This window comes from Rhamphochromis sp. 'chilingali', assembly GCF_963969265.1.
Source record: "Rhamphochromis sp. 'chilingali' genome assembly, chromosome: 9".
Taxonomy (NCBI): Eukaryota; Metazoa; Chordata; class Actinopteri; order Cichliformes; family Cichlidae; genus Rhamphochromis; species Rhamphochromis sp. 'chilingali'.
The window spans coordinates 21,587,824-21,657,519 of NC_137936.1; the positions used below are offsets into that span (position 1 = coordinate 21,587,824).

Below are 69,696 nucleotides of genomic sequence, written 5' to 3' on the forward strand. Positions count from 1 at the left end.
GGTTGTTACAGACGGGACAGACATGACTGGGGGATAGGACAGGGAGAAAGAATGAAAGAAAGAGGAAGAGAAAAAAATAGAGGGGGGAAGAGATGGTGAGAAAGAGGGGAAGAAAAAAAAGAAAAACAAACAAAGAAAGAGCAACATAATAAATACAACACCATCACAATAAACTAGCTAACAGGAGAGATAAAAGTAGATACTAAATATTACATGTTACTGTGCAGCACGCAAGATCGACAGGGCACAATGTGCTTTGAGGCAGCAGCCAAGAAAGCTGTAGTTTGTGTCTGTGAACACCTGTGTGGATCAGCACACTTGTATTCAAAAGGTTTCTCCATGTAATGATCTGCTAGTGAGTGTGGGGAGCCATAGCCCCGTCCCCTAGGACATGAAGCAGGTATGGAGGAGATCCAGGTCCCAGACATCCAGAGGGCCCAGAGTACGAGGACCCAAGGAGGACCACCAGGGGGGCAAAAAGTGTTGTTTTAATCCAACTAGTGCAGGGCTCATTTACTATGACAAATAATAAATAGTCACCAGAGCACTGCATTTAGGATTTGAGTGGGGGATTGTGACTGCTATTTTCATACAATGGAAGACAGGTGCACACTGTGAGGTGTGAAATTCCCCTGCTGCTAAAAATGAGTGTGTGTATGGCTGGTATGCAGTAACTCCTGTATAAATCCACCAAACTTTGTGTCTTTGACCTTTAAATGCACAGTTGCTGCTTGCAGGTTTGAATGCATGTGAAACAATCCCTCTGGCTGTTGTTCAATTATGAGCTCAAGTGTTTCTAGTGAAATCACAGACAGCCAATTACATTTCTGGTATTTCAGGTTCTATGCTCACATAGAAATCAGACACCCAAGCAACAAACAGCAGCATGAGTTTCAAGACACAGTGAAAGGCCATTGTACATCTACTGATGTTCTCTTATTAATCACTTTAGCTAAAGCCACCGAGCCTCCCAGTAAAGTGGTGCTTTGTTACTTTCTGATAGAATAACCAGACAATTATATGAACACAAGGCTTTAAAGAATATATTTACATTTTGGTGTAAATCGAATGCTCACATGAACCACGTTCTCTGTACATATAATTACCAGCACAGAGAGAGAAGTGCTTAAAAGATGTTAATATTGAGCTGCAAAAATAAATCTGGAATAAAAATCACTATTTCATTGTTGGTTAATCCACAATTTGAAGAGTAAATAAATCCTCTTGTGCAGGACATTGAGCTACTCGTTCTGCTTGAGATGGCCTTCATACATTTAACATCACTCATCTCCGTTGACTAAAGGCATTCCTGTCAGCTCACCTCTTAGCTTCCGTGCCTGAGGATGAATGATCTTCAATGCAGCGCTTTGGGTATTGTATTACAGGCATTTCATAAGGACAGTTTCACATGCTTGTGGAACAAAGCTTTTCTCTTCTTAAAGTTATCAGGTTTCTTATGACGTTAATCACATCTTCCCCACTTTTCTTTAATTCTTAAACTCTGATTGTAAAAAAAAAAAAAAAAATTCAGTAAATGCCATAATGTAAGAACAACGAGGCACATGATCCTGGAGGGGAAAAAGCTTTGCTACTGATATGTCGACATGAAGAAAAAACAGACACCATTTAGTGCACAGCGGAGTTTTTTTTGTTTGTTTGTTTTTTTCCATAGCTTCATTTTATTATTAGAATTACATTTACTTTTACATTTTGGACAAATCCACACTCTATATTTGATAAAATTCAGGGTAAAATTCACCAGATGTCAGGCTCACCTTATTTTTGGGATGAAGAGGAGTTTAGATAACATACAACGCGTCTCTGTGTGGAATGATTTAAGAATGAAAATGACCCAAAATGACTTTTTTGACATCTCAACAAATGAAGCTTTTTATAATCACCTCTAATGGCAGCATGATAAGACCATCACTGCATATTCATTAATAAGCCATGATTGGACACAGAAACGTACAACAAATATCTGAAGAAAGTTTTTCAAACTGAGACCAAAACATAAAGAAGTCCCCCCCCTCATTTTCATAAAAAATATTAAGCATGATTAAACCTTCAGCTGTGCATTCAAAACTCAAGGAGAGTCTACAACAGCAGTGAGTCACTCAGGCATCACTCTGATGAGTCAGAGTGCCTGCAGCTCCTTGCAGGTCCCAGATTTTGTCATGCTCAAGCATATTTGGCACTCATTCAATTCATAAATTCATATAATAGTCACAAAGTTAGCCCAAACTGTATGTAAATACACAAATCAGTCACAAAAAAAATGTACAGCTCAGACCCGTACATGTACATCACCCCCGGTGGCAATTACACCCGGACGAAAACAAACCAGATTTAAAATAAAAATAAAAATACACAATAATAATAATAATAACAATAATGATATTACAGTTTTCTGATGCTTTTCTATATTTTTGACAAAGATCTTGTAGCATGAACGAGAAGTTGAGGTGTTACAATATGCCATTTTTATGAATATTCATGGAAAGCACTGATGAAGACGATGTGATGTATAACTGCTGGCCTTTCTGTTCCCACTGTATTCTTTAAACCCAACACATGATTCATATACAACCCCCCCCCCAAAAAAAAAAAATTAAAAAACAAACAAACAACAAAAATGATGTTTTATTTCCTCATTCAGCTATACCTACAGAAGCTGCAGCTGATGGGAAATCAGTCACCTGACGGTTAGATGACAAAGACAATAATCTTTACTTATAATCGACGATGCATGCTGCACAACACACTAGTCATGATTCACACCTTTCCAGTCATACTGAGTTTGGCTTTTTCACTGCTCAGACTTTTACAAATCACTGTGCGTCTCAAGTTGGCTCAAATAAAAACTGAAATATTCAGATTCAATTTCAACAACTTAAAAGAATGGTCCCACATTTTTAGGAAAAATGCTTTATCTGCCTTCAAGAGTTGGATGAGAACACCACCAATCTCATGTCTTTACAGTAAATATAAAGCTGCCACTTGCAGACTGCTAGTTCAGCGTGAAGATTGTCAGCTACTTGAAGCAGCTGCCCTGTTTAAGTCCAAAGGTAGTGGAATCTGCCAAGCAACACCTCTGAGCCTCGGCAATTTCTATTTTAACTACAGTGCTTAACAAATAAAATAATCAAATTTAAATAAAATAAAAAAATTTAACAATGCTGTTAATAATGTGAATTCACATTTTAATACCCAAACTTGAGCTGGCAAACTGGATTTCTCCGAGAAGTCTCAGAAATTAATCAAGCGTATGTCTCTTTTCTTCAACTATAATGACACCTTCAGAAAAGATTAAAAATAGACATTTTATCCACGTGTTTCAAACTTAAACATTTTGTCAGACAGAAACGATTCATAATACTACCACAGTATGCTTCTTATGTACAGTAGTCATTCTAGATAGCTTAACTTCACTGACAGTACTCCTCTTTGCTCCTGAACGTCCATTTTTATATTCATTTGGCTTTAAAAACACAAAATCAGCTGAGCAGGACTTTGACAAGCAGAGCGCCTGCAAATAAAGATAGGATGCTTTTCAGTCTCTAAGTCAAGTTGAGCTAAGCTAGGTGGGAGCATGATAAACCTTATCATTTTAACACATATAAAGCTGCTGAACTGGCAAGTCATTCAGGATAAATAAGCATTTTTAAACCGTGTAAACTAAAATAAAATAAAAATGAATCAATTTATCACTTCATAACAACTCTAAAGTGGTGAGTTATGAATATTTTTATAACAGCATTTTAAAAGGTAGTTAGCCTACCAACACAAGTGGCTGCTAGCATTAGCTGTCTACTAGCCTTCCCCTATGCTTTTTCAAATAATTAAACAGTAAAATAGTATTTAAAAAAAACAAAAACAAAATGAAATTCTATTTTTTTTTTTTAATTTTCTTTTAGTATTTTAGTGTTATGTTACTTAACACCAATGTGCTCTCCAAGTTACCCAAGATTGCCAGCGTTAGCTGATAAATTAGCATGTCACCCTCTGTTCAAAATGTGCCAAATAAAAAAACCCATCATGGCAGCAGATGACATGCTAAAATTGAGGCTTCAAACCAGGGCTTCACAAACCTATGTCTACATCTTTCACATCACATAAGTGTCTGTGGCATCAATCTAACTCTTAGTAAGAAAGCAAATATTCATTTTTCCGAAAATGCCAAACTTCTCTTTTAACAAACTTCATTTAAGAAAAATAAAGAGGGAAAAAAAATACAGTGATTGACCATCAGGATTGACTACAAAGTACAACACAAAAGACTAAAAGGCTATTTTGCTTTCTGTCTCCAAACCTTCAAGAGGTGCTGACTTTCTTTTCTCCATCAGGATGCTACAATCAATGGCAGTAAAGATATTTCTTCAGCTTGAAAATGCAAGGCACAACAAGATTTTATTTTTTAATGGATAAGGTATGCAATTACGCTTTCACAGTAAACACAAAGAATATATATTATTTTTATTTTGACTTTTATTTTAAAACAACCCCTTCAAATAAATGCTGTTTTGGGGAACCTAATGGGAGGACTCGTTGCCACTTGCCCTGCAGATTGCACAAGCAGAAACAACCACACCACACTGACAACCTCATAGACACCTGTGTGAATCATGCCTTAGGCATAAATACTAAAGTTTATGAAAAGTAAATGCTTGAGATAGCATCGGCACCAGGCCAATCACAGTGAGTAATGAGGTGGGTGCCGTTATCTTATGGCCCCCGAGTTCGTTTGACCTCAGCAGCGAGTATTTTGAAGCTGAATGATTTGAAAAACAATTACTTAAACGTCATTGATTATTAATCAATAAACAGTGGCAATCACGGTAATGGTGCAGAATTTTATAACACCTATAAAACCACACGTAACATTATTCTGAGAAAATGAATGATTGACTTACGGAGTCGTTTATGATACATCACCACAGCTTTGAAAAATGTAATGCAATAAACTCTGAAGTATTGGCAATGGTAACATAATATATGGCACTGTTCATGTTGAGCTAACTGACAGTCAAGAAAACATTTTTCTTTTTAAAGTTAAATTCACTCTACTGAGGCTGACAAATGAACATTGTATCTCAAATAATAAGATTCATAGACAAACATGATTAAATACATTAAGACCACACTTCTTTAGACTATACATTTCAATAATCTTCAAATATTGGTCCAATTTGGATTGGCAAAACAATGAATTACATATTATTGCAAAAAATGTAAACATCCCTCTGATGTATCACAACAATGTCCTCACAAATCTAGCAAAAACGGCAGCTACAAGTTGGTCTTTTTTTTTTTTTTTCCCTTTATAAATAGGAGAGTTAACGTGTTTTTTTGTCAAAGAACAAAATCAAAAACAACAAGCAACTTTTATGTAAAGTTAGGAAGCTAAGTTACACTTATTTTACTACAATGAAAGCTGATTAACTGCTTTGTCAATCATTTGAGAGTTTCACAGTTTCAGGTTTAATGTTTGTAGTTTTAAATGGATTGTTAAAAAAATGATAGATAACATTTGTTGTTGTAAAATCCTTTTGATCACTTAAAATAAAACATTAGTAGCAGATTTTTTTTAATATTGGTAGCCATCTTTTAACTAATTATCTGAAGATTTTAAATAAGTAATTAGGGCAAAAATATTTTTATAAAAAAAAAAAAAAAAAAAACTTGCTGGTTACATATTATCAAATTTTAGAAAATCTGAACATTTACTACTTTATCTTGAAAGTAACAGTAGTACAACAATATTTGAGCAATAATTCAAAATTTTACATCTATAATGGTTCACACAGTTTTGTTTTTCTATTTGAGGAAAATATCTGAAGTGGGAATTGAAATATGATAATATATAGTTTCAGGGAACAGAAGAATTTAGGTTTTAGGTTTCAGCTTCACGTAAGCACATAAGAGTCCTTACAAATTTTTAAGATACTAATATCCAATACTGCAATATAAACATTTATTTTGTTTTCTCTCTTTCAGGCACATTAAACAAAAAGAATTACCCAGCATTTTTTTTTCTTGTTATTTATTTATGACTTTACACTCTGGCCAACTCTGTTTGGATCAGCTGGTTGTTTTGTTGCTGTTGAGTGCCCTCTGTTGGACAAACCATGCAACATCAACAGCATGGTTGAAGGGTGGTTTTTTTTTGTCTCTTCTCTACCTTTTTAATTTTTATTTATTGAAAATTATAAACCCTAACACTAATATATCAGCAAACAGCTAATATCGTCCGATAACATCTGCACACCAATAAATTGGTTTATTCTTAACACATTTTAAAAGGTTGTTTCCACTCAGCTTGAATACTTCAATTCATGCACAGATGTTAAAAAAATACATTTTTGTCTCATTTAATGGAAATGCTTAGAAAAATGCGTGAAAAAAAAAAAAAAAAAAAAAAGACCAACTTCAGCTTAATGCCACAATACATCTGCATCTGAAGGCCCGCACATGTGTAAACATAGAACATCTGGCCTTCCTTTATAGGCTGAAAACATCACCCTGATGTGAACGCTCATTTAAAAAAAAAAAAAAAAAAAAAAAAAAAAAAAAAAGAACAAAGAAAGAGATCTGTGTGCTTCCATTAACTCTCCCCATACCAGACAGTTAGTTAATCAGAAAACAATCTCGATTACATGAAATATTGGTCAAATAAAACATTCAATTAAATGGTACGTGACATTTCTACAGCTCTGAGAAAACAAAACAAAACAAAAAATCTCAGGAGAACACAACAATGCTACTTCTATCAACGATATGATAAGGATCTGACATCACATTTTTTTTCATGTAGCTTACATGGGCTACTGTCAGTATGTACAAGTAGCAGCATAAAAACCACCCTAACAGTGATTATCAGACCACAAGATTACCATTCTTATATGCCCCTTCGAAATGGCTGTCGATGTGGATGAGGTGGAATGTGCAGATTTTATTATTTTAGCTTGTGTTATCCTTAAAAAGCAGGATTTTCTTTTTTCCTTTTTGTCTTCTGACTGTTCTCCTCTTATGCCTTTCTGTCCTATAGATTTCTACCAACCCAAATGGCACATTTGATTTTATTCATCGTACAGTTTGGAATTAAGTTTTGGCACTTAAAATATAAATACAGTCTTTCTTTTGTTTAAAATATAATTAAGCACAGTTATAACAGTAATACATCAGTGTCCAGTGGTAATCTGAGGTGAAACTTTGGTCTCCATATTACCAACTGGACTACAAAACGCTGGTCGTCACGTGGAAAACAAAACAAAACAAAAAAAGAGAGAGAGAGAATAAATTAAAGTGAAATAAATAAATAAATAAATAAATATCTGTTAATTGGTTGACAATTTCTCTCACAAAAATCTTCAGTGGATGATTTTGCGACAACCCTTTTCAAACAGAACATCCGTACCTGATAACTGACAACATTTTGTGTGAGGTTATAGCTTAATGCCACGATTTGAGGTTATCAGCATCTCTTTCAAGAACATTTAAATAAACTATCTACATTATTATCTCTGGGAAATATTTGAACCCCTGTTTTTGGTAAAAGGACACAACCTGTGGCTCCAGTGGCGCGGGAGTGGTGACAAAGAGCGTTTCAGCGGCCCAGGGTCAAAAGTGCAACGTGACAAGCGTGAACCTCCTGCAGGTTTGAGATGATAAGCAGGAGGTGTGATCAAAGTTGATATGCTACTTTTTCAATTGCTGCATGTTGACAGGAGGGAGCTAAAGCTCATTTAATGCATGTGTGCTACTTTCACCATCATTTAGTTTAGTATATTTCTTCAAATATCACATTCTCTTCGATTTGTTTAAGCCATCATTTTTTTTAAGCTAGGACTGAACTAAATAACTCCTTAAAAAAGGAAAAAAAAAAAAAAAAAAAAAGATGAAATACAATTCCATAGGATTGTGTGCAAAATGCTCTATAGGCATACAGTAACAAATAATGGTCTCTTCTACTAGCCACAACATTAGATTTAAGTGCTTTTGATGAGGTATGAACATTGACCAGTATCTGGGAGGAACCATTACCATCCTTCATGCTAACAACATAATTTCGGAGATGAGGTTCATAACTCTGACACTCAAAGTGTTTGGCAAACTATATGATAGGAGCAACAACATTTATGAGTGTGGATGGTTTTAAAAGATTTGCACTAAAACATTATGGCAACGACTGCTTCTACGTATAACTCTCTGCTAAACTCTCGGCCAAACTAAGCCAAAAGTCAAATATACATATATTTTACATACACATATGTGACTTTATGGTTAGATATAATAATATTCAAATATCCAGCAATTATCTGCAACAAAAAAAATGCAGATTTCTCCAGAGAGCTTTACACCAAATATCTGACAACACAAAATAAAATGGCAAATTCTCCTCAGAGATTTCTCTTTTGCTTGTATATGCACAGTTAGGTTTCAGTAAGTTTCTAATTAGGTACCTGTACTGTACTGATCAGCCCGACAGTTGAATGGATGGATGACAGTGAAGGGTCCAGTGTGCTAAGATGAGGATAAGCCTTCATCTGTCTTCATTGCTCCTTCTCAGTTCGAACACCATTTACAGAGGCAGGTCTGTGCTGTTGTGGCGAGTCTTTCTGGAAGTCCCATCATCCCTGGGCAGAGCTTTCTGCAGGTTGGACATGGCAGCGGTCTTCTTTAGGTCAATGACTGCGTAGCATTCGCTGCGCCGGGGTGCCTGCGGACCACATTTTTTGGGTGGTAGGCGCTGGTGCTGTGGCTGGGTCTGGGCACCCCCGCTGCTGAGGGCTTGGCAGGGAGGCTCTCCTTCCAGGTCCACCTGGATGTAATTCAGCTGCCGCGAAGGAGGCATGTGGCTGTGCTCACAACCTCCAACCCCTGACCTCGATCGTCTGCGGAAATCAAAGCTAAATATTCGCCCCCCTCTGTCTGGGTGACACGGCCGTGGATGCGGGGGGCAGGCGTGTCGAAGCCGGGGAGGCTGAACCTGCTCTGTGTTGACATAGTTCTGCAGGGCGTCTCTGTGTATGCCCCGGCCGTCTTGATGGTAACCATTGGGTGTCCCGGGGCCTTCTGAGAATTCGTACTCATCAAAATCTTCCTCTTCTTCTTCATATTCCTCATCATCCTGATCATCGTCTTCCTCTTCCTGCTCATCATCCCGCTGGAGAGCGCTGTACTCCCACACCGGCGGCAGAGAAGGTAAGTTCTCGTAGTTAAGCAGAGCTGTCCGACGATGAGCTCCACCCATGCCCCTCTCACAGGAGTACCCCTGCGGGGGTAGCGATGTCGGCCCGTGACCGTGTAAGAGGGAGTGAGAATGACTGTCCCCGGTGCTGCTACTGCTGCTTGAACCTACGGATTGCGACACGCTGCTGGGACTCAGACGCTGCTTACGGCCACTTCGCAGGCCGTTGATATTCTCGTACGTGAGCTCGCCACTCTGGCAGCCCTCCTGGTGCTCATGGCCCAGGTGCCGGTGCATGTGATGATGGAAATGGTGGTAGGAGTGAGAGTTGCACAGGTGCATAGAGGGCTCGTCTCCTTCCGTCTCTGAGCTTGCTGCGCCCTCTACTGGCTGAAGGTTGTGAGGATTGTGCCCGTGCCTCTCCCTCTCTCTCTCCAGCAGATGCCGTTGCGCTGGAGTGGGACCCAGCATGAATTTGACCTCCTGCGAGGACGTCTGTAGGAACACCTGAGGATCTTTATGCTCCTCGAGGGGACAGCACCGCAGGTTGGACTGCGGATTTCCTTGGCCCCCTACAGGCATGGCTCCCCGTGTTGTTTCAGGAAAAGTGCTAGGCCGTACCTCAGGTAGAGAGTGCACACAATGACGCATGGAAAGATCCCCCTCCATGCTCACAGTATTTACATAGGTGTGGGTCTGTAAGAGAAAATAAAGACTTTGTTACATTGGCGAAACAGCACAGCTAAAGTCCAGTTAAAAGCGCACTCAGAGGTCTCACCTGGTCTTCCAAACCCATGAGGCTATGTCCATGATCATCAGCAATCGATGGTTGAGAGGAATCTCCTCTGATTGGATAACCAGGGTATCCATTGGGAAAAGCCTGGATAGGAAATGCTGGAGCTGGTACAGGTAAAGAAAAATAAATAAATAAATCAAGTGAGGCTGTTACGTAAAGTATTAAATGTTAAAGTGTTATTTAAAATCCTTTTTGCAGTAAATCAGTGGATACATAAAAAAACAAACAAACAAAAAACAAAAAAAACCCACAACATTAAAAAGGGATTATATCAACAAGAATAACAAATCACCAAAGAAGAAGGAACTTCACCAAAGCAAACCTTTTAAGACCAGCAGCACTTTCACAATCAAAAATAAAATATGACAATGTTTTGATTTTTCATGTTTTGTTTTTTTTGTTTTATCCTCCAGCCAAAGAGGATAACAGTGATATCCATTTTTAGGACCATTTGAAGTGCTTGAAGGAATGCTTGAAGTGCATTTACAGAGGTTCAGTTAGCTGACATGGTAGTGTCTTTTCCTAATACAGTAATGTAAATGTAATAATGAAAGCAAGTCTTTCTGGCTGTGTTACGCTTCAAAGTGTGAAATGAGATGAGATGTCACTACGCATTTGTTGGTTAAACCTGAAGCAATTGATGTTGTCGCCACTTGGGGGCAGTAGAAACTATTTTACCTTCAAATAGTGAACCTGTTGCCAAACTGTTGTCTTCTTTAACACATGCAACCGTTAATGAGCAACATGACTGCTCAACACTGACTCTCTTCTGGCTCTGTTTTGGTGTTCACTGATTTTGAATGGAAATCTTGGGCTCTTTAACCTAAAGGCTCCTCAGTAAGCGTTCCACTTTGCTATTAGGCCCTGGACAGGCTACCTGCCTCTCACTAAAGTAGCAGAGACTGTAAACAAATATGACAAAACTGGGGCAAACTTCATAACCTGAAAGGCGTCTCATAAAACTCCTAATGGGGAAAAGAGGCTCATTTGTTTTTCCTCCAGAAACTGACAACTTTTCTTCAATTATGAGTTCAAGATTAAGCATTTCAAGAATGAAAAGGTCTAATATGTCATTTAGAAGAATGTGACATGGAAACCTCCATTTCTCACACACTGATTAGGCATTTAACTTATCAGGCAGCCGTTTCATCTCATTTTGATGCCAGGAACTGTTTAAACAGTGGCAACCAAAGACTCAAAGAAACCGTTTAATAGGTTAACTGGCAACAGCTCGGTAGCATGACTTGGTATAAAAAGAGTTTCCTAAAGAGGCTGAGTCATTCAGAAGTAAAGATGGTGATAGACTCATCACTCTGAGAAAGTGTGTGGGAAAATAGTTCATCAGCTTAAGAAAAACACTCCAAAATAAAGTTGCAAAGCCTTTTTTGTAGAAGTTCTGCTAAATTTAGCGACGGATTACTGCATCTAACATCTGCAATTAGTCTCAAAGTGCATCCTTTTGTTTGTGTGCGCGTTTGGTGTTGTGTGACTCACTGTTGGGTGTCTGTGGTGTGCGAGACATGTCCATCTCTGGTGTGTGACCGCTCCGACTCATCATCATCGACTCTTCCACCACGTTGATGCTGTTGCACTGCATCAGCTCCTGGAGCAGATTAAAGATCTCTTCTGCCCGAGAACACTTGAATGCAAAGATTCCTATTTTTAAAAAAAAAAAACAAAAAAAAAAAACCCAGAGCACAATGACAACACGTTTAGGACGTACAAAGGTCTCTTCTTACTTGAAAGAGACATCGGCCATATTACAGAGGTGGTCGGTTCCTTTTTTCTCGATCACTGAGAGAGAAGTCTGGTTTGTTTTGGGACTTGAACAACTGCATTAAAGTCAGGTTCAGTGCCTCAGGTGGAAATGGCCACAGAGAGGTTCTGTATATGGATTTGTTTAACTTCCTCACTGAGAATGTTTGTTCACATATGAAGGTAGATCCAAAGAGAGCCAACATCTTCTGAGCATGTTTCATCATGTGGGTAAACTTCTCCTCTTTGAGAGGAGAATAAAAAAAACCCAGCAGGGACTTGAAGTGCTCGACCAGCAGTGAAGCCAAAGTCCGACCAAGTTAATTATTTTAGTTACATCAACTACAGTTAATATTTAGCACCGACTTACATGACACCACATGATTTGTGGTGCAATGCAAAAATACCAGTTTCACTTCTGGATTAATTTCGGTCACTTCATCTATCACTTGCTTCAAAAGACTGACATTTTTTTCCTGTCGGGTGGACATCGACGGATAGCCGTCGGTTAACAGTTTATGTCCCATTTGAGTTCCTGTGTCGCAGATCATCACAGCTCTTGTCCAGAGCTGAGGAGAAAAAGTCAAAACTCCCTGCTTTGTTTTTCACCTGAAGCTCCAGATTTTCTTCAAACTAATTCTTGAACACAGTAATCTGCTCTCCACAAATGTAAGCACGCAAGCTCACCTCTGACTGCCTTTAAAATAAGAGTTGTATTTAATTTCACAAACACCCCCCCCCCCCACACACACACACACACACACACACACCAAGTCATCCTTTGATGAGTGTTCAATGAATTGGAGCAGATTGCATGACTTACATTTGAATCCTTTCAAATTACCCAAAGTGGCCCACACCTAAAGATACTACAAGGACAACCTAGGTTAGTACAAAAAGACGTACAAAACAACAACAACTCCCACAGCGACTCTACAGGCGTGTAACCAAAGCAGAAAATCAGAGAAAATGTTACTCACCCTGCCCGGTCTGACAGCGGCGGCCGCTCTCAAAAGAAAACAGGTTGGAGTCATAGCCGTAGCGACGCAGGCAGAGATATGGCCACCGGATGGCGTCCCTCTTACGTGTGTGAAGAATGAGCTCAGTTTGGGTGAGCTCCATGATCCCAGAGCCCAGCTCGTTGCCCTCATCGTCTACATTTGTGACCTAGCAGAGGCGGAAACAGCATGACGTGAAGTGAAGGGGAAGGCACGTCAGTTTACTACAGTTTAAATGGACACAAATGGACAGTTGTTATGTAAGGAGGAAAAAAAAAAAAAAAAAAAAAAAAAAACATATACAAGATTTTGGGGGATTCCTGACCTTAAATTTGGTGAGATGGTTGTCTCGGATGGGGTCTCTGTATAGACAGCTCCAACAGCTCCCCATAGCTTCAGCAGGCCAGCTGAAACCTGTCACGGATGAAGCAAACACTATCACACACAGCGCTCATATAAAAATAAATAAACAAACACTGAATGACTTACTCAGTCCAGGCCATCAGTGTAAAGGGATCCGCGTCTCAGTCCCAGGATCTTCTGCTGGGCATTGGCATCACAAGCCAGTTAGTCTGCTGGATTGACATCTTCCAAAGAGGATTAATGTTCTTCCCCCTGAAACCATGAGGGACGGAGGAGTAGAAGAGTTGGAAATCATTGCAGGAACCTTGTCTTCAACCATATGGAAAGCATGAGTTTGGTCATTGTGAACATCCCAGAGTTTTAAAACTCTGAACCTGTTGCATGTCATCTCCTCCTCCGCACGTTTCCCATCACCTTTCAATTACATGCTGACAAATTTAATTACAAAAAGCAATAAATTCAGAACTTCATGTAGCTATTTTATAATCTTTGAGGACCAAAAACTGTAATAAGACTATTTATTCTTAAGGTTATTTAAAAATAATAATAATAACATGACTGTTTAGAGATGACGGTGTAATGGCTGGATGTCAGTAGTGTTTCTAGATATATAATGGAGTAAATACCCTAATTAGTCAAATTATAGCCTAAGAATGCAACACAGTATCTTGCAGTTATATTTCTACTCATCATGCCAGCTTTCTAGAACCAAAGCATCCAATCAAATGCGGGAAATAGAGGAATTGAGGAAATAGACAGCTCCGGTAATGCCAATGTGGAAGTTTGGGATTTAAAGAAAAAAGGGGGGCGTTTAAAGGAAGTAAGTACACCAATGAATCGTTGCAATAATCCAAACAAACCCCGCAGAACACTTAAGAATACTACAGTCAGTCAAAAAAAAAGTACAGGGAGTTCCTTGCACTGAAGTACATCCCAGATCACAAGCGAATAACGAGACCTCCTGCATGATCCCCTGCGTCCCCGTGCACGCATCTGCATCAGCTTTGTAGTTCCAGCTCAGTTTGTGCTCCTCAGAGGGGCCAAAAACACATTTCACATCAACACCGCCGCATTATGTGCGCTCTAACCTGGGCCTCCGCATCTGACTGGAAACACCAGGCTGGTTTTGTCTCCACACCAAATCCACGGCTACCTTGGAAGGGGGGGGGGATGAGTGCAAGCGGGCTAAAGAGCTAATAGCTACATCACACACACTTATCACACGGCCACTGAATGAATGGGTCTCCCTCCCACTGAGCTATTTACAGCCGAAAAATCACAGCCTCGTTGCTCAATTAGCCAAGCCGACGCAGAGCCCAAAACAAGCCGCCAGCGAGGCTGCCGCCTGCCCCGCAAACGCGATCGTGCAGCCACGAAAACAGCACAGTGACACCAAAAGCACAACGACACAGTTCAATGACCATCTGTTCTCGTTGGTGTGAGGATACAATAGCGAGAGCGCACAGCAATCACCGGGTAAGTGGAGAGCGACAAGCGATGGTTTGCTACTCACATGTCTGGCACGGATTTTTTCTTTTCTTTTCTTTTTTTTTTTAAAATATCAGTCCTAATGCGAGGTGAGCATTGAGACTGCGGTTAGTTATCGGCGGCTGCTGCTGCTGGTGGTGGTGTTGGTAGCGGGGATGTGGCACTTGCACCTCAGAGACGCGAATAAAAAAAGATGCAGTGAGAGCAGTGAAAATGTTATTTTTTCCTCCTATTACGCCCCCCTACTGCAGCACGGGCCTCTGCCTGTATGACATTTCCCAAGCAGCTGGGGTGAGAGTTCACAGCCAGACAACGAGGCTCAAAGCAGCGACAAGAAGGTAAGAAACGCTGGAGGACCACGGAGGGAAAGGTGTGCCTGCTTTGGCCGAAGGAGAGGAGGGGCAAGGGAAAAAAGGGGGGGGGGGGGGGGGGACCTTTTAAATGAGGGCCACGTAAGAAAAAAAACATAATTTAGTGTATCAAAGTTTTATTGTCATATGCAGAGTAAAGATATTTGTTTCCCTGTGCAATGACATTCTTCCTTTGCTGTGAAAAAATCCACTTAAAATGCATAAATAGGATAAATGATTATTTAAAAGCAATAGAAACAACTATAAAGAACTACAATGGGTACAATAGAAGAAATACAATAGAGATATAAGATGTTCAAAATATTTACAGATGAAATAGAAAGAATGTAAGCAGCAGAAGGCTGTGTATGTATACAGTTTACAAATATATGTGTACTTAAAATTGTTGAAAAGGAGAGTCACACCTGTTTCTTCAAGTTGTTTTATTTAAGCATTTACAATCACAAAGGATGAAGTGCTGAAGTCTGCTTTAATTTAAAAAAAAAAAGACAGGACGTCTAAGCGAGATGACAAAAAGGTAAAGAAACTACAAAGCACCACAGAGCAGAAGAATTTAGCAGCCTGGATGAATGTGAGAAGAAAGCATGTTTTCAAGGCATGACTGTTTCAGCTGCATGTGGGGAAAACTTTAATTTCTTTATAATCATCCATCAGACTTTTAAGACAATATATGAGGGAAAGTTGAAATATAAAACAATTAGACTGTAGCCATCAAAAATCATCAATGTGCAACTGATTTTGAGAATAAAGTCATAATTACGAGATTTAACTCTAAATTATTTTGACAATAAAGTTGAAACATGGAGATTGAAGTTGTCAGTTCAAGTCAGCTCCCATGGCTGCGATACAAAATGTCTTGTGTAGATGAGTTAGTGAAACAACTCGATCAGCTGGCTTATTGTATCTTGTAATACAACATCCTCTTTACTGCACAAGGTTGTAACCATCGAAACCTTGAATCTGTCCATTGGCAGCTATACTATATGGCAGGGGTCTCAAACTCCAGTCCTCGAGGGCCGCTGTCCTGCAACTTTTCCATGTGTCCCTGTTGCAACACACCTAGTAGGTCATTAGCAAGACTATAGAACAGGGGTCCCCAATCCCAGTCCACGAGGGCCGCTGTCCCTGCAGGTTTTAGATCTCACCCTGGGTCAACACACCTGAATCACATGATTAGTTCATTACCAGGCCTCTGGAGAACTTCAAGACATGTTGAGAAGGTAATTTATCCATTTAAATCAGCTGTGATGGATCAAGGACACATCTAAAACCTGCAGGGACACCGGCCCACATGGACTGGGATTGGGGACCCCTGCTTTAAGTGGACAGAAACCAGATTTGGATATCTGTGGGTTTTTATTTCTTCTTCTATACCTAAAATGATGAGGGAGAATTTTCTATCCCTATTAGAAAACGTTGGGAAAGACTGTGACCATTGGACTTCACTACCATTGTCAGAGTTAATCTGATAAAGATGAATGTCCTCCCCAAATTCTTGTATCTTTTTCAACATGTCCCTTCTTCTTACTAAAGCATTCTTCAATAAGTTAGAAAAGATTCTGTCACATTTCATGTGGGGTGGGAAACAAGCTAGAGTTTGTAAATCTATTCAATGACGGTGGTCTTCGCCTGCCCAATTTTAGACACTACTATTGGGCAGCTAACATACAAAAACTCTTACATTGGGTTCACAATGACCTCCCCGTACCGGCCCGGGTACAAATGGAAACAGCATCTAGGTGTTACTTACTATCATCAATACTCAGCTCCAGTGTTGGGCAAGTTACTTTGAAAAAGTAATTAATTATAGTTACTAGTTACTTCTTCAAAAAAGTAACTGAGTTAGTAACTGAGTTACAATATTCTAAAAGTAATTAATTACTCGAAAACTAACTAATCTGTTATTTAAAAAAAAAATAATTTAACCCTCCAGGGTATAATTGGCCATTTTTAACTACTTTTGATTTTCCCTCCACATTTTACCTTTAAAAACGATTTACTTTGCCTTGTTTGGTATCATTCTTTTCAACACAACCTCACGTGTCTGAATTTACAGTTACATTTTCATTTTGACATACTGTATTAACCCAATTGATCTAAAATCACACAAACAACATAAAATCAGAGTAGAAAAGTTATATTTTTTACTGTAACAACCACAAACATGTTTAATGAATCATATTTCAGAACTTTAAATGCAAATATAACTTGTCAATTTTAAAATCCTATGCACAAGTTTTGCAAACAACAAAGTTATTTGCATCCATTTACCTTTTACCTTGATTTTTTTAAATAACCATTTCAAACTATTTACAGAACAATCAGCTGTTCTGCATTCAATAAGATGCCACACAAATTATTTGTGCCACTCCAAAACAATAATTTCTGTCCACTATAAAGGAGAACATCACAGCCTGATACCTGCAGGTCTGACAGCAGCAGGTGTATCACTCCTTTTTCCTACCTGGAGACAGCAGTCGCCTCATTGTTCTGACACACGACACAAAACTATCCACAACACTACACACTACAGTAACTACACAAAACAACACATTAATTACACAGCCCAAACACGCTAAACGTCACAAATCTCTCACATCTCAAAACTCGCTCTCTCTCTTTTTCTGCTTTCTCGCTCTCTCTCTCTGTCACTCCTAAAACTTCCCAGTTTTTTTTTTTTTTTGTTTTTTGGCTCATAAGCAGAGAGTGCTTGCTAGCGCTGTCCTTAGACAGTAAACGTGACAAAACTATTGATGAAAAAATGCTGCGTATATATTGTTTATCATGACTCTGGTTTTACGTGGCCTATAAACACAATTTAAAAACTGGTATATATCACCTTGTTGCTTTGTCTTTAAGTGGTCATGTGATTGGCTTACCACGACTACTTTATTCTTCCTGAGTGAAACAGCAGCACTCATGCCATTGTTTTGCCCCCTTAGCTCCAGGTGTTGTGCTAGACTAGCTTTCCCAAACTTTTTTTGCTGGGCCCTCCTTTGTTTTACAAGAAAAATGTTCGCGTCCCCCCAACCCCTCCCGCGCGTGCGTGCGCGCGCGCACCACACGCACGCACACATACTCCAACCACACACACCCTTATTTTGCTCCATTGCGGTTTATTTCACACCTCAAACATTTAGTAAACAATTAAGCAAATACAAGTAATCTGCAATAAATTACAGGTAGTAAGAAAATAAACTACTAATACGCAGCTGTTTCGTCCACACGTAAATGGTGTTTCGAATCACCGAAAACTGAGATTTTTTAAAACTCCTTTTTTGCGTTTTCCTGTGGACAAGGAATACAGAGTTCGTCACACAACGTCAAAGGTGAGTGCCTTTTTTCACGTCACGCTGTGCGCCACGTTATTCTTTCCATGAGATGAATTGCAGAATAGCAGATAGAGACGAAATGCTGTTAATCTGACTTTCTGCAGGTATTACACGCTTACATATACACATGGAGTTACTGTCCCTCCATTTACAAAGGCAAAGGCGTCACGGTGTGATTATTTTACCTGTATGCTTTGTGTTTCTGTGGCCGCCCTGTGCTAGCGTTTTGTTCCCCCCCCCCCTGCAATGGCTCTGCGCCCCCCCTAGGCGGGCCCCACACTTTGGGAAGGTATGTGCTAGACGGTGATTGTGATTACCGTCCGCGGGAGTGCGCGTAGCTGCTTAAAGCTGTCCGGTTGTTCAGTGATGACGCGACGAATCCTACTTCCGGGTCTAAAGTAGTCTGCGTTTAATATGGCTTTTGTGTTGTTAACATGTTTAATGTTATGTATTTTCTTCTATTTAATCTCAAAAAGCTCCTAAAACAGTCAGTAATCCCTGTTGACCTCCCTCGGCTTTTATTACCGCTAATCATTTATTTAAGCTTCGTTTTTAAAACCTTAGGATGTAACTACAGCCCAGCCATGCAGCAGTATATGAATGACTAACCTCATATTGTGGATGGATTATCTCAGTTGTTCTCCTGGCTGAAGTTTGGTCCTTTTACAGCATCCTGCCATGCGATTACATTTGTTCCTGACCACCGAGAACACTCACGTTAACTTTTATCGAGTGGAAAAAAAGTTAGCTTGTTTATATTATGCTAACATAGCTGTGTCGCTAGCGGTCACGTAGCACATCATTATATACCAGTTAGCCCAACTTCAGTAACCCTACAACCGTCACTGCTGTTTAGTTTTCTGTCTTCATTTATGCTGGAAGTGATAGCAGAGCTGTACGTTTTAATTTGTTTCCAAAACCCCGCAGTCAGGACATGCTATATTGTATTTAGATAGAAGCTAGCGAGCTAACTCCCTGCTAACTTCTAACTCCGTTAAATGTCATAAATTCCGTTTTCATGGATGCCTGGATGTTAAACTCAATTGTTACACCTGGTAGAGCAGAACGCTGATCATTTTATTAAAGATGAAAGACTTTAGACAGTTTTTCAACTCTCAGTAATGCCATAGTGATCGTTTGATATATGGACCTGCAGCGGAGTTTAGGCCCAGACATGGCTAGTGACGTCAGACTGAACAACCGGGTAGTGTCCAGATTACTTACGTAGTCAGCTACTTCCGTGCAACTGATATAAGATGTGGTAAGCTGAACACAGCTTCAACCGTCTGTTTGTTGAACGGACCGCGTTTTCTTGTTAGTAACTGTAACGGCATTGTAACGATAGGAATAGTAATTAGTTAGATTACTCGTTACTGAAAAAAGTAACGCTGTTATTCCCATCACTGCTCAGCTCACCACTCCCCATCTCTCCAACCCTTGTTTGGGAGAATCAAATAGCTAAGGAACGGCAACTATTGGCAACAGTTCAGAAAATACTTTGGGCTACTTGGGCCGTCTTTGCGAACACCTTTACTAAAGAATTGCAATCTTGTACCTTCAAACACTGACGCGGCCTTTAGAATTTGGAAAGATAAAGGACTTAGGACTGTTAAGGACTTGTACAGTCATGACACCTTTCTATCCTTTTCTGACCTATCATCTAAATACGACCTGCCTAATTCCAATTTTTTCGTCATCTTCAGGCTAGAGATTTTGTAAAAGAACAGTTCCCTGATTTTCCCAATCGGCCTCCAGAAAAAAATCTGGATATCATCCTGCAGACGAACCCTCATGAAAACAGACTTATATCAGCCTTGTATAAAATACTAGATACATTTGTTTCCAAATCTATTTCTCCTACTAAGCTGAGATGGGAGGAAGAGTTACAGACAACCCTGCCAGAACAGCAGTGGGATTCTGCTTTAAAATTGATTCACTCGTCCTTAATTTGTGCCCATCATGCTTTGATTCAGTGCAAGGTGGTCTATAAAGTACATTATACAAACGCAAAATTATCTAAAATCTATGGAACCATTAGTGATGCCTGTAACAGATGTGGACTATCACCTGCAAACCATGTCCACATGTTTTGGTCTTGTTCTAAACTAAGTGCATTTTGGAGGGATATTTTCGACACACTTAGTCAAGCATATGGCCAGACTGTCCCTCCTAACCAACTCTCTGCAATTTTTGGCATTCCCCCCCAATTTAAACGTATTTAGCCCCATCAAACAGGCCTTAGCCTTTACCACTCTACTAGCTCGGAGGCTTATTCTGTTGAAGTGGAAGCTTCCCCACCCCCCAACTGATGACCATTGGGTGAAGGAAGTACTCTTTAACTAACTTAAAGTTAGAAAAACTTAGATTCTCACTAAAAGGTTCTATTAGGAAATTTAACAAAACCTGGAAATCATTTCTCGTATTGGTTGACACCACTACTTTACTTCCTGAGAGTGAAGTGAACTGAGAGAGGCAACATTATAAAGTTGTTTTTTTGTTTTTGTTATGCTTGTTACTCATTTTCTTTTGTGTGTGCGGTATGTGTGTACGGGTGTGTGACTGGATGATGTGGCTTAGATATTTTTATGTGCGGCGACTGGATCTTCGCGGTGTCTTGTCTAGTGTGGACCTGGAAGAGGGAGAATTCGGGATGGGGGGGTTGGAGGGTGTGATGGACATACAATTGTTCTGAAATCAAAATTGACTTTGCTGTTGCTAACTTTGTATGTCATGGTTGAAATCAACAAAACAAAGTTGGAAAAAAAAATAAAGAAAGTGAGATAGATCTATTCTTTTTGAAAGACTGGATCGCTCCCAGGAGCTCAGTGAATTCCAGCATGATACTGTGATAAGATGCCACCTCTGCAACAAGTCCAGTCATGGAATTTCCTCACAACTGAATATTCCACACTGTTAGTAGTATTATAACAAAGTAGAAGTGATTGGGAACATCAAGCATGAAGTGGTAGGCCATCTAAAATTACAGAGTGGGGTCAGGGAATGCTGAGACACATAGTGCACAGAGGTCGCCAACTTTCCACAATCAGTCATCCAAACTTCATGTGGCCTTCCGATTAACTCAAGAACAGTGCGTAGAGAGCTTCATGGAATGGGTTTCCACAGATGAAAATCATCAAGTGCATTGCAAACTGCAGGATGTAGTGGTGTATCCCCAACAGTGTCACCAGCAAAGCACCCTTACACCATCACACCTCCTCTTCCATGCTTCACGCTGGCAACCATACGTGTAGAGACCATCCGTTCAAGCACAAAGACACGGTGGGTGGAAGCAAAGATCTCAAATTTGGACTCATCAGACCAAAGCACAGGTCTCCAAGAAGGCAAGAAATTCCACAAATAAACTCTGACAAGGCACACCTGTGAAGTGAAAACCATTTCAGGTGACAATAACATGAAGCTCATTGAGAGATGGCCAAGGGTTTGTAGCACGTTATTTATCAAATTTGTCTTTGCTACACATTTCCATATATCTTGCTTCATATATTTGATGTCTTCTGTATGTGTGTAGAAAGTTGGAAAAATAAAGAAAAACCATCAAATGAGAAGGTGTCCAAACTTTTGACTGTTAGTATGTACGTGTGTGTTTGTATTTGGGTTTTTTTTCTTTCTCTCCTCCTCCATAAGAAAAAAAAATTCTTAACCTATGCTGACGACTAAGCGGCTGTTTTAGTCTCTAAATTTGCTGTTATTTTAAGGAATAATTCAACAACAACAAAAATGTTTTAAAAAATCTATTAGAATAGTTAAAACTTTCATGCAGCAGGTTGTAGTTGCTTATAAAACTGGTTGACCACTGCTCTCTGTTCAAAGATGACAAAATCAACTTATCAGCATCTCTGAAGTAGTTTTCTGAAGGTCTTCAAAGTTTTTGGGGGATTTTGTCTGCTTTTTCACTCATATGCAGTCCAGTCCTTTTACCTCACCACTTTAATAATAATGGTAACAATAATAATCATAACTTTGGTTTGTATAGCACTTTTTAAAAACACACAGTAACAAAGTGATTGACAGTTTGAATAAAACCACACATTAACAATAAATATAGACGTTACGTTTATGTATAGAATACAGAAAGTCAAACATTTATTCATGCATTAGGTCGAACTCAGGCCACAAGTAATTAGACAATGTTGCTTCTTTGTCTTATCTGTGCCAAATTACACAAGAACTTGGCTCTGTGACCTCAGTAAATTCTTTTCTGATGACTGTATTGGCTCAGTCACCAGTTTCAACTCATTTTGCATGAATGGGGAGTGCGAGTCAGAATTTCGGAGTATCCAGGACAGTCACAGACTAATGACTTTTCAGTAAAGCCATCTATATCATAAGCCATGGAAAAACAGATTTTCAGAAATAATTACTTTACATGTTTACACATCTACAACTTACAGCACACAATCTCACGTCTGCTTTGCTCACAGGAAACTACATGCCAATTTTTGAAATGTATTAATAATCAAACTCACTCAAATGCCAAAATAAAAATACCCAGGGGTGTACAACTCATGATTTCTGCTCATTAAGTTCCCTTTTCATAAAAATCAGATTTATGTGTATCTTCTTACCCAAAGAATGCGGTCTGAGTCATTTTAACAGTACAACTTTTTAAAGACAGTGTGCTAAACTGGGCTATAAATACCAGAGAATGAAGCTTTGAGCCACGAGCCAAACATGAAATAAATAATCATGCAGATGCATTTGTACACACTGTAAGTTTTAAGTTACTATTGCACACACTTTGTCTGTGAAAACACTGTTTATGCATGCAGTTAGTGTATGCACAGTTAACTTGTTGGGTTGTGTCTTGAAGATGGTGTGTGCAGTGATGCAGTACTCTTCTACTGTTTCTATAGTTAAAGCCCTGTTTAAGTCATTATTGGTATGATTATGATGTGTGCGGTTTTCATGTAAAGAAATTCAGGCATTCTTTTTAAATACAACCTCAATTTCAGAGAAGCTGGGATATCTGTATTTATAAATGACACACTAAGGAGTAATTATAATACGCTAATGATATGATAATTAGCTAATACCTTACCTTACTAATGCTTAATAGTGTGACATTATTATGAAGTGCTACCTAGTCCAATAAGGCCTTTAGAGGAGGTATTTAAGTTTAAAAAAAAAATGAGTGGGCCAAGAATGGACCCCTGAAGGACTCCACCTGAGAGTGCAGTATGTCAGGATGATGTGTCTCCCAGCTTAATTGTAAAGTGTCTATTGATTAAATAAGATTTAAATGGATATGAGCTACAACATCAAAGCAGTACTGATGTCTAAAAGGACTAAAACTGAAAAAAGTCCGTAAAAGGTTTATTTGATTGGATGATTTAAGTCTTAAGAAACAAGACATGTTGGCAATTTAACGATTTATTTATTTAACAATCAGGGTAGCATGTGGAACAACCATACACAGACACAGACAGCCAGACCCCTTTCCTCATGCTGGTCAACAGCTCGGTCACACACTGCTGTGGGATGATATCCCATTCTTCCACCAGTATTTATTGCAAGTCAGCTTCTATTCTCTCCACTCCCAAATTCTGGCGATAGTCTCTCAGATTGTGGTAATATGGGTTTACCACTGGTTGCAGAATCTTATCTTGATATCTCTGTATCAAGATTGCCTCCAATAATTTTCCAGTAGAGGAGATCAAAAGCTGCTACCTTATCGGGGGAGCAACCAGCATAGTGTTTTTTGCATCTTCCTCACACTTTGACCATACAATCCAGCTGCCGTAGGCAGAATCTGGACTCATCACTGAACGTAATGTTCCTCTACTTGTTTAGGTTCTACTGCACATGTTGCAAGACCAATGCAAACAGGCCTGAGGATGAAGAGCAGTCATGACAGGCCTCCTGGCAGCCCTTTGAGAATGGCGATTGGCTGTGTGCAGTTCAGTCCAAATAATGCAGCAACTTGGTTTCTTCAACTTCAAGTTGCCCCATGGCACAGGCCCTATCCAGATCAGTCAAACGTGGCATGCTTGAAGCTACTTTACTTTATTGATTTATATAGCACTCTTCACAGGATAAAAACCACAAAGTGCTTCACAATAATATAAAACAGATAAACATAAAACAGTACAATTAAACACGCAGCACACATCTAATTAAAAGCTAGTCTAAATAAATTAGTCTTAAGATGATGTTTAAAAGAATAAATACAACCCAAGCAACGTAAGCAGATGCCAACTGAGTGATGTAGCACATATTCAGATCTGCTGCTCAACCCACAAATATAGTTATTTACAAATAAATAAACTCCTTACATCTGGAACCATTTAAGGGGAAATAAACAGGCTTTCCAAAAATATGGAATTTATTGCCAAGAACCATTGTTACAACTAAGAAATAATCAACTAAACAAATGTACTTTTTTTTTTAATTTGATGGCAGCAACGTGTCCCAAAAAAGTTGACAAAGGGGCAATAAGGGCCTGAAAAGTAAGTGGTTCTTTTTATTTTGGTTTATTTTACAAATAATTAGGTTAGTTGACAACAGTTTAGTAATATAAAACAGGCATCTTAGAGATTCAGAGCTTCTTAGTCAATTGCAAAAGGTTTAAATAGCTCATCACCACACAACATAATTTCCTCACAAGATTCAGAGAATCTGGAGAATTCTCTTTGTGCAAAATCAATATTGGATGGCTGTGATCTTCAGACAGCACTGCATTTAAACAAATCATGATTGTGTCATGGAAATCACTGCATTGGCTCAAGAACACTTTAAGAAATCACTGACTGAACACAGTTCACCGTGCTTCAACGTGCCATCCACAAACTGTATTTTAAAGCCATATGATGCAATGAAAAAGCCATGTGTGAGCATAATCCAGAAATGCTTCTGTCTTCTGTGAGGCAACATTTTATGTTTGTTTGTTTGTTTGTTTGTTTTAATAACTGAAGCATTAAAGTGGAGAACTGTTCTGTTGGGAGACAAATTGAAATGTGAAATGTTTTGACAAAAATGGGCAAAAATTGCCTCTGGACCATCCAGCCTGTTATCAACACTCAGTTCAAAAGCCTGCATCTCTTTTGGTTCCTATAGAATTAGCAGCTTGCACATCTGGAAAGGCAGCTTAAATGCTGAAGGGTATATAGAGTTTTGAGAGCAATATATGCTCCCATGCAGAGGACATTTTTTTAGCAAGGCTTCACAGTAGAAGAATCTGGGTGCTGTACTGGTCTGACTGCAGTCCAGACCTTTCACCAACTTTGGCACATCATGAAAGTAAAAGCTACAACAAAGAAGACCCAGGACTGCTGAGCAGCTAAAATCCTCTATCAGAAAAGAACAAGACAACATTCCTCTCCCAAAAGTCCAGCAGCTGGTTTCCTCTGTTCCCAGATGTTTACAGACTGTTGTCACCGCAGTGTAAACATGGCCCAGTCCCAAGTTTTTTCAGATGTGTTGCTACCATCAGATGCAAAATGACCATTTTGTCTTAGAATTGTACATGTTCTCAGTTTAAAAATGTTTTGTGTTTTCTATGTTCTATTGTGAATAAGATATGGATTTATGAAGTTTTCAAATCATTGCATTCTGTTTACATTTTACACAGCCTTCCAGCTTGTCTGAAACTGGGGTAGTTAAAGAGAATGACTGAGTTTCTTTAAATGAAATAGCAAACATCACAATCATACTAATGATCACATAAATAGGACTTTCAATATAGGGACAGTTTTACACCTTCCACTATAAAGTAGAAGAGTACTCAATCACTGCACACTCCACCCTCAAGACTATTTGACACAAACCAACAAGTTAACTGTGCATATGTTGCAACTGTGTTTAACAGTGTTTTTGACTGACAAAGTATGTGCAGACGCAAGTGTGTCCGGGAAAAGTGAGGTAACAAGTGAAAATGTTTGAATGAGTCTCACAGGCCTGAATATGCACTTGAAGCCATTTATAATCCTAAACTTTTTTGATCTGCTGCTCACCACAAACAAGCATAAGTAGAAATGTTGGACTTTTAACTGTATCTACACAAGTTTCACAGCTTTTCATTATGTTTTCTACAGTCATTGCTTCAAACATAAAGAGGAAGTTCTCTGCACTCTCTCAGAAATCTGCTCATGCAACTGGATCTCAACACTGGCATCTGTTTCCTTACCTGACACACGCGGTTTGAAGACAGACAAGTAGTGTTGCAAGAACTGCACAGATAAAGAAATAACTGTATTTGGCTACTGAACAGTATTGTGATGTGAATAAGGGCGCTGGTAGAGGTATTCCCTCAACCCCACTCTTGTTATTTCTCATGCATACTCCACCAGTAAGTATTAGAAATATAAAGTCTGCTCTGTATTGCTGTGTGACAGGTGGACAAATTCAAGCTTAAATAGATAAAAAAATAAAAATAAATAGACTGACTGTAGTGTGCATGGTAACTTGAATCTATGAGTTAGGCCTGGCTCTAACCTGTGACAGCTGGAACAGGCTATGACTATCCTCCAAGCCTAAACTGTACAAAAAAAAAAAAAGGTAAGAAAATTAATAGAAATAAGTTTGTATAGTTCATAAAGCAGGGATGTAAAACTCATTTTACACTGTGCCACATCCAGCTCACTTTGATCTTATATGGGCAGGATTGGTGAAATTCCTATTTCTGTCAGTGTAAAATAGTTTAACTACATAATTAATCTCTGCAACATTTTAACATAAAACAAAGAAGCACCATTTTAACGGTATTTTTCGTTTTTTCTACATTACAAAGAAATTATGCCATAGTAAATGAAACAAGTCTGTCATGTCAGCACGACTGGGCTTAAATTGTAAATAAAGTAAATGTGTAAAATTACAGAAATCTATAATTGATTACTTCAGTGCAATGTGAATTGCCATCGGGCAGAACACGAGGGAAAACAGTAAAATGTTTCAAATGTTTCCAAAGCCATTCAGTGGGCTGGATTGGATCCTGGCTGATTCTAGCCCCCGGGCCGTATGTTTGACACCCCTGCAAATAGATGACATTTTAAGTTGTCTAAACATTTTCACTTAATAACTAGAAATGTGAACTTATTTTCCCATTATGACTTACCCATAAGTCATAATTTTGGGGAAGTTTTTTCGGTGGCGGAAACAATTGTTAGCTTAAACTGTTGGAACAGGAAAGGAAAGCACTGTAACGCCTGCCAGACGACACGGAGGGTAACTATCTTGACGTTTTTGTAATCTTTGCTGTCACATAACAAGCTTCGTGCGCTTCCTCTGCAAAAAGGACACGAGACAACAAACAAAGCAGTGAGCGAATACGTTTTTCGCGTTTTTTTTTAACATTTGTGTCACCGAGGTCTTGTGCAACACATTTATTTAGCTAACAACCGGTTTTTTCGACCGTTAAGTAACTCCTGATGTTATCCTCGTGACCAATCGTTGGTAACCACGCTCCGACGTCACATTGTTTGGCTCAGTAGCGCAAGTAGCACTCGTTATCCAGGGAGTGTCAGGGGAGTGTTTCTGACTGCTCCGATAAAGTGGCCCTGCCCACTCAACAAACAATATCACAGCACAACAGTGTGCTTAAAGATTTGGCTGTAAGTTTGTAGGTTCAGTCCTCGATACGACATTCATACTGTACGCTGCTGTTAACTGAGTGAGGTAAGAAGTTAAGCTATGTCTGCTAGTGACCTGACATCAATATTAGCTTTAATGCAACTTTGCGCCGCCAAACCTTGACCTAGAGTCACTGAAGTGCGGCGTGACTTCAGAAAGTCAGCGCACGTAATGTTTGGGAGCACGAACACGTAAAAGAAAAATTAATTAGCGTTAACTTAGCATGTTTCACTGCTGCGCTAGAACAACAGCAAACGTGCTCAAATTTATTGTAAAAGTATAGTTTTTGTAACGTTGCTGTAAGAAAGAAAATGAAAGCGACATTAGACTCATGCGGGTATTGTTCTTTTCCTGCTTATTAAAATAAAAAGGGTTTGGGATTATGTTAAGGGAAAGGAATACGTTTACTTGTATATTTAAGCTTGAGTACATACATTTTTAATTCTTAAATGATGGTTAAAAATAGCAGTAAAGGTAACACAGACTATTAACCTTAACTGTATCAAGGTAAATCTTGTTTACATGTATCCCCCTGTTATTTCTGGCCAGCAAGTACTCTGTAACAGTGCACAAACTGTTTGAGCCATTTCCATGCATTGATAACTGATTAAAAACTGGAATGCTACTTAAAAAAACAAACAAACCCACAGCTTGTATTTCTGAGGCTAATGAGTGCAAAGAGGCCAATCAGTGTGAATATGGAGTATGTTTGGTTAACTCTCTGGGGTGTAATTAAGCTGAAATGGTTCAACCTTGTAATGTTAGCTGATAGTTGCTTTGGCTAAGGATTTAAAGTGGTCTTTACAGGAGTGATATTTTGATTTAACGTCGGTTGTGTAATGATGTATTGAGCATGCCTTTAATGTGTTTTAGCCATTCTGGTTGGTTATGAAGTATAAGCTTTTATTTATGTGGTGTGAGTTTTTATTATTGTGCTGAACTGTAACAGGGCTGGCCATTTGGTCTGCACAAATTGAATGATGCCATGCTTCTGTTAGTTGTTAAATGTAATTTTTAACAGAGAAATTGACATATGCCCGATGCCTGCCTTGAAATGTAAAAAAATGGTTTAAAAAGAAGTCTAAAACTAAACTGATTGGGGATGTCCGCATAGCAAAATCCTCACGTTTTCTGTTACTGCGAATTCTGTTTAGTCAGTCATGGGACAGCAGACGCATTAGGCAGAAAAATTTGCTACTTATACCTATGAATATCCACCCTTAGTGGAAGTTAAACGGCTGTCTTTTTCTTATCTCAGAAAATGTGGCTGCAAATAGCTGGGTTCACTGCCCTGCCACACCTGGGAGGGCTCTACGGTGGTTACCTCACACGCAAAGAGGTAGATACCTGGTACCCAACCCTGAAGAAACCATCATGGCGCCCACCAAACAAAGCATTCCCCGTAGTGTGGACGTGTCTGTACACAGGCATGGGGTAAGCACATTGTGACTGATTTCTGCATTATCTGTGAAGCAGCCTCCTTATCTTAATGATCTCGTGTGAATTGTTTTTGTCGTTCACTTCCAGCTATGGTTCATACCTGGTGTGGAAGGAGCTTGGAGGTTTCACTGACGATGCACTAGTTCCACTCGGGCTTTATGGGACACAGCTAGCTCTGAATTGGGCCTGGACTCCCATTTTCTTTGGTGCACACAAGCTGAAATGGGTAAATTTAACTTAAAACTGTACTTTTTTTTTTTTTTTTTTTTTGGACACCAATAATTAGGGGTGTGGTAAGTGTGGCAGCATAGTTGTATACATCGCTGTCACTGACATGCCCTCTTTCTGTTCTTTTTAGTCCCTCGTTGAGATTGTGCTTCTCACGGGGACTGTCGGAGCCACCATGATGTCCTGGTATCCCATCAGCCGCACCGCCACGATGCTCTTGGCACCCTATCTGGGCTGGCTGTGCCTTGCAACCAGCCTCAACTACTGCATATGGAGAGACAACCCAGAGGAAAAAGAAGAGTAGGGATCATGACTGTGTGTTTTGAGGAACATACTTACATTCTGAATCACGTACACAATGTTATTAAAAAAAAAATAATACTAATAAAAAAACCGGTCAGTCTCACTTTTGACTTTACCAGCTGCTTTATGATCTTGTTGGCTGGTCACAGACTTACTAATACTTGCGTATATGTTGCCCAAAATAAAAAGAAGAAAAATAAATAAAGACGACATTTCTAAATAGTGGTATCCTCTTTAACATCTGCAGTACTTTAGATCTGAGCAGGCATTATTTTATCTGCTTAGATACTGTATAACAGCCTGCTTCTAATACATTTACTTTGTTCCTTTAAAAAAAAAAATCCCTTAAGAATTTTAGAAATGTCATTACTAATAGGAAAAACTGTAATATGAACAGAATATGTGATTACATTGAAATTAGTTAAGTCACCCCATCACGTGGAGTTTTGGTTGTTCAGTTTAAAACTGAAAGTTTTTGCCTTTTTTTTTTTTTTTTTTTTTTTTTTTTCTTAAATAAGAAAACTGTGTAAACTAGTCCATGAAACATTTTTGCTTTGCAAGTAAATAATTTGAATTAATGGTCAGGTGCATTTCTCAAACAGACACAAGCTTAACTGATTAAATCCTGCCTGGTAAGCCAACTCACGGCCGTGATGTAGACCAAAATGTTTTTCAACATTGTTTCTATAGACTTGTTTAAATGTAAAATTTCTTATATGTAAAAAATTCAAGTCTGACCAAATAGAAAAACTCCAGGAAATTGAGTTCTGTAATCTGTTAAGACTGTAAAATAACACTAGTGTTACAAACTGATGACTGTGGGTTATTTCCACCACACAGCCAGTGAAGGCTTATAAAAATATTTAGTTTGATTCAACAACATCCAACCAGCGAATATTCACAAAACTTGCAGCAGCTGACCTACAACAGCAGAAGACCACATTGCTTGCTGCTTCTGTCAACTAAGAACAGCAAACTGAGGCTACAGTTCACTAAAACTGAACAAGACTGGAAAAATGTTGCCTCTCTGATAGGCCTCAATTTCTGCTGCAATATTCAGATGATGGTCAGACTTTGGTGTGAATGGCATGAAAGCATGTCTCCATCCTGCCTTGTATCAACAGTTCAGGCTGGTCTCAGGAGGATGATGTATCTCATCGCAAATGAAAATCATCTCAAACTGGATTCTTGGATATGGAAGTGAGTTCACTGAACTCAAATGGCCTCCATAGTCACCAGATCTCAGTCTAATATGGCATCTTTGGGATGTGATGGAACAGGAGACTCAAAGATGTGCAGTCAACAAATTTGTGATGCTTTCATGTCAATATGGACCAAAATATATCCAAAAATATTTCTAAAGCTACAATTTAAATAAATATATATATATATATATATATATATATATATATATATATATATATATATATATATATATATATATATATATATATATATATATATATATATATATATATATAGAAAAATGAGTCCAAAATGGTAACAATAAGATTTATTTCTATACATATAGGAAAAGAAGATTGGGAGAAAAAGTTATTTTTCTGCAGGTTTCTCTGGGACGTCTTCTGGTGATTTCGAAGAGAATCTCTGCATTAGCGACTTCCACAGACCCTTTTTTTCCTCGTCCGTATTTTGCATAGTTCCTGTAAAATTTAAAAGTCGGGTCTAAGTTACAGCAAGTTCCCGGGGCCTCATAACAACATTATGTTTATTAAATAACCGAGAATTGACAGCACATGCGAGTCCATACCTGACAAAAGCAATCTACACTCTTCCACTGTGACTCCAGTGAAGCTCGTGTCTCTCACACGAGGAAACTGAAGAGAGAAAGAAAAAATTCTTGTAGCCTTCGACAAGTTTTCACACAGAAATTTCTTTCCAAATGAAAAAAGTCAAATATTATATACAAGTTCATTTATGTACTCAAATAATTTGGAGTGTGCACAGTATTTGAAGAAGTCAGCTTCCATTTTCTGCATTTCACATGCACAAGGAAAATATCCCCTTACAGCAATGTGACAAATTAATAGTCTTCCTACTAAAATCTTTTTTTATATTAAGTAAAACTTCCCTATTTACAGTTGAGTAATTCAGAGGAGCAAAACAGACATCTGCTGATCTCTGGATCTTTATGGTTCAAATTTAAAGCTTAACAATTTTTAACCATTAACCTCGTGTGTTTGTTTAGACCTTTGTACTAACTGTAAACACACTTTATCTCCACACAGGTAAAAAAAAAAAAAAAAGGTAACTACACCTTTGCAATCTTAAAGAATGGAGAAGTCATTCGCTAGGTGACAGACCTCAGGTTAACGACAGCAGTGGAGGGCAATGTGTTTTTTGTATGATGATATAATGAAGTTGAAATGCACCTCACATATGCGCATGTGTACTTACCCGCTGTCTGTATATGTTGCCGTTAATCTGTGCCAGACTTTCGTACATCTGATCACATTTCTCAGGATCTGAGATCTAATGGGGAAACATTGAAGTGGTTAAGATTTGATTTTACTCACTTAACATGTTTTAACCCTTGTGTGGTGTTCGTATTTTTGTTACTCAGCCAGTGTTCATGGGTCTGGTGGACCCGCTAGAGTTTTGGCTTTCCAAATTAACACTATCAAACAATTTTATGTTAAATTACTCAACAGATGTTTACTTCATCCCAATTACAAGACATATGAACAGCAAACATGGTTAATTTTTTTCCCTTTACCTTTGTTAGATCATATTTATGAATTAATGTGCTTCTCGTTTTTCTTTTATATAAAATGTTATAAATAAATCAGTTATAATCAAGTGGAGTGAGTGGAAAGACACAACACATTTACACGTGGAAAAAATAATTAATTGTTTAATTTTTCTTTTGAAAAAAAACTGAACACGGGTCTCACAGACCCGAACACCATACAAGGGTTAAATGGAAAAAAATAATCTTCTCATTATTTTAATTATTAACTTTAAATTCCAAACAGGTCATTTTGGTTTCCGTGAAAAAGACACGAGGATGTGCGATGCACTGCCATGCTATGTGCACTTGTGCTCTACTATGCCATCATAAAAATAAATAATCACTATGCCACCGTATCTCTGGTGTCTGTGGGTTACATTTTTTAAATCTGATTCTTACTGGTCAGATAACACACAGTACAGAATCAATAGGCAAAATAATGCTTGTACTGTGTTTAAGAGATGGCAGGTGAAATTCAACTAGAGCCAGGGTAAAACGTCAGTGTAATGCCAATTTGTACCACAAGATGGGGCAGCGAGTCAGTGTAACCTTTATTTATAAACTAGTGTTTTATTGGCACCTCAGATTCTGCTGGCATCAAACACCTATGATTATCAAAAACCATCTTTTTCCATTCCTTTTCGTTACTACTTATCCAGTTCAGAGTTGGTAGTGGGCTGGAGCCTATCCCAGCTGTTTTGGCAAGATATTTTTTACATGTTATGGTTTACAGTGCTCAAATGGTTGGCTTCTCAGAAACTTCATGTTTTAGAAACAGATTAAAGGCTGTTTACTTGGTTGCAAACGCTGATAGTTATTTTATTTTCAAGATTTATTAAAAAAGCGCATCAAAGCTGGGTCGTTCCATCTCAAATCATTGTGGATCTTCTGTTCGACCATCACTCATTTACCCCAAATATTTTTACGGCTTGAAGTCTCGGCCATTTATGACTGCTGTGAAATTTTAGCTTTATACATCAAATACCTTTCAAGATATATTTGTGAAAGGTGTTCCACTGACCCCATTCCAGCAAGTTTATATATCTGTTGATATATGAAGCTAAAATTTCACAGCAATGATTATAAATGTCCAAATTGTAAATCAGAGGCGGATGAGTAGAAAATTTTCTAAACATTGGATGATTTCAGATGGACCCAGCTGCAAAAACCAGCGGTGGACTGATGGACATTAGTGCCTCAAACATCTCAATACTAGTCTTGAAGTTCGCAGAAATCTGCTTTGGATTAGGTTGTCAGCTGCTTGCTCTTCTAACTAAGCTGTCCTCTTAGCTTCTTTCGGTTGTTTACAGCAGACAGGAGTCCGTGTGTTGCTACCAGCTAAAATTCATTACCTGAGTATTTTCACCCTCTCGGAAGGCAGAGGCGACTCTCTGCCGCAGAAAGGTCCCCAAGTCGCGGCCTTTCTTGGTCTCGTCTCTGGGCCATTCCTCACACAGCTTCAGAAACCGACGGTACCTGGTCGCCGACATCTTTGGTCATGTAACAGCACGTCCTGAGTGGAGCGAGGAGGACGTATGTTTGGGTTTGAGCTTTATCGCACGCCGTAGTTGTGTAACATCTAAAAACCTTCCCCCTTGACTCTTCGCCCTCGTTGCCGTTGTCTTTTTCTACCCCCAGCACACACGTTAGCAACATGAGTGGGGCAAACGCTAAAAAGGGCTCTTCCTCCGGTGTGGTGGAGTGGATCAGCTCGGCCTGTCGGTTTGCAACAGATAGAAACGACTTCAGAAGGTAAGACAGAGCAGACAGCAGTGATAGTAAGAGGGTTTTTGGGGCGGTTAGCTGTGTTGCTAGCGTTAGCACTGGTGTGCCAGTGAAGGAATCTGTCCTTGTCCTCTCACTCACTAGGCTACACTATAAGTACAGAAACAGACAATAAAATTACAATTATGATCATCAGTTTAATGGAGTTGTATGATAATATTACCAGCGTAATAGTTGTTTTTAGTTTGTTTATCAATGAACAGAAGAAATGGGCTAATCTCATCGATTAACCACTTTGTCAAACTTTAGGGAGAGTCTAGTCTCTACTCTAAAGGCCCTCAGGAAGCTTAATGTATACAGTATGACGGGTAGCTAGTTAATCAATGTTTAATGGCCAATATGTTCAGACAGTTGGATCCCAGCAGCACATTGTAAGCTATGTAGGATTACCTGGACACCAGAATTCTCAACAACTGTGTACCAAATATGCCAAAATACTGGCTCCCCAAGGATTAAGGTAAATGTCACACACCGGATATACTAGGTATGATGTTAAGCCTATAAGATATATTTATATATTCATATATTTATTTAAAAAAAATAGCCAGCCTCTGTAGCTGTGGGGTAGACCCAAGACATGCTGGAGAGGTTATATTGCTCAGCTGACCTGGGAAAGCCTTGGCATCTCACCCGGAGCAGGTGGCTGGGAAGGGAGCTCTGAGGGAAGGCTGAGCTTCTCTGCTTAGGCTGTTCTCTCCAGGACCTAGCTCTGGATAAAGAGAAGAATATAAATTAATAGATGGGTGAGGTTATAGATACCTGTTGTCTTATAAATTTATGTTTGATCAGTTTCCCCGCACAGCACAACCTGTAGCCACAGGTTGAACAGGGTATTGTTGCTGTTGATGGCATCACTGATTGTTTAAACCTTTTTTCTTTTCTTTTTTAAGGAATCTTCTGGTGAATTTGGGCTTGTTTGCAGCTGGTGTTTGGGTTGCAAGAAATCTCTCCGATTTTGACCTGATGTCTCCTCAGCCAGTGACATAGCGTGACCCAAATACATCACAACCAGGATGATGGTGAGGTCATCTTCTTTACTAGAGCTGGAGAGAGGTGTGATCTGTTTGCACACCTCTAATGAACAAAAGCAGAATTTATCACGGAATAACTGCTGTTTTTCTACAGATTATTCTGACTGACACGTTTCTTCTCCTTTAGGCATCTTGGACCAACAAAGAAGAAACAGTGGACACAAATAAACTCATGAAACAGTTTTTATGACGTGTTTTAGTTTGAAAACTTTTGTCTTGTTTACTTGTGTTAGATCCATTGACCTTTTGACCATTTGTTAGTTTTTTTAAACCTTTCTTGTAAGTGTAGATTACCTTTAAAAAAAACATTTAATTTTTGTGCTTGATTCCCAGCTAAGCAGTTACTTTAAATAGAAATATCTCTAGTCCTGCTGCTTGACTCCTCAGTCTCGTGTGACGTGATTTTTATGCAGTCATGTCTGTTTCAGAGCTCTTTGTTGCTGCTGCTCGTAAATATCTGTCTGCTGGTAGAAAGTCCCTCTCTGCTCCTCAGAGTCTGGACCTGGCTTCACAGGTGTCAGCTGTAGATTTGGGGTTGAAGCCTGCTGTTCTGTACGATATTAATGGTGCCTGTGCAGAGCAAGTGAAGCACTATCTGAGCTCTTTACAGTCTCTCCAGCTTGTGTCTAAATCGCTTCTCACGCTGGATTTAAATGGAAATGGTCTCATTGTTAATCCGGTCACAGTCAAGTCAAATCTAGAGCAGGTTCTTCATGACGGGAGCAGCGTCGCTGTGATTGATGTCTGCCACTCACAGGAAACTCCCACCGTCGCTGACCCACTGAGGGGAGACCTGAAGCGCATGATACAAGATTTACTACTTCTACTGGGAGGGGTGCAGCAGCTTGAAGGGGTTGAGAGGCTTCTCAGTGGCGGAGAGAAATGTGAGGAGTGGAACCTGTGCACTGTGTTTGGGCTCTTACTGGGTTACCCCGTCACTTACTGGTTTGATCACACTAAGAGTTTCGACAACTGTCTGTCCATGACTCCCCTCACGGTGCTTACGGCTTCAGCAACATGGCAGCCGGATACTGCAGCTCACAGATGTTGTCTGTATTCCTTCAGTGTCCCGGCTGCTCTCCAAGAGGAGATAAAGTCTGACCTGGAAACCTGGAAGCTCCGTCTGCAGCAGAGATTTGAGCAGCAAAACCTCCTAAAAGATCTCACGATTAATCAATCTATAGTCACACTGCCCTCAGTTTGTCTGTGAACATGATGTAAGTTTGTCTTTAAAGCAAATGCTGTGGATTATTTATGACCGTAATAAACACTGTCAAAACAGCTGTTGGGTCATTGATGTGGGCGACAGGTTCCACAAGATGGATCAGAGTTAACACCTGGTTTTCAGAACACGTGCATTAATGTCGTTCTTCAGCGTGTGTGTTTGTGTCCTTGTATAGATAATGCTGTTTCAAGTGTTTAAATTCATGAGGAAAAATGTTCTCATCAGAACGTTTTAACTGATAAACTATATTGTCATTGACCTCACTCATGAAAATAGCGACTATAATGCAACATGACCTGACAATATATAACTCAGGTTAAGACTAGTGTGAGAGAAAGCTGTTTTGTTAGAGTGGGATGTCAAACTACAGTGGGGCAAAAAAGTATTTAGTCAGCCACCGATTGTGCAAGTTCCCCCACTTAAAATGATGACAGAGGTCAGTAATTTGCACCAGAGGTACACTTCAACTGTGAGAGACAGAATGTGAAAAAAAAATCCATGAATCCACATGGTAGGATTTGTAAAGAATTTATTCGTAAATCAGGGTGGAAAATAAGTATTTGGTCACCTCAAACAAGGAAAATCTCTGGCTCTCACAGACCTGTAACGTCTTCTGTAAGAAGCTTTTCTGTCCCCCACTCGTTACCTGTATGAATGGCACCTGTTTGAACTCATCATCTGTATAAAAGACACCTGTCCACAGCCTCAAACAGTCAGACTCCAAACTCCGCCATGGCCAAGACCAAAGAGCTTTCGAAGGACACCAGGAAAAGTATTGTAGACCTGCACCAGACTGGGAAGAGTGAATCTACAATAGGCAAGCAGCTTGGTGTGAAAAAATCAACTGTGGGAGCAATCATCAGAAAATGGAAGACATACAAGACCACTGATAATCTCCCTCGATCTGGGGCTCCACGCAAGATCTCATCCCGTGGGGTCAAAATGATCATGAGAACGGTGAGCAAAGATCCCAGAACCACACGGGGGGACCTGGTGAATGACCTGCAGAGAGCTGGGACCAAAGTAACAAAGGTCACCATCAGTAACACACTACAACGGCAGGGAATCAAATCCCGCAGTGCCAGACGTGTTCCGCTGCTGAAGCCAGTGCATGTCCAGGCCCGTCTGAAGTTTGCCAGAGAGCACATGGATGATACAGCAGAGGATTGGGAGAATGTCATGTGGTCAGATGAAACCAAAGTAGAACTTTTTGGTATAAACTCAACTCGTCGTGTTTGGAGGAAGAAGAATACTGAGTTGCATCCCAAGAACACCATACCTACTGTGAAGCATGGGGGTGGAAACATCATGCTATGGGGCTGTTTTTCTGCCAAGGGGACAGGACGACTGATCCGTGTTAAGGACAGAATGAATGGGGCCATGTATCGTGAGATTTTGAGCCAAAACCTCCTTCCATCAGTGAGAACTTTGAAGATGAAACGAGGCTGGGTCTTCCAACATGACAATGATCCAAAACACACCGCCCGGGCAACAAAGGAGTGGCTCCGTAAGAAGCATTTGAAAGTCCTGGAGTGGCCTGGCCAGTCTCCAGACCTCAACCCCATAGAAAATCTGTGGCGGGAGTTGAAAGTCCGTGTTGCTCGGCAACAGCCCCAAAACATCACTGCTCTCGAGAAGATCTGCATGGAGGAATGGGCCAAAATACCAGCTACTGTGTGTGCAAACCTGGTAAAGACCTATAGTAAACGTTTGACCTCTGTTATTGCCAACAAAGGTTATGTTACAAAGTATTGAGTTGTATTTTTGTTATTGACCAAATACTTATTTTCCACCCTGATTTACGAATAAATTCTTTACAAATCCTACCATGTGGATTCATGGATTTTTTTTCACATTCTGTCTCTCACAGTTGACGTGTACCTCTGGTGCAAATTACTGACCTCTGTCATCATTTTAAGTGGGGGAACTTGCACAATCGGTGGCTGACTAAATACTTTTTTGCCCCACTGTACATGCATCACCCTCTGAGCTTCAGCAGACCGCAACAGTGAAACTCCGCTTTCTGTCAAGTGTAAAGTTTAACTACACATTTAATCTCTGAGACATGTTAATATCAGAAAAAGCAGTGAGAGTTCTACAGCATATCTCGGTTTTTCCACAGATACAGAAATGCTGCTGTAGTTAATGGAAGAATCTGTCAGCACATCTCTTCAGGCTTAATTTGAGAGAGAAATGTTACAGAAAAAGCTCTAGTAGCCCATTACTCAGACTACCTTGTAATTAGAAAAGAGTGTTTTTTAAATTCAGATGTTTTTTTTCTTACTATGCACACATAAAATAGACATTTCTGTAATTTCATTGTTATCTACGACTTAATTACTTTGGTGTAGTATGAATAGCCATGAGGGAGCTCTTTATTAGCATGAAAACTTATGAAAATACATTCAGTCCAAAATTTTACACCCTTTGTGTTTTCAAAAGTCATGCAGTGGGCCGGATCGGAATCTTTGTTATCTGATTCTGGCCCTCATGTTTGATACACCAAGGTTCGAAACTTCTTTAATGATGAATATTTCCGGCTTGCAAGTGTGATAATAAATTCCAAAACCTCTTATTTTCTGAATATTTTATTACAGAAAGTTTCCACTGCATAACTTTAAAACGACAGCATAATGCCACTTTAAAATCCAGCCTGAAAAAGTTTAATTCAACCTACTTTAAGCAGTTTAATTCACAAAAAATGGAAATGCTGCCAAATTGAATACGGCAGCATTTAAAATCAATCAAAATACTAACCATCTGAGTATTGCGTAATAAAAAAAAGGAAGAAGAACAAATTGCACCTTTTAAAACAGATCTGGTGGCAGAACATGAAAATAAACATTTATATTGCATCTTCCCATCTACATCAGAGCAGCCACCCTGTGTCTTTTTGTCTTATCAGAATAAGAGCGTTTGAATCCAAAGGTGTCGTCAGTATATAGTGATGGTGCTTTGTGTGTTTGATAAGACTTGAAAAGACATTGTACATGAATGCAGTCCATCTATAAAGTGAAAAGAGCTTGAGGAAGGAAACGGGGTACCTCTGTTTTCCTTCAAGCCTGCAAATTATTATTTCACTTCACACATTTGACCTGCACACCATTATTGTGCCAACCTAAAACCAGCAATCACACAACAAAGCACAGCCTTTCTGTTTTCCTGGTAGGTTGACATTTGATTGCAGAGACAGGATTTCAGCTCCCTGACACCAACCTGCTGTATGAAGATCAGCTGGATTCAAGTCTTACACATTTATAGCTCACAATTATTAACATTCATTCACCTGCATACAGCGTGTAACAACAAAGAGCAACTGTTTCCATAAATCTGAGGTAGTTTTAACCTAACCAGCAGAGCACTTCAAGCTATTTAGGCTGCGGTCAGTCAGAGCGGCTGAATGACTGACAGCACTTCCCCGCAGCGGCCGCTGACTTTCAGCTCTGCCAGGTGGTCTGCTCGGGTGGGCCCTATGTTCAGGATGGCGACCGGCATCTCCCTGTCCCTTGCTGCCAGTAAAAACCTGTATCCTGAGTACACCTGAGAAACATCAACAAGGAACAACGTATTCAGTTAAGGAACAGTGTTGCTGAAAGCTAACAAACTGGTTTACTAGTTAATCCAAGACCTACCTGTAAAGATGACCCCATGACGAGCACCGCGTCCGACTCTGCCAGCCTTTCGTGCACAAACTGCACAGTTGCTTTGTTCACGGAGTCTCCAAAAAACGTGACCTCAGGCTTCAGTATCCCACCACAGTCATCACAGGAGGGAACTCTGAAATGGAGGACCTGCTCATCCTCCAAGAAGACGTCTCCGTCTGGGGCCACAGTGCCTGCCTGAGCTTGCCACTCTGGGTTTAAAGATATAAATCGCCTCTGGAGCTCCTCCCGTGCTGAGATGGCACCACAGCCAAGGCACGTGACCCTGAGGACGCCCAGATTTCATCCTCAAAATGTCTTCTAGTCAGTTAACATGCAAACAGACAGAATTTCCTAATAACTCCTGGTGATGCAGAGGGTGTGTGTTTTAATTACTGTCACCAAACCAATGTCTTTACAGACTGATGGATGTCAGTGACTGTTTCTCAGCTGTTCGTGAGTTTCTTTGGATCGTGGCATGATATATTGACTCGATTAGTGGCAGTGAAGTCCATTTTTCAGGAAGGGGGTAAATGCTTTCACAGAACTGTAGAATATAGTGGTGATTGCACATGAAAACATCACTAAAGTAATCAACATTTTGCCAATGAAACCTGGAAACTTTTACCTACGTGGCATTCTCAGTGCATGGCTTTTACTCATAAATAAGTAGTGTTTATACAGTACATTGTATTGTATTGTTGTAAGACTGCCATAACTTCTTAATTGACGCTTATTGTCTATGATGCATATGTGAGTTTATGCGTTCTCACCTGTGGGCACAGCCGTGGAGCTCTGTGAGTCTCTTCTGACCTGCCTTTGAGTGAAGAGCATCTACATTCTGCGTAACCAGCCAGTGCAGCTTGCCCCTCTCCTCCCACCGCTGCAGGGCCTTGTGTGCAGAGTTCGGCCAGTGGGAGGAAAACTGCGGCCATCCGACGAAGTTTCTGGCCCAGTAGCGCTGACGGGACTTTGCGCTGCGGACAAACTCTGCGTACTGCATGGGTCGTCTGTCAGTGCGGGCGTACAGCCCGACGCCCTCCGATCGGTAATCGGGGATGCCCGACTCCGTGGACAGACCCGCTCCGGTGATGACAAACAGGCGTCTGGCTCGGGTCACAAAGTCCTGCAGCAGCTCCAGTGAGTGGGCGTCGGTGGTGCTGCAGGCGGGGACAAAGTTCATCAGCCCTGCAGGGACTGAGGAGGCTCTCCTTACAGGTGCTGTGTGTGGAGCCAGGACCCGCCATGGCAGCCTCATCATCTGCAAGCAGACGTTAAATAAACACACTTTTTGACACGATGGTTTTTTGTTTGTTTGTTTGTTTGTTTTTCCACGACAAATAAAAGATAGCGAGAAAACTACCCGCTTACTATCTTATAATACACTTTTATTGTTATACTTTTATTATACAGTTTTTAAGTTTTAATTTCGAAAGAAACCTCGAATATGTAAGAAGCATTAACAACACTTTCTTTTTACACACGTTTAAACATTTAGCTTGACAGTTAGTTTACCTTATTAGGGACTTACAGCGGTAGTTACAGTCAGTGAAGTCAGCAGCAGCAGAAAGTGACAGCAGCTAAAACGAGTTGTTGAATAACACAGCAAATCACTTATGAGATAACATTGGCAGTAACAGGAAATACCTATTTGATGGTAGCACCAAACACAGCCGCCTTGTAGTCTGGGAGTTGTAGTCTTAGTTGTATCTTAAGCTCAAGACATTTTTATTTGATGACACAGTCACATTGAATCATTTTTAGTTTTTGTGACAATCTCAAATAAGTAAATAATAATAACAATAATCATTATTTTCCCTCCACTGTCCTGGACTGTTTCATTTATCTTGTGGTTTGGCCTAATTTACACTTTTGCCTAGTGGAGCACTGACTGTTGCTGATTCTAGGATGTTTTCGCTTTCATTTGCAGTATCATTTGTTTATCTGTTTGTTAGGTGAATTTTGCATAACTGTCATTCTGTCCTTTTTGACCAGCCCACAACCCCCCCACCCTCACCCTCACCTTCACTACAGAGTCCTCTCCCCACTCTCCTGCCTCCCTCGCTTCCCCCCCTTCCTGACACCATGACACCCCCCTCCTCCAATCCCTCTCTCAGCAGCAAGACATCTCCCCCCCTCCCCTCCTCCCAAACATCTCCCAGTGTCACAGTGGATCAGGTCAGGAGGCAACTGAGGAAGCTTCGCCCCAGAAAGGCAGCAGGCCCAGACAAGGTGTGTCCTAGGATGCTAAAGGCGTGTGCTGCTGAACTTGGGGAGCCGCTACAACGAGTCTTCAACCTCAGTCTGCGACTGGGGAGAGTGCCCGCCCTATGGAAGACATCCTGCATCGTCCCAGTCCCCAAAAAGAACCGGCCCAATGAGCTGAATGACTTCCGACCGGTGGCACTGACGTCACATCTTATGAAGACTCTAGAGCGGCTCTTCCTCAACCTCCTCCGACCACAGGTACAACATGCCCAGGACCCACTACAGTTTGCATACAAGGCGGGTGTCGGAGTGGAGGATGCCATCCTGTACCTCCTACACAGAGCCCACTCACACCTGGATGGGGGAAAAGGCACGGTCAGGATACTGTTTCTTGACTTTTCCAGTGCCTTTAATACCATCCGGCCCTGTATGCTTCAGGAAAAACTGAACAGGATGGAGGTGGACCCCTGCCTGGTGGCTTGGATCTCCGACTACCTCACCGACAGACCACAGTACGTCAGGCTGAAGGACATCACGTCTGACACTGTGGTCAGCAGCACAGGAGCACCACAGGGAACTGTGCTGTCCCCTCTTCTCTTCACCCTGTACACCTCTGACTTCTGCTACAACTCTGAATTATGCCATATTCAGAAGTTTGCAGATGACACGGCCATCATGGGGTGTATCTGGGATGATCAGGAAGAGGAGTACAGAAGTCTGGTGAGGAACTTTGTCGCATGGAGTCACACAAACCACCTGCAACTCAACACCTCAAAGACTAAGGAACTGGTTGTGGACTTCGGGAGGTCTAGAGCAGGTCCACTGCCGGTTCAGATAGAGGGGGAGGAGGTGGAGGTGGTCAACAAGTACAAGTACCTCGGGCTGTGGGTGGACAATAAACTGGACTGGTCATGCAACACAGAGCACCTGTATAAAAAAGCCCAAAGCCGACTGTACTTCCTCAGGAGGCTGAGGTCTTTTAACATCTGCAGGAAGCTCCTGAGGATGTTTTACCAGTCGGTGGTTGCTGGAGTACTTTTCTATGCTGTGGTGTGCTGGGGGAGCAGCACAGCAAAGAAGGACTCATCCAGGCTGGAGAAACTGATCAGGAGGGCTAGCTCTGTGGTCGGCATGAAGCTGGACACTCTGGTGACAGTGGCAGAGAAAAGGACATTAAAGAAACTGATGGACATTATGAACAATGCTGGGCATCCTCTGCACACGGCCATAAACAATCAGAAGAGTCTGTTCAGTGACAGGTTGCTTCTCCCCAAGACAAGAACTAACAGACTTAAAAACTCCTTTGTCCCACACGCCATCAGACTGTTTAACTCCTCTCTGGAGGGGAGAGGGAGGGGAAACAGGAGGACAAAGGAGGGGGGAACAACTAAGCTGTAGTGCCTCTTCACCTCACTGTACAATACCTTGTGCAATACTTTTTGTAAATAGTCAACAGTGCAATAGACTCAATACTTGAAATGTGCAATTCACTTGTATTTTTATTTTTTATTCCTATTTATTCTATTTATCCCCTTTGTATATTTTATTTATATTTGTCTCTGTATTTATATATATATATATATATATATATATATATATATATATATATATATATATATATATATATATATATATATATATATATATATGTGTGTGTGTGTGTGTGTGTGTGTGTGTGTGTGTGTGTGTGTGTGTGTGTGTGTGTGTGTGTGTGTGTGTGTGTATATATATATATATCTATATATATATATAACAATTCTGTAACTGTAACTTCGGTCGTTGCTGTGCTTTTTGGAAGTCGAATTTCCCAGAGGAACCCACCCGAGGGATTAATAAAGTTCTATCTTATCTTATCTTATCTTATCTTTTTGTTTCTAGTCCTGCAGCGAGTGCATGGCTGGCCTCTGGCCACAGGTTTGGTGGATATACTGGGAGTTCTCTCAATATTTGCATTAACATAATTTGTTAGTATGTTCATTTAGTGCGGTATTTGTGGTAGCTTTCATAGTTTGTTTGCTAACAGAATACTCCTAGTGTCCCAGGAGAGGTTGGTTTGCTGCCAGCAGCTGAAGTTATGACTTCTTCCTTTTTTTCATAGTTTCAGTAAATCTTAATCAAGTTGTGGAGCCTGACCTACACTGACTCTTGTGGTCTCTTAACTGAAGCCTCTATATCCTTTTACTTAAACAGTAACATAAAGTCAGCTATGATGTCTACAAAACGGGAACAAAAGAGAGAAGTCTGTTAAACACACATCCTCACAAACTGACTAAAATCCATCCATTTATCCATTCTCTTCTTTGTGACTAATTCAGGGTAGCCGGAGGGTAGCCGGGGGAGGCTGGAGCCTGTCCCAGATGACTAAAATCCCATTTAATATGCTGCTGCACCAACAAACTACTTGCAAGGCAACAAGATTTATTGCAAAGAAGCATTGTTACAACAAAGAAATAATCAAACAAACCCAAGCTATGTGTAGTAAAAAATGTACGGGACCTTAGGACCTGCTGCTCAACGTCAGCGAGACACATTGGACTGTCCGGCCTGGGTATTTTAGGTGTGCAAATTTTGTGAGTTCTTTCAAATTTCTTCTTCTCTACATATTTGAATTGTTTGCCTTTTTATCACTGCTAATGCCTTTTTCAGTTTGAGTGGTTTTTAATTTTCAATGTACTTATTTTGACCTACATCAGTTTTAGTTAAAATAATATATTTAAACAGAATAATATCAGTTTTATGTTTTTAAAAAACGTTTTACATTTGCTTTAAAAAAGTGCTTCAGAAATAAAGCAGATAAAGCAAAGTCAGTCCTGTTGGACTGTCACACACACTGTCCCAGGAGTCCAGATAATCTAAAATGTATTATTTTTATTATATGACTGAGCATCCCCAAATCACACAAAAGTGTGTGGGAGGAATAATCATGGAAACAAGAAGATTTCGCGCTCTCTCTCTGACTGTGATGATGAACAACAAGCAAAGGAATAAGTCTTCAGACAAGAAAAGGATTAATGTAGGTATCTGCCTTACAATATAAAGCCTAAAGGCGACTGCTGTTGTGATTTTGCGCAAAATAAATTGAATTGATTTCCTGGTTTCTAGGTAGTTTCGTAAAAGCAAGTCACCATCACTGCTTACTTTGAAACACCGGAGACTTTTTTTTTTAATAAGCTGCTTTGTTTTGTTGAAACTCACTTGATCCTGTTCTTTGCATCCGTAAAAGTTAATTAACACAAAACAAAACACTAGCACCAAATTTATTAACGGTCGCCAGCGCAAAATCCTTTCTTCGCGTCAAAAAGCTACCTGGATTTATTAAAAAGGGTCAGAGTCGGTTATACAACTAAAAGACTTGAATACATGTATTGTAACAGCTGGACATTTAAATGAATCATACAAACGCGACTGCCTGCTGAAATTTATGAGAAAACGCAAAAACAAAAAATAAAAAACAAAAATCAAATAAAAAAAAGCTTCTGAATTTGTTTGTGGGATTTGTGATAGTTGGGAATTTCTTGGGAATGAGATTATGCTTTTTCTTTTCAGAGTGAGTGCGTAACTGTGAGTGAATGGCTCGAAATTGTGAGCACAGTGCTGAAAGTTTGGCTCTGTCCTGTATCTTCCCTGAGTCATCATCCTGCATGTGTTATGTGTCAAATGACTTACTTACTTACTCTGTATTATTATAATAATAAATTTGGCGTTAAATATTATCATGACAGGCATGTCCACTCAGCTCGTCTTATTTGGTTTTCTTGCATGGCAAATTCTAAAAGTGCTGATGAACTGAAACCGATTAACTTACTGTTAATATTTTAGTTCCTCACTTGAAAACGAAAATGCATGCCGCTCCTGCGTGGTCCCATAAGGTCTTTTCAAAGTAAAAGTCATCTAGAGCGTCACACATGCATCCGAGTCTCATTTTTAATCACATAAATAAATAAAATACCTGGTTGACCTCGTAGCTGTGATACAAAGCTCGTATAATGACGTACTTATACAGTTATGATCACAAACAGTGAATGGAAAGGGATGAAAAATTCTGGCAGTGAGGTGTCGTTGTGTATAGACGATCTTCGCAGCAGTAGTTTCGCGTTTAGGGGTTCAGGTCAGACCCCTTCCTCTAAAACGCGTTGGCTCTATGAACAGATCCTGTCCATTTGTGTATCCGGTAAGTTTGATTATTTAAACATATAAACTGCCGTTGTTCTTGTCAGCATCAGCTATCTGACCGTCTGCGATGTTGGCTTCAAACCGAAAATAAAACAGACCCCTGAGTGCGATGTCAGTGAGGTTATTTTTTAAGCTACGGTTTTGTGTTTTTAGCCTTTAAGTGACACTGTAACATTAGTTTGTTTTAGCGTCCTTTTTCTCTACTAATAAAGTTCACGAGTACCCAGAGCCACAGCCGCTGAACAATGATTTTTTTAACTAATAATATTTTATCAGAAACATTTTCCTGTAACTAGAAGTAACGTCTTACCAATATAATGGCTGAAGTGTAATCCAATATTTCAAAGTATCCTGTAGTACAGGGGTGGGCAATTCCAGGCCCCGAGGGCCGGTGTCCTGCAGGTTTTAGATCTCACCTTGGGTCAACGCACCTGAATCACATGATTAGTTTGTTACCAGACCTCTGGAGAACTTCAGGACATGTTGAGGTGCTAATTTAGCCATTTAAATCAGCTGTGTTGGTTCAAGGACACATCTAAAACCTGCAGGGACACCGGCCCTCGGGGCCTGGAGTTGCCCACCCCTGCTGTAGTAGTTGAGAGAAACCTATGCCAAAAACAGCCAGACATGCAGGTGAAGAATCAAAACAAAAGTAAAGAAGTGCAGCAAAAGACAACATTCTGGACATTAATCAGATACATCATTGGAATGAAGACACACAGCACATAATTCTATAACCCATAATTGTGATTCTAATCAGATATTACAAGGTCCTGAATTTAATTCAACAATAAAGCGAACATTTTTTGTTTAATGTTTTTTTTTTTTTAAATAATTACTTCTTTGTTTCTTTCCCAGGTTGAAAGCTGTTTACATACATTTTAAGCTGCCATGGCTGTCACGAATGACATAAAAATCCCCCTATATGTAATCGGATTTATCTTGTCAGTCCTTTTCTGTATATGTAAATACATGTGCAAAAGCCCTGACAATACTCCACAGCTGCTACTTTCATTTGTTTGTGTGTGTGTGTGTGTGTGTGTGTGTGTGTGTGTGTGTGTGTGTGTGTGTGTGTGTGTGTGTGTGTATGGGTGGAGTGGGTGGGTCGATGGGTGTGGGAGGAGGGTGTGGCAGGGAGGGATCAGTTAAGACTTGATGATATACTTTGGTGCTCACTATTGTGGACATTTACACATCAATTTTTATATTTTCTAATTAGTTTTTTATTTTGTTTTGACTTTTTGTTTTTAATTCAGTTAAGCTTCTGCTATTCTGAGTGTATTTTCTTTTTTCAAAAAGCATGTTGATTAATGTCTCATAGTGTGCCTGTAGGTGTAACTAGACGGCAGAGTGCGAATGTACTGTTTATAAGATTGGGGAAACCTGCAGTCAGCTGAGACTGAAGAAGTCACTTGGATGAGTGATAAAACGTTTCTCCCAATGAAAACACTACGTCCAGATGAACAGAATCAACCTTTGGAGATTACACAACATTGAAAACTGTGAACACTAGACTACTAACAAACAGACAGGCAGACAGAACTGATTACATACTCTCTCTCTTTGGGGGAACAAAATTAAAACCTTGGATTACATAATTATAATGCCAGTTACAATGAAATGTAACATTGCTGAGATGCTGTTTCAATTAGAAAAACACAATTTTCTGTGCATCTTCTCCTAGAGGTCAAAAAGACTACTAAGACAATGACATGATAATCATCAGTCACTGATACCAAGTTTGATATGTATGAATGTGTAAAAACAAGCATACATGTTAAAAAAAATTATACCCCCTAAAACATTTGCATCTGAGTTTTTACGTTTTGTTTTTTGTATCTTTGTTCCAGATGAATACTAACTTAACAACATATCCATATCTCCTGCACGTGGTAGTATTGTGATTTGATCACTACTTTGCACACCTGCTACTTAATGATCAACTGAATGTTAGATGAGTTTAGGTCAACCAGGTAGTTCATCTGGACAGGGAATATCTGGCAGATCAGGGATATCTTTGAGTTCTAACAACAGCATTCCAGTTGAGGTTCTCCTGACAAGTGCAGGCAGGTTAAGGGGAGTGCAGTTCTGGCAGCAGCTGAAGCAAAAACCCAGGTCATGCTCCACGGTCTTTGACCCAGTTTTTGAGTTTATTATGGTCTTGTGAATCATTCGTTTGGATAAGAGATTTTCTAGTTCTGTATTGGTTTAGTAGTAGTAGTTTTATATCAGTTAGTCTTGAGTTTTGTTTCTCTAGTGCATCTGAGTTTTTTATTTCTAGTTCATGGTTCTTTGTTTTGTTATGTTAGTTCCCATTAGTGTCTAGTCTGTTCCTGGTCTCATATCTATATTGTCATCAGTGACTCCTGTTCTAGTCTGTTTAGTCTCCATGTTTCGTTATCCTTTGTTTTCCCGATCATGTTCCCATGTCTATCTGGTCTCTCTGTCCTTCCATATTAATTCATCTGTGGTCCAGTCCAGTGTCAAGTTCACGTGTCTCAGTCTAGAGCTGAGTGTGTGCTGTTTGCTTTATTTTGATAGTCTCCTGCCTCGTGTGTATTGTTTTTTACTTCCCTTGTCTCCTTAGCGAGTGATTAGCGTCAGCTGCGTACCCACCTGGGGCCTGTCCCGTCACGATCCTCTGTGTGTATATTGTCTGAGTCTTCCTCTGTTCCTCATCATGTTCCCCCTCATTGTGTCCAAGTTTGTGATACATACTTCAGTAACATTTAAGAATCTTCTAAGAACTGATGGAATTAAACTTGTTTAAATACCTGTTGAAGTAACTTTTTTTTTGTTGCCCTCACTACTCGTTTTACATTCCTAGAAAAGGGACCAACCTCACAGGTGTAAACATACTGTGGGGTGTGTTTGCTCATCGTTTCTGCTGTTTCCTTTCTGAATTTTCCTGTAAATGACTTGTGAGTACAAAGAAAGTGCAGATCTGCCTCTGAGCAGCAGACATTTAGGATTGTGTTCTTGTTTCCTGACTGTGACCGGCTGCACTGTTAAGCTGTTGCTTTGCATTTTTCAAGACAACATGTGAGAATCAATTTCAGTCTACATTTATGTGTAAATGTTCTCCATCAGTGGACACGTCTATTCAAAAATCTTCTAAAATAAACCTCAGATAGTAGAGTGTGCAATAAATCTCAGATCCAGAGCTTAACTACATGTAATCAGTTTGTCTTTGTATTGTGTGAAATGTTAGGTTCATAAGTAACTAATAGGCCTCACACGTTACTGTTGTTGGTACCTTGAACCTGTTTGTTAACTAGACAATGCCACATAAATGTTCTTCACGGGAAGTGGTTTTGTTGACTACCACTCTGTTCACACCTTGTCTTCCCACAGTTCTTTTTCTTCCGTTCCATTTTCAACTGTACTCACACAGTGAAGTCTAAGTACAGTGGAAAAACAACGTAAACCTCTATATTTAACAGAGGAAATTACATCATATTTATTAAATTGAGAGAATGACAGTGTGTGAAAATCAGTTTAGAACTAAATAAAAAAGTAGTTTAACATTCATGACATGGTAAACAGTCTTCTATTATCACTGTTTGTACACGTGTTGGATATAAGTGAAACTAATTAAACACTTTTCCCCACACTTGAATAACTCAGCTGCTTCATGTAAAACAACCAAAGCTATAGATACCTCATGAATACAACATTTTTGTTGCTTCTTTGCTTACAGCTGTGATGGCTACCGCTGGCCACACCATAAATGTCAACAGCACTTCTCAGCAGTACACTCAGCAACCGACTGCAGCACCTGGGCCCTCTCAGTCCCACCAGAGAGCGTCCTACCAGCCAGCACCAGCTCAGCCTGATGACCCAGCTGAGCTCATGACCACATCACCCAGACATGAACAGCCATTCCTAAGACCACCACCATCATACGAGGAAACAAGTTAGTTTGGATTTTGATCAACCCTGTATTTTACAAAAACTATGAGAACAATATATTTTTTAGACTAAACAGGTCAAAACAGGCCTTGAAAACCAAAACCGTGGCTCTCTGGAAATCCTCTGCTGTTAAGGTTCCAATTGCTGCTGTATAATATTTATTTTTACACTACAGAACTGCATTTGTTGGTAATATTAAGTTTTTTGGTATGATCGTGGTCTCATGCTAAGTTGTCTTTCTGTTTCCAGCTGGTCCTGCCTACCCTCTACAACTGATGCCTTCCAGTGAGACAGTGTTCATCCCACTGTACCTATCAGAGGGTACTGTGCATGAGCACAACGGTCTACAGGACAGCACAGACTTCCTAACCAGCACTGCATGCGACCCTGAATTTGTTATACGCTAGGCTTAATAGTCATAGCGCCCCAAGCAGACACAAACATGATGCAAAATATTTGGCTCAAATGGAAGTATGTACTTTGAATGAAGATGAGACACAGCAGTGTAACTTGATGTATTTTCAATTTTATTCTTTAAACCAGTTTTTAGTGGCTCAAGTTATTTAGAAAAATTGAAACATAAGGTCACTGTTTCTCACTAATTGTCTTTGGCCTTATTCCTCAAGATCTCTCCCTCTTGTCTTTACTCTCTATCGGGGAAAGTACTTGACAGTCAGATTCAGTTGTCAGCAGTTAGAAGGTGTTTCAGTGTTCATTAGAAATGCATCGATGGATGCACATGCAAGATAAATATGAACACGTTAAAGAAGCTGACGTTAAAGTCAGGCGGTTGTACAGAAAATCATTGTGAAGTTAATAACTTTTGTTATTATTTTATTATAGTCTCTTATTATATTTTTTTTACATTGGATACGGTTTGAGTTATAGATTTTAGAAAAACAATCAGTTGTTAAACAGTGCGTCTCTAGTATCTGTGGATATCGTCTCATCGCTATCTATGAATTTACTGCAGACCTGCAAAGTGCTGTTAACCCTTTTTCTCTGTGTATTTGTGTGCATTGCCTTGTAAGTCATGCCCCATGTGAATGAATTCAAAGAGTGCAAACATTTATTACTGAGGGTTTTTTCTCCATTCATGTCAGGTAAGCTGATCACTCACACTTCCTGAACACATACAGTTCCACTTTTTTAATGCATGTTGTTTTCAGTGTGTAAAAGATGCGTTTACACTGTATTATTTTTGTTAGGACATCACACGCTCCCCCATTGAGTGAGCTGAATTCTGGATCTGTAATTTATGCTCTAGGTAATTATTGAAATGAACTGACTGCTCCTTTGTATATACATTTTCTCACGGATAGATCGATGTGCAGCGGCCCTTCGGTCTCCCTTTACAGGGAGTGCAGAATTATTAGGCAAATGAGTATTTTGTCCACATCATCCTCTTCATGCATGTTGTCTTACTCCAAGCTGTATAGGCTCGAAAGCCTACTACCAATTAAGCATATTAGGTGATGTGCATCTCTGTAATGAGAAGGGGTGTGGTCTAATGACATCAACACCCTATATCAGGTGTGCATAATTATTAGGCAACTTCCTTTCCTTTGGCAAAATGGGTCAAAAGAAGGACTTGACAGGCACAGAAAAGTCAAAAATAGTGAGATATCTTGCAGAGGGATGCAGCAGTCTCAAAATTGCAAAGCTTCTGAAGCGTGATCATCGAACAATCAAGCGTTTCATTCAAAATAGTCAACAGGGTCGCAAGAAGCGTGTGGAAAAACCAAGACGCCAAATAACTGCCCATGAACTGAGAAAAGTCAAGCGTGCAGCTGCCAAGATGCCACTTGCCACCAGTTTGGCCATATTTCAGAGCTGCAACATCACTGGAGTGCCCAAAAGCACAAGGTGTGCAATACTCAGAGACATGGCCAAGGTAAGAAAGGCTGAAAGACAACCACCACTGAACAAGACACACAAGCTGAAACGTCAAGACTGGGCCAAGAAATATCTCAAGACTGGTTTTTCTAAGGTTTTATGGACTGATGAAATGAGAGTGAGTCTTGATGGGCCAGATGGATGGGCCCGTGGCTGGATTGGTAAAGGGCAGAGAGCTCCAGTCCGACTCAGACGCCAGCAAGGTGGAGGTGGAGTACTGGTTTGGGCTGGTATCATCAAAGATGAGCTTGTGGGGCCTTTTCGGGTTGAGGATGGAGTCAAGCTCAACTCCCAGTCCTACTGCCAGTTCCTGGAAGACACCTTCTTCAAGCAGTGGTACAGGAAGAAGTCTGCATCCTTCAAGAAAAACATGATTTTCATGCAGGACAATGCTCCATCACACGCGTCCAAGTACTCCACAGCGTGGCTGGCAAGAAAGGGTATAAAAGAAGAAAAACTAATGACATGGCCACCTTGTTCACCTGATCTGAACCCCATTGAGAACCTGTGGTCCATCATCAAATGTGAGATTTACAAGGAGGGAAAACAGTACACCTCTCTGAACAGTGTCTGGGAGGCTGTGGTTGCTGCTGCACGCAATGTTGATGGTGAACAGATCAAAACACTGACAGAATCCATGGATGGCAGGCTTTTGAGTGTCCTTGCAAAGAAAGGTGGCTATATTGGTCGCTGATTTGTTTTTGTTTTGTTTTTGAATGTCAGAAATGTATATTTGTGAATGTGGAGATGTTATATTGGTTTCACTGGTAAAAATAAATTATTGAAATGGGTATATATTTGTTTTTGTTAAGTTGCCTAATAATTATGCACAGTAATAGTCACCTGCACACACAGATATCCCCCTAAAATAGCTAAAACTAAAAACAAACTAAAAACTACTTCCAAAAACATTCAGCTTTGATATTAATGAGTTTTTTGGGTTCATTGAGAACATGGTTGTTGTTCAATAATAAAATTATTCCTCAAAAATACAACTTGCCTAATAATTCTGCACTCCCTGTACTGTACATCCTGTACCTTAGCCTGTGTAGTGATATTGACAACAAAAATAATTAAAAATACACTTACCCATCGGGGCGCCGGAAACTGGTAGATTGCAGGTATGCCAGTTTGCCAGTCCAGCTCTGGCTGGTAAACCAAACCAGATTAATTAATCTGGCCTAAATATTGTTATGAGAGTTGTGAAAACTCATTTTGTCGTTATTGATTTTCTGGCACGGAATACCTTTGAAGTAGCAAATAAATTACGATCGATTAAACTTACTATCAATATGTTTTTTTCCTCTTATGAAATAAAAGTGTCGGAGTTTCGAGCCTGTGCGGTTTCGCCAAACTTGCAGTCGAGAATTTTCAAAGTAAAAGCCATCTAAAGCGTCAAAAATTAATTGTTAACATGCCAATTTTTACTGTCTTGATTTTAATTCGACAATAAATAAACAAACAGACTTCTGTGACCTCACTGTTATGGCCATGTTCATAAGAAAAGATGTGCTTATAGATCATGATTGTAAATTGTCTGTGAATGGAAGAAGGCTGTCAGTGGGCTGGAATATGCATTCAGTGTGGAGGCCACGTGTGTGGAAGATCTACAGCAAGTAGTTTCGCGTTAAGGGGTTCAGATCAGACCCCTTCCTCTAAGACGTGTTGGCTCTGGGTGTGCTCCCGTCCCATCGTGTATCCGGTGAGTTTAAATATTTAACTCTGTGTAGGTGTTCTTATCAGCATCACATATCGGACTGCGTGTTTCGGCATGCAGTCTGTGATTTTGGCTTCAAACCGAAAATAAAATTTAATTAAAAACAAAAAAAAAAACCCTGACGGCTATAGGACGATATCAATAAGGTTACTTAAAAAAACAAAAACCTTCCATTAACTCTCTAACATTAGTTTGTTTCAGTCACCCTTTACGTACAGTTAAACAGCACCCAGAACCACAGCCTCTGAAACGAAACTCGAGCTTAATTAACAACTCCATAAAGCCAACGTGCTTCTGCTCTGATCTGAATTAAACAACTGCTTATTATTTTATCTGAAATAATCTGAAATTTCGAGGGTGGAAAAATGCGCCTTGTAGGAGTCAAAATCGAAAGTGAGAAAAACTATGCTACAGTCAGCGAGGCAGGTGAAGATCAGAACAAAAGGAGTAGGCTACAGCAAAAGACTTCAACAACTGGGACATTAAGCAGATGCTGTCAGAACTGCCTAAAGGATTACGCACACCCCTATATAAACTGTTACTTGATTTAAATATGACTGCTGAATTTTTGTGTATTCTCTTACTGGTTTTTAATCATACTCTGGTCGCTATGCTTTGCCTCAATTTGATTTGGTGAACAATAAATCCCAACATTTTCTTCAGTTTTGTTTTTGCATTAGATAATTATTTCTTTGTTGCCTATTCAGACTGAACACTGTTCCTACACATCCATTTCCTGCTACCACTGCTGTCATGAGTGAAATGTACTACGTCTTTCTCGTTGGTATCTTGTCATTCTTTATCAGCTTCTGCAGCTACTTGTGCAAGATTGCTGCCAATGAAGAAGAGTGTAAGTACTCCATCACCACTAACAGGTGATACTTATAGCTGCACTCCTTCATTTCATATACAACGGCCAAAGCTGTAACATTTCTTATCTCTTGTTACTTGTATGCTTACAGCTGAGGTGGCTACCGCTACTCATACCTCTCATTCCCACCAGAGAGCCTCCTACCAGCCAACACCAGCAGAGCTCATGACCACATCACCAAACCATGAACAACCATTCCCACAAAAACCACCACCATCGTATGAGGAAACAAGTTAGTGTGTCCAAAATATATTAGTATGGATAAGTGAAATATTGATGTCAGCTTTTCTACAGGCATCCAGACTCTGTTGACTCATGCAGAGCAGAGAAACTTGGGTGCAACGCAGTGTAATCAGTGTCCTGCCGAACACCAGAGACACAGAAATGATGAAAAAGAAACATGACACAAATTAGAGCAAAATTCAACATGTTTTTGAATTTGACTGAATCTAAATTAGGACAACTTTTCTTTCAATTAAAGATAATAACTTTTAAAATGAATGCATAATCTGATATTGAAGCTAATTTGTTACTTTAAGAGTGGTGCATTCTCAAATAGATCTGCAAATTATTGAACAAAGATTAAGAGTTGCACAAAACCACACTGACCTACAGTGACAACACATTATATTAAGTTTGCAGATTAAGACACAATATTGTAGTTTCTTTCTCTTCAGAATATTTGTCATCTAATGCTAAGGTTCAAATTGCTGCTGTGTAATATTTTACTTATTCTTGCTGTTAAATTTATTTTTAGTGTGACTGTGGTCTCACGCTAAGTTCTCTTTCTTTTTCCAGTTAGTACACTCCACCTGATGCCTTCCAGCCAGACTGTGTTCATCCCCAGCGATCCACTGTACCCTTCAGAGGGTATTGTGCATGAGTACAACGGTCTACTGGATAGCACCGACTTCCTAACGAGCTCTGCATGCGACCCTGAGTTTGTTCTACCCTAGACTTAATAGTCACAGTGCCACAACCAGACACATAAATGATTCAACATATTTGGCACAAATGGCAGAATTGGAATGAAGATGAGAAACTGCAGAGTAACTTGGTTCATGTATTTTAGTGGCTAAAGGTAGAAATGCTGGGACAGTAAAGCTGCATCAGTGAGAACAATAACACTTGTTTTTGTTTGTTAAGGTAAAGTATCTCAGTTGGTTTTACAGGAACTTCTTTTCAATCTCTTTCTAGTAGCAGAGCACTTTATTTTCAGTTGTTTAAGTGAGAAAAAAAGAACTTACTGCAGTTTGGGCATGATTGTGAAGTTTAATAACTTCTTTTATTATTTTGTTATATTCTTTTATTATGAAAATTATTTTTTTCATTGAAGAAAAGTTTATTTGTTTTCTTGTGGTGTCACCTATAGTTCCTAGAAAAACCTTTGAAGTGCCTTGAACCTTTTCCCCTCTGTATTTGTGTGGATTACCTTCTAAGTCTGTTGGAAACAAAGAGTGAAACATTCATCACTGAGGGTTTATTCTGGATTCATTTTCCTTAAAACCTCAAGTTGTTTTTCGCCTACCAGCACATATAAAAACAGTTTGACAAAATAAGCCTCCTCTCGTTTATCTTAAATTGGGTGCTGATTACACTGTATTATTGCTGTTAGGACATCACTCGCTCCCTTATTGGATGTGTTCAATTCTGTAATTTACCCCCTGTTGTGTGTTGTGTGATAATTATTGAAATCAACTGACTGCGTCTTTCACTTACACCCCCCCAAATAAATAAATAAATAAATAATTCTCCCCCAAATATTTTCCGCTCACGTTTAGCATTTTTGAGAATTTACCCTGAGGCTCTTTGGTTAACCCAGAGGGCTTTGCACTAATAAATCGACTGTGACAACTCATTTTGTGTTTGTCTTGACTTTCTTTCGTGGAATATCCTTAAAGTGAAAATTTAATCGACCTGTTAAGCTTACTATGATTTCTTTCTTTCTGTCTTTCTTTCTTTCTTTCTTTCTTTCTTTCCTCACTGAAATGGCCCAGTCGCTCCGGTGCGGTTCCGCAAACCGCGCTGAAGAGTAAAAGCCGATTAGTAATCGATTAGCAGCCTACCAATTCTTACTGTCTTGTTTTCAGTAATAATAATAATAATCTTTATTATTACTAATATTATTATATTAAAGATGAAAATGAAATAAATACCGACGTCCGGTCCCCAGTGACTTCATTGTTGTTCATAAAGACCGTGTATAAAGACGTACTTATAGATCATGAATATAAATAGTCTGTGAATGAAAAAAGTGGGTTGGGACATGAACTGAGCAAGGTGGCACATTTAGAAGATCTTTGCAGCAGTAGTTCCTGACCAGACTTCCCTAAAACTGTCATTGCTGGCTTTGTGTGTGATCCTGTCCCCTTGTGTATCCGGTAAGTTTGATCATTTAAATTTGTAAACACTTGTTGTTCTTGTCAGCATCAGCTCATCTGTCTCATGCAGTCTGTGATGTTGGCTTCAAACCGAAAATAAAAGCAGTCCGTTATTGGTGCGATGCCAGTGAGGTTATTTTTTTTAACGTTACCGTTTGTGTTTTAAACCTTTCACTAACACTATAACATTGGGGGGGGGGGTTCCACCTTATTTTTCTGTACGTGCAGTTCAGCAGCGCTCAGAACCACAGCCTCTGAAACGGAACTCAAGTTTAATCAACAACCTCTTACAACCAACGGTGAGCAGTGAATCGTCATAACTAATAACTAATTCTTTTATATGATATTTCCATCTCCTGTCCTTTAAATGTATGTTTTTTTTGTTTTTGTTTTTTTTAACGAGGAGCACTTTGTCAAGTCGAACAAGAAAAAAAATAGCAACTTTGTTTATTTTTCTATTTTATCCTGCAATCTATAATAAATCACCCTTAAGACAGTCGTGTAAGGTAAATCATTTCTCTTTTAAATGGTTCCCTTTTCCCCTTTTTCTCTATGTGCAATTACAGCAGAGGAACAGAGAGGTGTGTGTGTGCATGCGTGTTGTAAACTCCGATTGGTGTTGAGAAACAGGACGTGAAACCTGAAGTCCACCTAAAGGTTGAGCCACAGTTGTTGTTTTTGTTGTTGGTGGTGGGGGTTTGTTGTTTGTTCGATTGTTTCCCACATTATCGCTAACTTTCCTAAACTATGTGTCTCTACATGCCTGCTGGAGGATTGACAGTGTTAGCAGAGCTGCTCTGGGCAGCGTTATGGCACGATAATCTTAAGGGAGAATAAAAAGTCGACACACATATCTCATTCCTGACGGAGGACTCTACCACTACACTTCTCCAGTGCATTCACAGAGTCGTTGCATGGTAAGACCTGGATGGGAAGTGGGCGGAGCCTTTTACCGTCATTTTATTACGGCGCAAAGTACAAACACCTGTGGACACACAATCCAACACCCCCACTTGTACACAGGTTGGGGAAAAACAATCCTCCGGAAAAAACATCTTACATTCCAAACACAAATACAGAGAATTTTTCTAACTTAGACTTTGAAACTGGTTTCGTCATCATATCTGCTACCATTGACTCAGTTGGACAGTAATCAATGAGCACTTTCCTTTCATGTACAGCTGACCTTATAAAATGATATTTCACATCAATGTGTTTACATCTTTGTCTGTTCACTGGATTTTTTGACAAAGCGATTGTTCCCTGATTGTCCTCCAATATCATAGGTATTTCATACTCAAACTCATCAAGATCTTGAATCAAATAAGTCAAATACATACATTCCTGAACTGTTGCTGCTAATGCCATGTATTCGGCTTCACAAGTTGATAGTGCTGTAGTTGACTGCTTTTTGGTTTTCCATGATATCAAAGGACCATTTTCATTTAGGCTTACACAATAACCTGTCATACTGCGTCTATCAGAAACATCGGATGCCCAATCTGCATCACTGTATGCTTGTAGACCTAGTTTTCCACTTGAACATTTCCTAAAGCACAGTTCTTTATCTCGACTACCTTTTAGATACCTCAGAACATGTTTCACTGCTGTCCAATCATCAACAGTTGGGGCATTGAAATGTTGTGACAGTTTGCTGACAACATAGCTTAAATCAGGTCGCGTACAATAGCTCAGATAAATAAGACATCCTACCGCTTCACGATATCTCCTCACATCTGGTAATGTCTCGAATTTATCAGAATGAGTCCATTTCTGTTCACAGGGTGTTAACCTTGGCTTACAGTTTTGCATGTTAAATCTCTTTAAAATGTTCTCAATATATATTTTCTGTGACATTCTGACACATTCTTTTTCTTGAAGAAAATCTATTCCTAGAAAATGGTTAAGTTTCCCCAGATCTTTCATTTGGAATTTAGAAGAGAGCATTTCTTTCACGCCTGAAAGCACATTTTCATTGTTAGCTGCAATGAGTAAATCATCCACCCACACTATGATGATTACTTTTTCACTTTCAGTTTCTTTTGAATACACACAATGATCAGCAATATTTTGTCTAAATCCACAACTGCTTAAATAGTCATGTAAGGTTTGGTTCCAGTTACGACCCGATTGCTTCAGCCCATAAAGTGATTTCTTTAGTCTGTACACCAGTTTATTAGTCTCACTTGATTCTGTCTCAAAACCTTCTGGTTGTTGTATATATATTTCTTCATTTATTGGTGCGTGTAGATAGGCGGTTTTTACATCCATCTGGTGAACCAACATATCATCCTGAACCACTTTCTGCATCAAAACTCTCACACTCGATAAGTTAGCAGTCGGTGAAAAAGTCTCCTCATAATCAACTCCTTTTGTTTGACTAAAACCTTTAGCCACAAATCGAGCTTTATATCTGTCTGATCCGTCTGAGTTCTTTTTAACGGCATAAACCCATTTACCCCCCACTGCTTTCTTACCCTCTGGTAAAGTGGTTAAAGTAAATGTGTCATTCTCCTTAAGGGATTGAATTTCTTCATTCATCGCTTTTTCCCCATTCTTTTGACTCACTTGACACAATAGCTTCGCTAAATGATGTGGGTATTTCACACAACAATCTGTAGCAATAATCAACACTGGTTTGCATCTGTTCATTTTCACACTCTTTCACATCCGTGATATAATCACTCAAATAATCAGGTCTCTTTCTGATTCTGGATGGATAACGTGTAGCTCCAGCATCTACTTTATCATCGGTTTTAACCTCGGACTCAGTTGACTGCTTTCACTACCATCTGGAATATCCTCATCCTTCGTCTGTTTGGGTTCACCATCTTTTCTGGATTCATAAACCTCATCTTCATACATCTGATCACTCTGTGTTTGTTGATCCATTGTCGCGGGATTTAGTATTTTTTATCAATCTGTGCTTTTCAACTTTCCCGGTTTTTGGGAAATAGATCAAATATGCTGGACTATTTTTGTCATATCCCAAGAAAACACCTTTGTCGCATCTTGGATCCAGCTTTCCCCTATTTTGTTTATAAGCATAGCACAATGATCCGAATTTTTTCATTCTAGAAAGATCAGGTCTTTTTCCAGTTAACATCTTATACGCTGTCTGACCTGTGCGTTTGTTAAAACATCGGTTCCGAATCACTCCCGCGGTTTGTACTGCATATGGCCATAAAGACTTTGGCAATTCGCTCTCAACTAACATGCATCTCGCCATGTCAAAAAGTGTACGCCAGTTCCTCTCTGCTGTTGCGTTTTGATGAGGCGAATATGGCGCCGAAGTTTCCTGCCTAATGCCGTGTCTACTTAATAAATCTCTGAACTGTCTGCTTGTAAATTCAGTTCCATTATCAGAACGAAAGCACTTGATTTTCCCATATGACGCCACCTCTGCAATAAATCTTTCAGTTGCTTGAGTTGTATCACTTTTGCTTTTCAGATTATATACAAATGTTGCACCTGAATAATCATCAACAAACGACAAAACATACTTAAACCCTTCTTTAGAGTTTGGCGTAATCGGACCAGCTAAATCCGTATGTACCAACTCTAATGCTGCCCTGGCCTTTTCATCTGGTTCTCGGTTCCTAGTTTGAGTAAACTTCCCTTGTATACAGGCTTCACATTGCATATTTTTGTTGATTTTACCCTTAATTTCCATTCCATCAACGACATTTTGCAGATTTTGAACATCCTCATAATTACAGTGTCCTAGAATTTCATGCCACGTTTGCATATCAAAATATCCATTACATTTCTCTTCAAACTCTTGCATAGTGTTTATAAAGAACAGTCTCTTGTGTTCATATATAGGGAATTTTGTTCCATCAACATGTTTAAGAAAACTGTCCCCGTGTTTGAAAACCACAGTGGCTCCGTTACTAGTAGCTGCTTTTACTGACAAAATGTCCTGTGGAAACGATGGAATGTAGAGTGCTTGTTTCAATGTTACCTTGTGACTGCATCCTTTACTGTCAATCATACTTATCTCAGCATCTCCTCGCCGCTTTGCAGCTCCTCTGCTCCGCCTTCCGTCAGCCAACTCTACACAATGAGCCTCGGGTCGAAATGTGTCATCAAAAGTCTTAAAACTCTCGATCTTCGTAAAGATATGTGACGTCGCTCCCGTATCCACCAGTAGCTGGTTATTCAGCATCTCTTGGCCGCCGTCCGGGACCCTCTGGGGTTCGGAGCCCGTCCTGAACGCGTAGTCCTTCTCCACAACCCCTCTCGCTTCATCCCGTCTTAGCTTCCTTCTACAGATCGCATCTTTGTGTGTACTACTCCGGCAAAAACTGCACCATACTCTGGATCGGCACGTTCTTGCAGTGTGTCCCTTTAGTCCACATTTAAAACACACAATCTCATTATTCTTTGATCTTCGGTCATCTGCTCGCCATGAAGTAGAATCCTGGTCTAATTGCACTTTTGTCCTCATTACGTTGTCATCAGTTACAGCCGCACGCATTCTCTCGGTTTCTTCATAACTTCTGAGTTTTACTTTAAACTCTGAGAATGTGATTTTTGCTTCGCTCTGTGTAACGTGCACAATCAGGGGTTTAAACCTCTCTGGTAGACCTTTCATTATCATTGCGATCAGAAGTCCATCAGTTAATGACTCACCCGCATTTTTTTAACGCTGTGATAATTGCTTCTGCTCGGATAATATAGTCCGTCACACTTTCATTCTTTTCATTTGTGAGAGAAGTAAGTTCGGTGTACAGACTTATGATCCTTGGCTTGCCCACTCCTGCATAATGACCTCTCAAAATTTTTAGGGCTTTCCGTCCGTCATCAACTGCATCTCTCATAACTAACGATAAACTTTTGTCATCCAGAAATTGTATCAACTCTGCATATGCTTCTGCATTTTTGTCATCTTCACCATCGGCTTCTTCATCACCCTCAGCCTTTAAGATGACATCTTTCAAACCTTGTAGTCTGAGATGACCAAGGAACTTCGTTTCCCATATCTCATATTTCCTTTCATCTCCATCAAACTGCAAACGGGAATATCGACTGCCCGACTCTGCCGTGCGTCTGCTCATGATGCACAAAAACGCTTACTCACTCAATCGTGCCAAACTTTTAACACCTGCCGGTAACCTGCGGCTTTCCAGGAAACGCTGCCCTTCCTTTGGCAGTTACAGGATCTCTAGGATCTCTTTCCTGCTGCTCTGGGCCCATAACCTGTTAGCAGAGCTGCTCTGGGCAGCGTTATGGCACGATAATCTTAAGGGAGAATAAAAAGTCGACACACATATCTCATTCCTGACGGAGGACTCTACCACTACACTTCTCCAGTGCATTCACAGAGTCGTTGCTAAGACCTGGATGCCTTTTACCGTCATTTTATTACGGCGCAAAGTACAAACACCTGTGGACACACAATCCAACAGACAGGGTTCCTCCTGGCCTTGATATGACTTAAAATACATTGAATTTAGTTTTTTGTTTGCATGTAGCAACCTCTATCTAGTGCAGGTTGTGCTATTTCAACTATTGTCATTTCATTGTGCTTGGAAGTACTGAAAATTGCACACTGTTATTCTCCAGGCTACTAAAGAGGGCCTCCATAAAAGTCAGGGGGGGAAAGTGCCTTTCCCAGTAATATTTAAAGGTATCTTGTAGGAGTCAAAATGAAAAGTGAGAACAAACTATGCGACAGTCAGCCAGGCAAGAATCAAAACAAAAGTATAAGGAGTACAAGACTTCAACTTTCAGGATATTAAGCAGCTCTTGTCAGAAGATCATACAGGACTGGACTGAGGAAGGAGCACACACTGACACCACCCCTATACAAACTGTTAGCTGGTTAAAATATGACTCTTTTCAATGTAACAATTTCTTCTTCTGTTTAATGTTTTGCACAATAATTTCTTTGTTCTCTTTTCAGGTTGAACTCCCATCATACACTTCCACTTCTCCCTGTTATTGCTGTCATGAATGACTTTAACTTACTCTATGTTATACTCGGCATTGTCTTCTGGTGCTGTTTCTTCACCTGCAGCTGTCTGTGCAGGAGCGCTGCCAATCCAAACTGTAAGTACTCCATGGCCAACAGCTGATACTTTCTTTTGTGTGGACGTGTATGTGTGGTAGGGAATTTGTTAAGCATTGATTACGCTCTGCTGTGGATGTTAACATGGATGGCTGGAGATGCATTGAGCATTGTGATGTAAAGTCTCTGCGAACAGGTCTGCGCTGTCATAAAAACAAAGGTAGGCATGCCAGTGTACGCATGAACCATCGCACCCAATTGCATCAGAGAGCAACTTGGGGTCTTTCCAAACCCCCCCCCCCCCCCCCCCAACCATCCATAAGGTTGAGTCCCTCAAATTTTCCTTTAGGAAATCTGCTCATATAATTCAGGACCAGACTAAGTCGAGAACTATTTCAAACCACGTCAGTTATGATCTGAAACATGTAAGGAGTCACTCAATTTTATGTTAAAGAACAGTATTTAAGCACAACAAGTGACAAGTAGTAAAGAAACCAGTACTAGTTGTATAAAAATGGCAGCCCAGTTCCTTTGAATGGAGGAATGTTCTCAGTTAGTGAATAGCACCATGTCAGAAAAAACGAGTCAAACACTGAAAAATAAAAGAGATACTGGATTTTACATCCTGTCTGCATGATAAAATATACACAAAACTGAAATATCAGTCACACTCAAACAGATGAAGTATGTCTGCAAACTCTGAGAACAAGCTCACCCTGACCCACATCACTCCTAATAGTTATCGACAGCTTGTACGCAGGTGAAGATGTTGAGCAACGTGCTGTTGCACATTTGTAGGTCACCTGCATGAGAACAGGGTTGAAACGCTACCCTTGAAGTCTGTTGGCTCACCCACCACATGACTTTCATTACTGCAGAGGTTTGCTCTGACAAGAAACACAAGAACTGAGACACAGAGCACAAACTGATCTAACGTGTCAAAATCACAGCATCATACAGAGGGTAATAACATACATACAGAGGATTTGCTAACTTTGCTGAGCTGTGAAGTTCCTCATTTGACATTAAGGTTCTTTTTGACTAAACCTTTGCTTTTTCAGTGACCTCTTATGGTGCTTCAAAACAGCTGTGTGGGTGCAGCAGTCGTTTGTTGTGCGTGTCTATTTTTTTCCCTTCTTCTGTTAAATGTCATCAAAATACCACAACCAATAATTCAGTTCATCATACACTTATTTTATACCTATGGGAACTATGGAAACTGCCGTTTATATCTGTTCATCCTGTATTCACCACACTCAGTAATTACTGAAAGTCATCCTGAAAAATTCACTATTTTCTCTCAAATTCTGAAAAATTCTGAATAAAATTCAGATGTGAACTAACAGATGAAATTTTAAAAAAAAGAAAAGAAATGGAAATTTGTGATTTGTGGCTGTTTTTTTTTAAGGAAGTAAATTGCCAGAGACTGTGTGGGGAAATTGGAACCAATGTTGACTTCAGTATTTCCACTGAAAGCAACAAAACGATAGAACATTTTCACTTTGGTTTATTAAAACACCCACTGAGCTAGCATTGATGCTGCATTCACTATAAACCCTCCATAGTGAGCTTTATTTATTTTTCCCAGAATATAAATAGAAATGACAGGTGTGAACATACTGTGTGCTATGCTTAGTTGTGGTTTCTGCTGTTTCTTTTTTAATGCTCCTGCAAATGAATTGTGGTCAGTGCAAAGGATGAACAGCTCTGCCTCTGAGCAGCAGACGTTCCAGTTTGTCTTGAGCATCTTGTTTCTTCTGCCCCGCTGTTAAACTTTTGCTGTTCATTCTTTAAGATAACACATAAGAGTTGATCTTAGTCGATATTTATGTGTAGATGTCCATCAGCAAACAAGGCTATTTAAAAATCTTCACAGCTTTAGAACATAACAAAATGTGATGAATTCTTCTTTGTTATGAGCTTTTCGAAATGTTTGCCTCATACATTAATATATTTGTAACCTTGAAACTCTTAACTTTCTTAACTAGGCAATATCAGATAAATGTTATTTACAGGAAGTGGTTGTGATGACTGATGTTGTGTTGAAAACAACCTCTTTTCCCACCAGTTTTGTTTTCTTGGTTCATGCTTTCATTTTCACTGTACTTAAACACAGATGAATTCATATTTTGAGTATGATAATAAAGAATCCCCAGTGTTTCTCTGATTCTCTACACACTTAACCCTTACATGATGTTCTTATTGTATGTCTTCATAATATGAATTCCCTCCTAATAAGAGTATACAATACATTTTGAACTGTAGATCAATTCATAAGGTCTAAATAGCCTATTTGATGTGAATATATAAATGATAAATCCTTAATTTATGTTTCAGAGAGCTTATTTAGATTGTGAAAATTCAAATGGGTTTGTTTTGTCTGTAAGCGTCAGGAACTGATATTCCATGTTAACTAACATATTCTTCTTTCTATTAATCAAACAATCGGCTTTAAATTAAAATATGCAATCCTATACCAGTCTACATACTTCAAAACTACATAATCATAAAGACAAAAACACGTTTGGTTGTGCAGGATCTCAGTCATCCTGGTCACAGTAGTCCAAGGGGCTTGGAAAGAAAGTTTTCCAAACTGTTTTGTGAAGATGTTTCCGCTCTCATCCAAGAGGATTCTTCAGTTCTAAAACCAAAAGGTGGAGCAGGTAACTCTGGTGGGGGTGCCCCTCAGGACGGTTGTTGACCCACTATTAATCATGTGCATCATCACATGAGCAAAGGTGTAAAAAAGGTTTCCGTCGTTATCACCAGAGGTTTCGGGTGAAAGCACTATGAGACCTTGCCTCATCCTGTCATGTGGTTTACTGAGGTCACCTGATGCAAGATGTCAGGGTTGAAGCGCGTTGAAGGGATGTCAAAACTGCATTGCGGGTGGCAGAGTTTGGTTTTGTAAGCCACCCACTCTGTTCAAAGATGGTCGCTCACAGCGGACGTAGATGGCCTCTTTCACTCATCTTTCAAACCATCTGTCTTCTCTGTGCAGCATGTCAACACTGGCATCCTCAAAAGAGTGACCTTTGACCTTTAGATGCAGAGTCTTGTACTGTTGAGGTGTCTCTTTTATTTTGTGCCATGCATTTATGCAGTGGCTGTTTGGTTTCTCCACTCCTCGCTGCACTGCACAGCATACACTATGTTGTTTAGCTTGTGTTTTGGAGTCTTGCCCTTGGGATCAATCTGTTTTTGTCTGAGGGTGAGGCTTGATTTGAAGTGCACTGGGATGTCATGCTTGCAGTTTCTCTGATAAACCTGCTACATAAGGAATGACAGTGTTGTTCCGTATGTAATGTGATTATTTCTGTTGTTATAACCACATGTTTTAAGAACTTTCTGTACCCATGTTACGGCCGGGACCGTTTCAGACGAGTGACAGGACTCAAACGCAAGACGCCGAACAGCTCATAAATATATTTTAAGAATAATGTTTAATGTGCACACAAAATATTCATAAACAAAAGGTGAGCGTAGACGTTAACTAAATAATGATCTGGTCCGGGTCCGGGGATTGGACTGGAAAGCAAGTCACAAAAGATCCAGGGAAAGGTCGGGGTCACTGTAACAGAATGCAAATGTTCAAAACATAGATAAAGGAGGCATATGAATATGTTGTTTGGCTCAAAATCCTCCTTCGTACTGTGTACTTGCCAACGGAGGTCGGAGATAACATAGAGGGGGAGTAATCCGGGTGTGTAAATCCAAAAACTCCTGGCGTGGAGGCAGAGAGGCAGGTAGGTAGTTTTGGTGGTAGCCTGAGGGACTGCCAGAAGGTCCAGCATCCAAGTAGAAGCTCTTCGCCAGGGGTTTAACAGTTCGGTGTAGCTGAAAAAGGGAGGCGCACAAAAAACAAACATACAGTGAAGCAAAAGTGATTCACAAAAAAACACGTAAGGAAATTATGGTGGTGGCCTGCACTGACTGATGTTTAGCAGAGAATCTGGCGAAGAGAGATTGAGAACGCTGGCCTTATGAGTCCCCCGGCTAATTACCCACAGATGTCAACGATCAGCAAAAACACTGAGGCCCCTCCCAGGGGTGGAGACGCCGGCTCGGAGGGAGACACACTGGCACACACCCGGACCATGACAACCCATGTGTTTCTTTTCTTTCCCTTCTGGCTCAGAGGGAATCTTTTCTGCCCGGTGTTGCAGGGTCCTGATTACCCTGAGTTTGTGTTTCAGAGGGTGGTGCGAATCAAAAAAGAAGGTTCTGAGTTGGTTTAGAACATATAACAAAGTAAATACTGCCGGGTCATTAAACATCTATCCATAAGTTATCTCTTTCACTTCCAAGTTTTTTAGGAAGTCCAAAAAGATTCCCAGGCCTTTTTAAAGTTATTTACTCCAGTGGGAGAAGTGGTATCATTTGTCTCATTAAGTGCATAACACTTGATCTGTGAGTGCTTTTTCCTAAACAATGCTGTTGTCTTTCTGACATTAAACAACTGGAGTTTCTTTATGTTTGTTGATTTTTCATATATTTGTGTCCTCCTGGATACAAAAAGAAAGAATAGCGGAATTTCTTTTGAGATAATTTTGACCCATTACAGCAGCCTTTTCCCCAAATTTTTCAATCTTTGACGCTGCCAAACATAGTAAAGCTAGCATGTATTTGCTGTGTATGTCTGATATTATTATATTATGAGGATTTAACCTGACATGAGTTGCATATGTTTACATTAATCATTTATAATTTATTAATTTGAGGTCTGTATTCATAGTCAGAACAAAAGCTGAGATTTCTGTTTCCTTGACCTTTGTTCCATGCATTTAACTCCTAATGTGTACAAGAAGAACTGGATATAAACAGATTTTAAAAACATAAACAGGATATAAAATTAGTAGAATTTTAAACAGTCTTTCATCATCTTTATTTCTGTGAGTGTTGAAGAATGTTTATGGAAGCAATTTTTCCCCCTCACACCTGAATAATTCAGATCATAGCTGTATTATTCAATACACATAAAACAACCCAAGCTATAAATAACTTAGAAGTACCACATTTCTCATGTATTGTTATTTGTTTGCTTACAGCTGAGGTGGCTGCTGCTACCCACACCTTGGTCACTGCCACACCTCAGCAGTATCCACAGCAGTACCCTCAGTACCCAGTACCCCCTCAGTCCTATCAGAGAGTGCCCTACCAGCCAGTACCAGGGCACCCTGGTTACCCAGCTATGCCTGGCAATCAAGCTGTGCTCATGACCATACCACTCAGCCATGAACAGCCATTTACGCCACCACCATCGTATCAGGATGCAAGTGAGTGTGGATTTGAACACTATCTATCGATCGATCGATCGATCGATCTAAAATATATTTTTTAATGATTTATTATTATTCTAAGCAATCAGTTTGTTGAATGCTGCAAGGCTTACACAGAGTTCTTGCAGAAATGCACTGCACACCAACCTTGAGTAAATGGTGTCAAAGGTCTGCAGAGTTATTTTGCATTTTCTGCTCTTCTGAGTAACTGTAATCAGACACTAGAGTGGACATTGCTGCTAGATAATATTGATTCTTACATTACAGATCTTATGGCATTTTCAATCTCATGCCAACTTCTCTTTTTCCAGTTGGTCCCACCTATCCTCTGCAACCAATCAACCAATCTTCCAGCCAGCCAGAGTGCCCTTCAAAGCCTCCAGCCCAGCCACAGTCCAATGCTCTAACTGACAGCTCAGACTTCCTCGCCAGCTCGGCAAACAACCAGGAATTTGTTCTGCCATATAGGCTGGATACTTAGTGTATCAATCAGACAGAAAAATTTTACCACCTGTTGTTAATTCATTATTTAATTCAATTTGACAAACTAAGCCTTGTACACAGGGAAAGTTGTTGTTTGTTATGTTTTTTGTGTTCACATGGACAGAAGACTTCCCTGCTAAGGCGTTTATTTTTTTCCCCATCTTATAGCCTCATTTCCAAAATGGTTGGAAACGCTGTACAAAATGTAAACAATTACTGAATGCAGTGATGTGCAAATGACATAAAGATCACATTTAAAACAATACAAAGACTTTGAGACTTTTTTCAAGAGAAATATCAAAGTGCTAACAAAAAAATAATTTGTAGTGATTACACAGGACACAGTCTCTGTATCATTGAAGCTTGATTTTTTTTAACCTAAATTTAATTTTTAGTCATAGAAGTGCTTCACTAAACACGTGACGTGGCTATAGAGCCAGCTACAAATAAAGACAGGTCATTTTCAAACTCCCAAAATAT

General features: G+C 39.8%; 7 protein-coding genes across 11 annotated transcripts; 4 read left to right on the plus strand and 3 right to left on the minus strand.

The window, feature by feature from the left end:
• Window positions 1-6,580: 6,580 nt before the first annotated feature.
• On the minus strand, window positions 6,581-14,881 carry frs3 (fibroblast growth factor receptor substrate 3). Of its 2 annotated transcripts, none has more exons than XM_080891849.1 (7): window positions 14,616-14,881; window positions 13,229-13,354; window positions 13,065-13,153; window positions 12,722-12,908; window positions 11,481-11,642; window positions 9,969-10,090; window positions 6,581-9,886 (listed from the first exon to the last, which is right to left on the minus strand). In XM_080891849.1, exons 3-7 carry the CDS (start codon window positions 13,128-13,130, stop codon window positions 8,582-8,584), a joined length of 1,842 nt encoding a protein of 613 aa, XP_080747975.1. In that variant the 5' UTR covers window positions 13,131-13,153; window positions 13,229-13,354; window positions 14,616-14,881; the 3' UTR covers window positions 6,581-8,581. The 2 variants fall into 2 exon arrangements, with proteins under 2 accessions (XP_080747975.1, XP_080747976.1); XM_080891850.1 differs by lacking the exon at window positions 14,616-14,881 and adding an exon at window positions 14,191-14,604.
• A 12,588-nt stretch (window positions 14,882-27,469) lies between these two features.
• On the plus strand, window positions 27,470-31,274 carry tspo (translocator protein). Of its 3 annotated transcripts, none has more exons than XM_080892557.1 (4): window positions 27,470-27,566; window positions 29,137-29,312; window positions 29,406-29,544; window positions 29,677-31,274. In XM_080892557.1, the coding sequence occupies exons 2-4, from the start codon at window positions 29,140-29,142 to the stop codon at window positions 29,848-29,850; spliced, it is 486 nt and encodes a 161-aa protein (XP_080748683.1). In that variant the 5' UTR covers window positions 27,470-27,566; window positions 29,137-29,139; the 3' UTR covers window positions 29,851-31,274. The 3 variants fall into 3 exon arrangements, with proteins under 3 accessions (XP_080748683.1, XP_080748684.1, XP_080748682.1); XM_080892558.1 differs by lacking the exon at window positions 27,470-27,566 and adding an exon at window positions 27,613-27,859; XM_080892556.1 differs by lacking the exon at window positions 27,470-27,566 and adding an exon at window positions 27,619-27,923.
• A 73-nt stretch (window positions 31,275-31,347) lies between these two features.
• On the minus strand, window positions 31,348-34,188 carry uqcc2 (ubiquinol-cytochrome c reductase complex assembly factor 2). The gene is made up of 4 exons (XM_080892559.1): window positions 33,954-34,188; window positions 32,268-32,342; window positions 31,621-31,687; window positions 31,348-31,513 (listed from the first exon to the last, which is right to left on the minus strand). The coding sequence occupies exons 1-4, from the start codon at window positions 34,089-34,091 to the stop codon at window positions 31,404-31,406; spliced, it is 390 nt and encodes a 129-aa protein (XP_080748685.1). The 5' UTR covers window positions 34,092-34,188; the 3' UTR covers window positions 31,348-31,403.
• On the plus strand, window positions 34,187-35,602 carry tomm6 (translocase of outer mitochondrial membrane 6 homolog (yeast)). Its single transcript, XM_080892560.1, has 3 exons — window positions 34,187-34,353; window positions 35,277-35,405; window positions 35,545-35,602. The coding sequence occupies exons 1-2, from the start codon at window positions 34,256-34,258 to the stop codon at window positions 35,371-35,373; spliced, it is 195 nt and encodes a 64-aa protein (XP_080748686.1). The 5' UTR covers window positions 34,187-34,255; the 3' UTR covers window positions 35,374-35,405; window positions 35,545-35,602.
• Window positions 35,603-35,748: 146 nt separating this feature from the next.
• Window positions 35,749-36,698, plus strand: cUnh1orf74 (chromosome Un C1orf74 homolog). The gene has a single exon (XM_080892555.1). The coding sequence runs from the start codon at window positions 35,833-35,835 to the stop codon at window positions 36,625-36,627; it is 795 nt and encodes a 264-aa protein (XP_080748681.1). The 5' UTR covers window positions 35,749-35,832; the 3' UTR covers window positions 36,628-36,698.
• A 2,516-nt stretch (window positions 36,699-39,214) lies between these two features.
• On the minus strand, window positions 39,215-41,943 carry sirt4 (sirtuin 4). Of its 2 annotated transcripts, none has more exons than XM_080891404.1 (4): window positions 41,799-41,943; window positions 41,057-41,544; window positions 40,275-40,569; window positions 39,215-40,182 (listed from the first exon to the last, which is right to left on the minus strand). In XM_080891404.1, exons 2-4 carry the CDS (start codon window positions 41,542-41,544, stop codon window positions 40,030-40,032), a joined length of 936 nt encoding a protein of 311 aa, XP_080747530.1. In that variant the 5' UTR covers window positions 41,799-41,943; the 3' UTR covers window positions 39,215-40,029. The 2 variants fall into 2 exon arrangements, with proteins under 2 accessions (XP_080747530.1, XP_080747531.1); XM_080891405.1 differs by having other exon boundaries at window positions 41,815-41,940.
• A 15,478-nt stretch (window positions 41,944-57,421) lies between these two features.
• LOC308402986 (uncharacterized protein) lies at window positions 57,422-69,457 on the plus strand. Its single transcript, XM_080892168.1, has 4 exons — window positions 57,422-57,441; window positions 63,350-63,495; window positions 68,503-68,730; window positions 69,045-69,457. The coding sequence occupies exons 2-4, from the start codon at window positions 63,396-63,398 to the stop codon at window positions 69,212-69,214; spliced, it is 498 nt and encodes a 165-aa protein (XP_080748294.1). The 5' UTR covers window positions 57,422-57,441; window positions 63,350-63,395; the 3' UTR covers window positions 69,215-69,457.
• The last annotated feature ends 239 nt before the right edge of the window (window positions 69,458-69,696 follow it).

What these genes read in the sequence shown, in the direction of transcription:
- tomm6 (XM_080892560.1), top strand. Translation starts at nt 34,256, where the DNA reads ATGAGTGGGGCAAACGCTAAAAAGGGCTCTTCCTCCGGTGTGGTGGAG. An exon ending in GATAGAAACGACTTCAGAAG is followed by an intron (nt 34,354 to 35,276) that starts GTAAGACAGAGC and finishes TTCTTTTTTAAG; the next exon opens with GAATCTTCTGGTGAATTTGG.
- cUnh1orf74 (XM_080892555.1), top strand. Translation starts at nt 35,833, where the DNA reads ATGTCTGTTTCAGAGCTCTTTGTTGCTGCTGCTCGTAAATATCTGTCT.
- uqcc2 (XM_080892559.1), bottom strand. Translation starts at nt 34,091, where the DNA reads ATGTCGGCGACCAGGTACCGTCGGTTTCTGAAGCTGTGTGAGGAATGG. An exon ending in GAGAGGGTGAAAATACTCAG is followed by an intron (nt 32,343 to 33,953) that starts GTAATGAATTTT and finishes TTTCCCCATTAG; the next exon opens with ATCTCAGATCCTGAGAAATG. An exon ending in GCAACATATACAGACAGCGG is followed by an intron (nt 31,688 to 32,267) that starts GTAAGTACACAT and finishes TTCTCTCTTCAG; the next exon opens with TTTCCTCGTGTGAGAGACAC.
- sirt4 (XM_080891404.1), bottom strand. Translation starts at nt 41,544, where the DNA reads ATGATGAGGCTGCCATGGCGGGTCCTGGCTCCACACACAGCACCTGTA. An exon ending in CTCCACGGCTGTGCCCACAG is followed by an intron (nt 40,570 to 41,056) that starts GTGAGAACGCAT and finishes GGGCGTCCTCAG; the next exon opens with GGTCACGTGCCTTGGCTGTG. An exon ending in TCATGGGGTCATCTTTACAG is followed by an intron (nt 40,183 to 40,274) that starts GTAGGTCTTGGA and finishes GATGTTTCTCAG; the next exon opens with GTGTACTCAGGATACAGGTT.
- LOC308402986 (XM_080892168.1), top strand. Translation starts at nt 63,396, where the DNA reads ATGAATGACTTTAACTTACTCTATGTTATACTCGGCATTGTCTTCTGG. An exon ending in GAGCGCTGCCAATCCAAACT is followed by an intron (nt 63,496 to 68,502) that starts GTAAGTACTCCA and finishes GTTTGCTTACAG; the next exon opens with CTGAGGTGGCTGCTGCTACC. An exon ending in ACCATCGTATCAGGATGCAA is followed by an intron (nt 68,731 to 69,044) that starts GTGAGTGTGGAT and finishes CTCTTTTTCCAG; the next exon opens with TTGGTCCCACCTATCCTCTG.
- frs3 (XM_080891849.1), bottom strand. Translation starts at nt 13,130, where the DNA reads ATGGGGAGCTGTTGGAGCTGTCTATACAGAGACCCCATCCGAGACAAC. An exon ending in CCGCTGTCAGACCGGGCAGG is followed by an intron (nt 11,643 to 12,721) that starts GTGAGTAACATT and finishes TTTTAAAAATAG; the next exon opens with GAATCTTTGCATTCAAGTGT. An exon ending in CACACCACAGACACCCAACA is followed by an intron (nt 10,091 to 11,480) that starts GTGAGTCACACA and finishes TACCTGTACCAG; the next exon opens with CTCCAGCATTTCCTATCCAG.
- tspo (XM_080892557.1), top strand. Translation starts at nt 29,140, where the DNA reads ATGTGGCTGCAAATAGCTGGGTTCACTGCCCTGCCACACCTGGGAGGG. An exon ending in TGTCTGTACACAGGCATGGG is followed by an intron (nt 29,313 to 29,405) that starts GTAAGCACATTG and finishes GTTCACTTCCAG; the next exon opens with CTATGGTTCATACCTGGTGT. An exon ending in GTGCACACAAGCTGAAATGG is followed by an intron (nt 29,545 to 29,676) that starts GTAAATTTAACT and finishes TGTTCTTTTTAG; the next exon opens with TCCCTCGTTGAGATTGTGCT.